General features: G+C 38.7%; 1 protein-coding gene and 2 pseudogenes across 1 annotated transcript; all 3 read right to left on the bottom strand.

The window, feature by feature from the left end:
• Positions 1 to 11,950: 11,950 nt before the first annotated feature.
• Positions 11,951 to 14,295, bottom strand: LOC101425108 (rab proteins geranylgeranyltransferase component A 2-like; annotated as a pseudogene).
• A 32,807-nt stretch (positions 14,296 to 47,102) lies between these two features.
• On the bottom strand, positions 47,103 to 49,901 carry LOC101424662 (sal-like protein 4 pseudogene; annotated as a pseudogene).
• A 1,641-nt stretch (positions 49,902 to 51,542) lies between these two features.
• On the bottom strand, positions 51,543 to 52,481 carry LOC101422017 (olfactory receptor 6C3). Its single transcript, XM_004448166.3, has one exon. The coding sequence runs from the start codon at positions 52,479 to 52,481 to the stop codon at positions 51,543 to 51,545; it is 939 nt and encodes a 312-aa protein (XP_004448223.2).
• Between the last annotated feature and the right edge of the window lie 19,608 nt (positions 52,482 to 72,089).

Here is a 72,089-nt window from a genome sequence, read left to right as displayed (position 1 = left end):
CTAGGCTAAGAAATACCTTCCTACTTATTCAGGCCTTTATTTTCTCTTAACCCTTTTTTGAAGATTTTAGTGTAAAGATCTTGTAAAGTTTTGTCCTGGAGTTTTATGCTATTGTGAATATTTTACATTTCTATTTCTATTATAATTATAGGCTTGTAGTTTCTTGTATAGTTATCTCGAATTCTGAAAATCTGTTGAACTCACTCTCGTAGCTTTTTGGATTTTGTAGAACGCCTCTCAATTGTTTTATCTGAAGTTTTTCCTCATGATTAGGCTGAGGATATGCATTTAGGGGATGTGGCCACAGAGATAAAGTTTCATTTTCCACAAATCATATCTAAGGTGTATACTATCAACATGAATTATCACTCCTGATATTGACCTTGACTGCCTGCCTGAGGTAAGAATTTTCAGACTCTCCACTCTATATAAACCCTCCCCCTCTTTTTCCTTCCAGATCCAACAGTGAGAAACCTGATTCTCATCATCTGCCATCCATTTATTAATTGTTAAATTCCAGTATACATATATAATATCAGAATTGTAGCCTATAGCCCCAAGTATAAAGTTTATCAATGATAGTATGATACTTTTGTATAGTTTCTTATAAATTTACTTTTAAAGATTTATTTTTTTAATTACTTTTAAAGACTCCATTCATTTTCTTTTTTTTCTTTTTTTTTTTCAAAGATTTATTTATTTATTTATCCCCCCCCCCCCCCACCCCACGGTTGTCTGTTCTCTGTGTCTATTTGCTGCGTCGTCTTCTTTGTCCGCTTCTGTTGTTGTCAGCGGCATGGGAATCTGTGTTTCCTTTTGTTGTGTCATCTTGCTGTGTCAGCTCTCCATGTATGCAGTGCCACTCTTAGGCAGGCTGCACTTTCATTCGTGGCTCTCCTTATGGGGCGCACTCCTTGTGTGTGGGGCTCCCCTACGCGGGGACACCCCTGCGTGGCACGGCACTCCTTGCACGCATCAGCACTGCACGTGGGTCAGCTCCACACGGGTCAAGGAGGCCCGGGGTTTGAACCGCGGACCTCCCATGTGGTAGATGGATGCCCTAACCACTGGGCCAAGTCCACTTCCCTGCGTTCATTTTCAAAGCTATTAAGTGAACACCCATCTTTCCCACCCCATTCAGTGAGGACGTTTCATACATTTTTAATACACTTATATTGTTTTGCCATATTCGATATTCTTTTCTTAGATGTACTGCTTTGTACATGTTTTTTTTTCTGTTTAATTGCATACTTGAAGTTCATTTTTTATGCTGCAAAGTTCTATAGGTTTACATAATTACATAATGTCATGTATTCACCATTATATTGTCGTATTATATCAGAGGTTTTATCATCCTGAAATATGCCCTGTGCTTTATCTCTTCAACACTCCTTTCTTTCCTAACTTTCTCTGAACCCACCAGCAACGACTTATTTTTTTGCTGTTTCTTTATTTTGGTGTTCCAGACTATCAAATAATTGGGATTATATACTATATACATTTGCATACTGGCTTCTAGCACTTAGAAATATGAATTTAATGCACATCCATGCTTTTATTGCTTGATTACTCCTATTTTATCATGAAGCAATATTGTATTATATGGGTATATTGTGGTTTGCAACCATTCACTTAATGAAAAATTATAGCTGCTTCCTGTTTTGGATGATAGGTAGAAAGTTGCTATAAATATTCATGTGCAAGTTTTTTGTATGGATCTATTTTCAAAAGAGGTGCATGAATACCTATGTCTTAAATAATTGCTATGTTGTATGATAAAACTAGGTTAAGCTTTTTAAGTACGTTTTAACTGTCTTCCAAATTAGCTGTGCAATTTTCCTTCTTACTAGCAATGAATGAGTTCCTATTAATTCCCTATTCTCATCAGCATTTTGTATGGCCACAAAAAACCATTCTAATAATTGTGTAGCAGTTACTAATTCCTTGGTTTCTTTAATTAGAAATTCCTTAAAAATAAATGGTGAAATGGATCTTTTCTTTTTTGTGTGTCATCTCTTCTTCAGGGAGGTGTCTGTGCAAACTTTTGCTCACTTTATAAATTAGCTTGTTTATTCTCTTATTTTTAAGTTTCAAGTGTTTTTGGTAAAATTTGAATACAAGTCATTCATTTAATATATGTTTTGCAAATATTTTCTCCTTTTATGTGGCTTTTCCTTTCATTTTCTTAGCAATATCCTTTGAAGAGAGGATGTTGTAATTTTACTAAAGTCCAATTGATACATTGTTTTCTCTCTTAAATCCTGTTTCTTGTGTTGTACCTAAAGTCTCATTCACCAAATGCAAGGTCTTCTAAATTTTCTTCTAGAGATTTCGTAACTTTTATATTTTACATTTAGCTTTATGATAAATTTAGAGAAAAAAAAATTAAAACATATGAGGTCTGTTTTTAGTTTTGCTTTTTTCTTAAGGATGGATGCCCAATAATCCATTGGTTAAAAGGAAGAGTCTTTCTCCTTAGAAATAAATTTTCTAATTTGTCAAAAATCAATTGAGTATATTTACGTGGGTCTATTTCTTGGCTTTATTGGGTTTCATTGGTCCTAGAGTATATTCTTTTGACAATGCCATGCTGTAGCTTTTTAGTAAAGTCTTGAAATTATTTAATGTGAGTCATCCTAGTCTGGACTTCTTCAGTATTGTATTGTGTTTTTAGGTCTTTTGCCTTTCCATATGAACTTTATAATCTGTTTTTAAAAATCTGCAAAGTATTTTGCTGAAATTTTAATTTTAATTGCATTGAATCAATAGACCAAGTTGAGGATAACTGACATCTTAATAATATGGAGTCTTCCAATCCATGAATGTGGAATATCTCTCCATTAATTTACTTCTTTTATTTCTTTCATCGAATGCTTATAATTTCTGAGAATAAATTCTGTACCGATTTTGTTATACTTATACCTAAGTATTACATTTTATGAAGCTATTATAAATTGTATTGATTTGAAAATTTCAAATTAAAATTGTTTATTGCTGATAAGTGAAAAAACCATTTCTTTCTTGATATTAATCTTGTATCACGTGACTCTGATATACTTGCTAATTAGTTCCATGAGGTTTTATTTTTTCTTTTCAGTGCACTTATTCAGTAATGACATCTGTGTATAATGACTGTATTATTTTCATTGTAATGTGCTAATCTTTTTGTGCTTTCCTAGTTTTACTATCCTAGCTATGAATTCCAGAATGATATAAAGAAGCAACTGTGACAGAGTCTATATTTCCTTTTTTCCTGAAGTTAGTAAAAAACTGCCTATTTCCTCAATTAAATATGTTAACATTAATGTTTTCACAGATGTTGTTTATAAATTTGAAAAATATCCCTCTATTCATGGTAATTTTCTTCTTTAACCTTTTTTATGGTGTTCATTAATTGATTTTCAAATGTCATACCAGCTTTGTATATATGAAATAAAACCCACATAGTTGTAATGGATTTAATATACTAATATCTGGTTGAGAATTTTTGCATTTATGTTAAAAAGAGATGTTGGTCTGTAATTTTCCTTTCTTGTAATGTCTTTATCCAATTAGGGTATTAGGGTAATCTTACTCACATAGAATGATTTGGTGTTTCCTTTGCTTCTATTTTCTGGAAGACATTGTGGAGAATTGTTATCATTCTTCATTAAATGTTTGATAGAATCCACCAGGAAACCATCTGAGTCTTGTTCTTACTTTTATTGAAAATAAAAAAAGTTTTAACTATTGATTCAATTTCTTAAAGAAATGATAGGTCTGTTCAGATTCTCCTTATACTTATATGAGTTTTGGTAGTATGTGTTTTCAAGGTATTGGTCCATTTATTTATTTTTTTCAATTTGCCATTATTCTTTTATTTTGTATTGCACACTTCAACAATTGACAGAAAAAATGATTAGGAACTCCTTAAAGTCCAATTAATTACAAGTCTTCTGATTCTTTTCAATGTAGAGACCTAAACTGTTATGTAAATATCAGCAGTAAAGAGAATTTCTAATTAACATTTTTAGTTAATTAAATATTAACTTAAACATTTTTGCATACAATTTAACATATTTTAACAGTACCTTGTAATATTCTATGGCAGCAAGGACAATGCACCAAAAATTACTACTTATCCATTTCCCAATTGACGGGCTTTTTTTTTTTTTTAATCTCTTATGAATTGAATTGCTAGGAACATATTTGTACAAGTATGTTTTTTCTCTTCTATATATTGTCCTGGGCATATATTACTCAAAGGGAATTAGTATGTCAAAAGATAGATCATCTATAGAATTCATTGTATTCTTCTAAATAGATCTTCCAAGACTACTAATATACATTGCTACTGGTATGAGAACACAGGCAATTTTTAAAGTTTTGCTAATACAATAGCAGGAACTACTTCAAAGTTATTGTTGTTGCTGTTTTTCATTTTTAATATTAGGAATTCTGTGTATCTTTTTCAGAGTTGTTTTAATTTTATCTTCTCACCTGTGCAATATCCTGTCATAAATTTTTCTCATATAGAAAACTTTAAAAAAATATTAAGAACTTTATCCATTTCATTTCCTCCTGTTGATACATTTTTCTTTCAGTTGATCTCTTCCACCTTGCCAACAATGTTTTTCAATTGCCATGAAGTTTCCTTTGTACCATTATTGATATGTCTAGTCTTTTTAACGTTTACATTTAACATTTTAACCCAGTGAGAAGAAATTGTGTACCATCCAGAGTGATCTAATTTCTTTCCCAAGTTAAAAAGATTATCTGCCTTTATTTTCCTAATACAATTTATTGCAATTCTCTCAAATTTCATAAAGTATCCAGTTGTAACGTTAAATGGAAATGTAATAAAGCTACATACTAATGCCTCATATTGGCATCCCTTTTGATGTCATTTCACATACATGACCTAACTTAATCCTCACAGTAATTCTCTGAAGAACTCTTTCTATTTACACACTGATGAAATGGAAGCTTAAGGTGATTTTCCCAAGATTATTGGTAAGTAGAGAAGAACTAAAATTCTGGTTTTGGAACTCTTCATTTGTACTTTCCCATTATACTTAAGATGTCTCTCAAGGGAGTACGGTCATCTTTCAGCAATTTGTAGCACTATGCCTCTATTTAAGAATCTTTCTTCCTTTATCCCAATACTGCTTCATAACTTTCTATTAATGGTTCATATAAATTAATACCCAGCTTTTAAATTGTAGCATGTCATTTTGTTGGGCTCTAGAAATGAGATTTAAAAAAAAAACATATCCTGCAACTTGGTCTTTTAATAGATTTACCATGTAGAAAATGTAGTTTTCCAGAGGGGGAAAAAAAAACAGTATTCTTACAAATGTGCACTGTTTTTCTGTCTTTTTGGTCTTTCTTAATGTTTTGTTGCAATGGCAAGCTTCCTCAATCACATATAAAAACGGTTGTCAAGACTGTTCAGTTGCAATCTTAGTTGCCTGAGAAATATTTATGTTTCCCCAATAGTAATGTTAGTTCTTAGTTATAAGGAATTACCTACAACACTAATTGGAGAAGCCTATGCAATCATTAGCAAAGGTTATTAAATCAAAGATGAATGGTGAATCTTATTGACATTTTTTAAGTTCTCTGTTAATACTTTGGATTTTTATCATTCGTTGTATTTTTGTTGATTTAATAGGTGTTCTGTTGAACACTAGTCCTTTAATCTTAAGAGTAGTTAATTTTCATTTGTTGCTGCAATGTTTGCCAGTATTTTATTTGGCATTCTGTGTATCTGTTCAGAATGAGACCCTTTAAATAATCTGCTTGACTTTCAGTATGGAGGTCATATTTGCCTCAAAATGCAACCGGTATTGTATCAACTTTCACTACATATAACTAGTTACTATTCATTCTTTGAATATTTTAAAAAAGTACACCAATAAGGCCTAAGGGTCAAAGTCCTGCTCAGCAGAAAATTATCCTAGCATATAATAGTCCCTAAATTTTTAAATGCTTTTTACTTGTTATAACTATTCTCATTTCTAATTTTATTTTGTAGTCAGTTAAATTAAAAAGTAACATATTTAGGGGAGCAGATGGGGTTCAAGCAGTTGGGCACCTGCTTCCCACATGGGAAGTCCTGGGTTGGGTTCCTAGTGCCTCCTAAACAACAAGTAAAAAAAATGAAAAAAATACAACTCCAGGGAGCCAATGTGGTTCATTGATTGAGTGCCAGTTTCCCACATACAAGGTCCCAGGTTCAATCCCTGGTCCCTCAAAAAATATATATATATTTTGGTAGTTTTCTGTAGGTCTGCATTACCTTTATATTTCATTTTATTTATCATCTTACAATTGGCTCCATTTTAGTTATTAGTTTTTAGGTTTATTTCAATGGTTATGATAGGTTTAAACCTTGGGATCCACCTAATAATACCACTTCACCATATTAAAAAAGCCCATAAATATTAATACCAATAGATGACTTCATTCCTTTCAGTTAAACGCAAATCATTTAAATGTTTCCTGTGTTATTTTCCTCAGATACAGAAGAACAACACTATCCAGTGCATATTTTGGCCTAATAACATTTGCATTATATGTGATTTTCAGATCAAAAGTTACTTTATTAAAGAGCATTATTTTGTTAAAACAAAGCCAATTCTGCTTTAAGGTGATTTGTAAATCTAAAATACATCTATTTTATATCAGTCTTAATCATCATGTCTCTGATTCAATAAGCTGAGAAACTAGTAGGGTCCCCAGTGTCTATCTTCACTAGTAATACTAGAGTTTGAGTACCTTTTCCTTTCCTACAGTACCCGCACTCTTCTAGCACTGCAGTTGGTGGAAACCTCAAGGGTTTTGGAATCTTAGAAGCCTGGATTCCAATGTTGCCTACTCCACATCCCAGACTCACTACTGCAGGGTAGTGATAGAAAATAATAATTTTCTATTTACTCCTTGAAAATGTAATAGTATCTGCTGCATAGGGCTGTTAAGAAGCTGTAATAAGACTGCACAATATAGTGCCTAGCACAATATCTACTATATGACAAAGCAAAACTGTCACTACCTAAAGGATTATCCTTCTCTGCCTGAGGAATGGAAACAGGAGACTAAAGGCTAAAAGAGAAGGAGGCTAACCTCTTCTGACAGATCCAGTTTCACTATTGGAGCATTTTTTGATTCTGGTGGTTGGGGGGGAGGGGGCAAGTGGGTGGTATCCATCCTCTAGGATCACAGAAAGAAGACAGAAGTGATTATGAAGAGTATGTTACGTCATTATTTGTGGATTGGGGCACAATCAAAGGGGCATGTTAAATTCTCCTTTGATTCACTGCTATCCATTGTAGTTAGTGTTGCTGAAGTGGAAGAGCCAATTGTTATTTTGTCACTAAGATACGTGGGGTAGTTTATTTACAGATGGATTTAATAACACCTCACTGAGTTTCCCTTAGGAATTTTAGAATAACCTCTCTGAAATATCCTTTCCTGGGGAAAATTGATTTTTCTTTTGATCTGAGTTACTTATTGGAAATGCTTTTCTTAGTCACTACTGAATTTCCTGCTAGAGCAGAGCTCTGCAGAAATTTTCTCAAGTATTCAACAAGAACCAATCTTATCCCCTAAATTATCTTTGGAATGAACCTCCCAAGAATGAACTCTTCAACTACTAACTGAACTCCCAACTCTCTTTGTAATGTGGAAGCCTGTGGTGGTGTCTTTCACTACCCTATTTGGTTAGAAGGATCAGGCTAATGAATTATTTTGCAAGATGCAGTTTAAACATAAGACCCTTCATAAAGAATAAAGGGTCATGCAAAGTTAATCTTTTTAAATGTCTGAGTTAAACGTATTTTTATCATATTGGTAGTTTCATTAGTTGTAATGCCACCATCATGTGTACATGTTTATAATACAAAAGACCCACATAATTTACTCTATTTCATGATTCAAACATATCTCCACAGAAAGCAGAGGTGATAGCAACTATAATAGCTGCAAAAATATTCACACTATCCATTAGATATTGTTCTGTAGACAATGGTAAAATCTCAAGATCATTAGCAGATACAATATTATCTTCCTTTAGGCAGAGTTCCTAATGGAAGCCTCACATATGTACTTAATTCTGAAATAAATCTAATGCAGTTAAAGTGTCTGGATCATGGAATCTACCTTGCAGGGAGGAAAAAATAAACAATAACCAATAAATCAATTATTGATAAATTAACAAAGACATCCAATGACTGAATGTCTCAAAGAAAGTTAAAGACAACATCTGCATACATAGCATTTATCATGTAACCACTTCTAATATGGGAAACTGTCTTTTTTTAATGACTGTCTATGTCACTTTTTAAAATGTATTGAAATATATAACTCATACATAAACAATAAATGGATAATAGTTGTGAACTAACAAAACAAACATATATAACATCAAACAAACATATACATTTCACCCTACCACCAATAACGTGCATTGTTTTTAAATCTTTTTAATGATTAAAGACCATTATCAAAATATCACCACTACACAAAGTATTTTCCCATAACCAGTCTGATTGTTATTATCTTTATATCATTTATATATGAACATAGATAAACAATTAAGTGTATAGTAAAAGTTGTGATCTTACAAATCAGACATGCATACCATCATACAGGGTCCCGTGCATTTAAAATTAACCCTCTACCAACACCTTGCATTGTCATGAGACTTTTGGTACAAACTATGAAAGAACTCTGTCAAACTCTTACTACTAATCATAGTCCTCATCTTATATATGCTGTGTTTTTCCCCCAACCTACACTATTATTTTTTTAAAATATTTTTTTATGACAGAAGTTGTAAACTTATAAAACAATCATGCACATGAGCAGAATTCCCAAACAACACCCCTCCATCACCACACCATAATGTGATGTGTCATTTGCTACAGATAAAATAATATCATCTGATTGTTACCATGTCCATAGTGTACATTTGGCTCACATTTTACATACTGCCTCAGCATCAACACAGTACATCTTTTGCATAGATGCAAGTATATTATGTTATTACTACTAACCACTGTCCATAGTTCACTCCAGCTGTATTTTTCCCATGCTTCTCCACATTCCCAACACCCTGCAGTAGTGATATACATTTGTTCTAGCTAACAAAGGACACTCTTGCAGCTGTACCATCAATCACAATTCTCACCCACCTCTTGGTTTACTGTGCTACCGAGTTCCTAGATTATTCTCAAGCACTCTATCAGTTGGCATTTACATAACTAGACTACCATTTTCAGTCACATCCCCATTTATAAACTAGCTGTTACTCACTGTGAGTTACCATCCACTCTATACATTTCCACAATTTTACAGTAAAGCTAATTAAACCTTCTACATACATTTAACATCAGTAGTCCACTCTGTCCTTCTCTTATCTCCTTTAAGAATCTACCACCTACCACCAGGTCTTGAAGATACTTTCCAACAATTTCTTCTAAAAGTTTTATGGTCCTTGCTTTTATTTTTAATTTTTTTATCCATTTTGAGTTAACTTTTGGATAAGGTCTGAGATATGGGTCCTCCTTCCTTCTTTCAGCTATGGGTGTCCAATTTTTTCAGCACCATTTGTTGAACGGATTGTTCTTCCTGAGCTGTGTGAGTTTGACAGGCTAGTCAAATATCACTTGACCATATCTGTGAGGGTCTGTTTCTGAACCATAAATTTGGTTCCATTGGTCTATTGTGTCTGTCTTTAAGCCAGTGCCTTGTTGTTTTTACCACTATACAAAGGTATTATGATTTAAAGTCTGGTGATGAGGGTTCACTTTTCCTTTTTATGATGTTTCTGGCTGTTCAGAACTCCTTACTCTTCCAAATAAATTTAATGATTGTGTTTTCATTTTTTTTTTAATGCTGGTGGAATTTTTATCAAGACTGCCTTAAATCTGTATATCAATTTGAGTAGAATTGACTTCTTAATGATATTTAGTCTTCCAATCCATGAGCATGGAATGTTCTTCCAGTTATTTAGTGCTTTTTTGATTTAACACTGAATTGCATTTCTCTGAATACAAGTGCTTTATATCATTGGTCAAGTTTATTCCTGACTATTTGAGTTTTATCTGTCATATTTTATTTTCACCATTCTATTGACACTTTTAGTTACTTTTATTAATATAATCTTCATTTCTAGACTCTCTCCCAGGCCCCTCTTGCCTGTCTTTACTTTTCAGACTAGCTTAGAAATTTCTAGCTTAGAAATTCTCTCAGTTTCCATTTATCTGTGAATATTCTAATTTTGCCCTCATTTCTGAAAGACAGTCTTGCTGGATAGATGATTCTTGACTGGAAGTTTTTCTCTTGTAGTATCTTATATATATCAGATCATTTTCTTCTTGCCTCCATGGTGTCTGGTGAGAAATCAGCACTTAATCTTATTGGATATCCCTTATATGTTATGCATTGCTTTTTCCTTACTGTTCTCAGAATTCTCTCTTTGTCTTTGGCCTTTGACATTCTAATGAGTATGTGTCTTGGAGTTGGTCTATTTGAATTTTTTCGAATGGGAGTACATTGTGCTCCTTGGAGAAGGATATCTATGTCCTTCAATAAGGTTGGGTAATTTTCTACCATTATTTCTTTAAATATTCCTTCTGACCCTTTTCTCTTCTCTTCTCCTTCTGGGACACCCATGACATGTATGTTTGCACACCTTTTGCTGTCATTATTTTCCTGAGACCTGTTTGATTTTTCCATTCTTTTCTTCATTTGTTCTTTCACATGTCCACTTTCAGAGGCCATTTCTTCAAGCTCACCAATCCTTTCTTCCACCTCTTCAAATCTGCTATTATCTGATTCCAATTTTTAAAAAATTTCATTGATTGCACCTTTCATTCCCATAAAATCTGCTATTTTTCTATGTATACTTTCAAATTCTTCTTTGTGCTTATCCAATGTCTTCTTAATATTCTTAATATCTTTAGCCATTTCAACTCCTTTTTGTCATCTGGAGGTTTATCTTGTTCCTTTAACTGGGCCATATCTTCCTGTTTCTTTGTGTGGATTGTAATTTTTTGTTGATGTCTTCACATCTGGCTTACTAGAGTATGTTTTCTGGGTGCAGTTTTTCTCTTCAGTTTAGGGCTGCCTATCATTTCTCCCTTGCTAGTTGTGCAGTAGGAGCCAAGCACGTAGTTGGTGCTGTAAGCTGTGGCAGTTCAAGCTGCCCTCATTGCACCAGGGACCAATGAAGCTTCTCCCAACTTTCTCCTTTGCCAGTGGTAGGGACAGCATCACAGCTATGTGGAATAACTCATGTGCAGACCTAGACTGTTGTTGTCTAGAGAGACTGATGAAGCTTCACATTTCTTTCTCCCCTACCTGGGACAGGAATGGGGCTGCAGGTATGGGCAGCAATCTATGCAGTGCAGGTCCAAGATGACAGCAATTGCCCTGGTAGACTTCTGATTTTCAGTCTATGGCAGCCAAAGTTACCTGCAGTTACCTAGATAGGCTGGCACAAAGCTCCTCAGCCTCCTTCCCTCTAGAAAGAAAATGGTTCCTGAGAGTTTCAGTTAGCCTGGCATCACACCCCAGCTCTTCCCAGGGTTATCTCCTAGCCAGCCAATTCTACCAATCAGTATCCAAAATCAGCAGCCAACTATCTCCTCCTCCCCTGTTTATGGAAAATGGAGGTTCCAATTACCATCACAGAACAGCTTCTGGGGTGGCTCGTGATGCCAGAATAGGATAATCACCAGCCTCCACACATTGGCCCATAATTTCCCAGAGAGACTGGTGCAGGTCATCGCAGCTTCCTTCCTGCTGGATGTAGCACTGGGGCCTAGGCTAGACCTGCAGTATGATCTGGGTGGGAAGAAGCTGGTCTCCACCAACACTGTGATCCTTAGTCAGCCCCTCTTCCTCTTGTGTCAGGTGGGGAGTTAAAGTGGCAGCTCCCGGCCTCTTTCTTGGATAGTTTCAGGCTTCAGCTGTTCTCAGGATTATACTGTAGCCCACTGAATTTCTTCATCCATAGCTGAAATTGGTGCCTAACCATCTCCTCCTCCCCTGTTTTGGGGAAGTGGAGCTTTCAATTACAGTCACAGAACAGCCCCCGATGTGGCTTGTCCCTCCAGTAGAGGATGGGCACTGGTCTTTGGGGAGTGGAGTGCTCTACTTATGAGTCTTCTCTGCAGATGGGCAGTCTCCTCCTTCCACTCCTTCAGAGATGTTGCAGGATGCTCTTCTGGTCTCCTGGGGTTCCCAAACAGGTGCTTCAGCTAGCTCCAGAGAGCTCTGGGTGTTGGCTAACTGCTCTGTAGCAGGAGCTGATTCTAGGAGCTCCTTACTCTGCCACCATCTTGCTGGTTGTTTGGGAAACTGTCTTTTAAATGAGAATACTCTGATGCTAGGATGAAGGTCCAAAATGGAATTTCCAGTTTGCTCTTTTCTCAGTTTAAGGGTGCTGGGTGGGCTTTCTAGGTTTCTCATTTCCTTAGTGGATTCCAGTTTGGCCATTATTAAATTACTGGTCCCAGGAACCTCTGATTCCTTATCATCACCATCAAAGATAAAGTCCTCTGGATTTAGAGGTGGGGGGTAGAATTCTTCAGCTGGAAAGAGCTCCTGGAAATGTGTCTCAGCTTGCTTGACTGCATGCTCATTTTCCAGACCACAGTCAGGTCCAGAGCAGATGTAAACATTGGAAGGCAAGCATTTATATGAGCTTCTGCTAATTTCTGAGGAATCTCTCATGTTAAAATAAAAAAAAACCCACAAGAGTGTTGGCTTTCCAAATTCTTCCTTTTCTATTTCCATTTCAACATATGGGGTGAATAATTTCTTCACCGCTGATTCTAAGTCTTCTTTTGCTGTTTTGGAAGATGGGCCCGTCAAAGGTACCAGATAGGTATCTTTTGTGCATGTCATGATTGAAGAACATAATTCAGTGACCCAAAGAGAACAAGTTCCTGTTTCCACTGGAGGCACTATCAAAATAGAAATCCACTCATCTGAATCTGTCTTTAGTATAGACTGATCTGTAATGAGCACTGCTCTGGAGATCTGCTTATACTGCACATTTGAGCAAAGTTCCCCAGTAAGGAAACTATCCTCCACAATAAAATATTTAGCATTTATTCTTTGACCAAAATGATCTACAATTGCTTTACATCTTCCAGAATCTTTGTCAACTACAAGGCATTGCACTTTATGGCAGAGACAATAGATTCCACCAAAAACCGCACACCTCCTGAAGGAACACTCGGGAATTTCTTCTTGACCACACAAAGGAAATAAAAAGGGGTTTTTGCTGGACCATCCAAGACACCAAAGGAAGGTTTTTGTTGCTTTAAGGCCATCTATTATAGTGCAAGATGACTGTGATGTTATTGCAATTGAGTGCAATACAAAATGGTGAATATTAGGGGTTAACCGTTTAGTTTTTAAATACTCTGAAAATGAACATTGCTTGAAAGTTTGGTGTTCACTGGGATATTGTTCATAGTCTATCCAAAATGTAAGAAATTTCATTGGCATCCTCTTTTCAACCGTAGTGAGTTCTTTGCTATTAAAGACATTTGCTCTGGAGCAAGGCACTTGTTCTACTTTTCCTTCCTGAAAAGCAAGAATCCTAGTGACATTTTAAAATTCTGCATGTTGACTAATGTTTGATTTGATTAAAAGATCAATTAGCAATCCTTGAGAATAAAGCAGCTTTCATACCAAAATCAATATTAAACTGCCTGTCTTCTTTGATATTTGTAAGTAATCCTATTCCTTTTTGCATGATCAGTATTGTCTTCTACTATAGGTTTGTTTTCATCTTTACCTCTATCTAAAACTGTGAGAACAGAGTTTTATCTCCACAATTATTTTCCTTCTCCTCAGTTTCCTCTGTGTCCTTTCTTTCTAGTGAAATTTCTCTATCAGGCATGCAGAATCCAGAGGTTCAGCAAGGGTAGGATTTTTCGGCAGAACACCAATCTTTTCAACATGATCATCCAAATCCTGACTCACATAACAAAAAACTTCAATGTGTTCAATGGTTGCATCCTTCTTGTGAAGAGCAATGGCTTCTTCGGCTTCATGGATCAGCTCTTGCCATGTACCTGTTCTTTCCTCTCCATCATCACTGTTTTGCTGATAGTCCTTCAACTAGGATAGCAAACCTGAAAAGCTGAAACTATCCCAGTTTCCTAAATAGCAACCTTTTGAATCAATGTGAAGAAGCCTCTGACCACTCCTTGAACATGAAGCTGCAAGGATGGATTTGGACAAATCTGTCCCTGTTATAACCACATCAAACTCTGTGGGGAGATTGTCCTTCATCTTGGGAGTCAAACGGTGTTTGTATGCAAAAGGACTTTTTGTTAGTTTCTTCAAATGTTTTATCCAAGTATTAGGCCATTTCCTCCAGGTAATGACTTAACATATATCCCCCACATTTCAGGTAGGTTTTTAGCATGAACCCCCACATTCCAGGTGGGCTTGACACATTTGGCTTGCATCCTCCCTGAATATCCAAAGCCTGTAGAGTTTATACTTCTCAGTTGGCTTTCTAGGCATATTTGGATATAAAATAAGTTTGAATTTATGCACAGGCTATATTATTTCCCCCCTTTGATGCATGCTTAAGGTTATTAATCTTCAGCATCAATATTGTCAGAGTCTCTCTGGACTGACTAGTATGCATATAGAGCCATGAGATGGCCAGCTGTCTGCCTTTTTACTATACCATTTATTAAGGTGCGCATTCTGTTTACAATGAAAGGTAGGAGGCAAGGAAGTATGGTGCATCCTCCTATGAAGAAGGCAATTATTCCCAGTAGAAGCTTAAAATTGTTTATTATTGACTGCCAGTTTCCAAAGGGATTACTTAAATTCCAACCATTCCAGGTTTGTACTGGAACATGAACAACTTTTACCATTTTGCTTCTCATTTCATCAATAACCTTTCTAGTGCTGTCTAACTGAAGACAGCAGTTAGAGAGATTGAATTTTCCACAAACTCCCTCTTCAGCTGCCAGAAGATAGTCTAGGGCAAGTTGGTTTTGATAAATAGCATTCCTGAATTTAGTTTGCTGTTGGGCTAATAAGTTTAGTGTATGGTCAGTTTCATTAGTTATTGTTCATATCATGGCTTGTAGGTGGATGATTTGGTTTAGCATATAGGTAGGGCTTCGATAACCCCACATGCCATTCTCTGCCCAAGTTGCTGGCCGATAGTATTGAATTATATGTTCATGGGGCCATTCTTCACCTCTCCAAGTAACGACAGGCCTTTTTTCTCTTATGTTTTGATATACAGGCTGGCTTAGCTCTTTGTCTTATGTTAAGGGAATGAGGAAGAAGGAGGGTTTTATTGTACCAAGCATACAAGTACCACACCAGTTTCAGGGAAGTTCTCAAATGCAACTTTCCCACAAATCCAGTACAGACTATTTGGGGCAGTAAAGGGGCCTTTTGTGGTGGAGTTCTGCTCTGTGATTAATTTGAGGAAAGTACAATTTATGAGAATGAGCTTAGATTCATTCCATGTTTCTCAAGGTTCTGTTATATTTGGTGGCATAATTTTCGAATTTTCCCCTGTAAATGTTAGGTTTCCAACAAATATAGAGGAGTTTAGACAGGCCTTTGAAACACAATATTTTCCTGTAACAGAAGTTTGCAAGGGCCACATACTATCTTGGGGACAGCCAGGAGGCTAGTTTCATTATACAGCTGACTGTAATTGTATTCTCTAGTTTCCCAGGGCCATTATTCTCCCATATTAGTACCTCCACATACATAGCATGAGAAGAAATTCAAGGCTGGCCCTACTACTTCAGCTAGGTTTATGATGAGGTTTTTTGCTGTTTGTGGAATGGAAAAGGGCTTTTCCATTTCTTCATAGGAGTGGAACACAGAGTAGGCTTTACTTGTGAGTTGGTGTTCCCAATACACAACCCAGATGTAGGCTCCTGGATCTATTCCTCTACCATCAATGTGGAGGCAGACTCCCTGACTCTGCCAGGATTCACGTTTAAGGATGGTGAGGTTTAAGGGGTTACATTGGCCATGTGGACAGTTAGCAGTAGTATGCACCTATGTATTGGCACCAAAAGTGCCCCTCCCCTCTTTGGGCTGCACTTTTCATTTCTGGAGCAGACATATACTTATTGTTATGAGTATATTTCTGTTCCCAGCTGAGCCCTCCACAATTGGTGTTCCATGGTATCCCGGAGTTTTAACTTGACATGCGTCAAATAGGAGGGATACTCGTTGGTTCCGGCTAGTGACTGGGGTAGAGTTAAGTAGCTCCCCATTTTGATTAAGCACCCTTATTTCCCATTTTCAGGACACAGTTGGAGGTTTGGGGTCATGGCAGGTTATTTGGCCAGATATGTTACAGACACTATGGAGATTCCTTGAAACTGGCAGATGGTTATATGGCCCTTGCAAGAGTAATGGCTATGATATATTAATGTGGTATTGACACGGGCCCCCATTTGCACCTTTTGGATACATGGTTCACATTCTGTGGTGCCAACCTGGGACCAGGGGAAGGTCAGGGCTAGGATTAGGGAGGATAACCAAAGGGGCCTTGTAACTGAGACTAAACTGGATTTCTATTCTTCAGCTGCATGTAGAACAATCAGCTTTTGGGGTGTGATTGGAGCAGAGCTCAGTGTTCTGTTCTCAACCTTCAGCCATACATGGACCCGTCAGCTTCCAGGGTGGGAATGGAGCCGGGCTTGGTGTTTTGTTCCTTTGCAAGATGAGTTTGGTTCAGTTGTGGATATCTTGAATACAGGTCCAGGACTCTGGGGCAGCTTGCTTGACCTGGCTATGGTGTATCTACAGGGTGATTTCAGCTACTTTAACTGCACAGGGGGTTGTGCAGTGACAAGGTAGGGTCCTTGCCATTGAGGGGTTAGTGGAACTGATTTCCAGTCTTTGACCCAGACTGCATCTCCTGGTTTTAAAGGTGTATGGAGCTGCTTAAACTAATGGGGGTCCTTTCTAGGACCCAGTGATGCAGGTTTTGTAGGGTTTTTCCTAAGCTGATCATTTGCTGAGCTTTTGATAAGTTTCCTCTTTCTCTGAAATCCCCTTCTATATTTTGGATTAAGGGTGTGGTCTCTCAAAGAAGATTTCATAAGAGGATTAAGTTTAGCTTTCTGCTTGGACTATCTCAAACTTGGAGGAGAGTACTTGGAAGTACTTGCACCCATGTTAGCCCAGGTTCTGGGAAAACTAAGCAATATAAGTTTTTATTGTATGGTTCATTCACTCTACTTTTCCTGACCTTTGAAGACGGTGGGCGGTGTGTAGCTTCCATTGGATGTGCAGTGCCTTTGCAATCTTTTGAGTGATTTCAGAGACGATGGTGGGTCCATTGTCAGAGCCAATTGAGAGGAGTAGACCATATCAAGGAATGATTTCCCTTAGGAGAACTCTGGCTACTTCTTCAGTTTTTCTGTTCGAGTGGGAAAGGCTTCTGTCCAGCCAGAAAAGGTGCAAACAAGGACTAGAGGCTATTTATAGCTTCCGGATCATGGCATTTCAGTGAAATCAACTACTAGATCTTCAAGAGGCATACTGCAAGTTCTTTGGACTCCTGGGGCTCCCGTGGACCCCTGGTGAGGGTGGGTTTTTGCACATGTCACACACTACTGCCATATGGCATGGGTGATAGCGGCTAGCCTTGGGGCGTAGAAGAATCTTTCTAACACTTCTTTAAGATGGGTTTTTCCCAAGTGTGTGTTCTCATGGTAGTAGAACTACAATTGTGGCTAATATTTGTGGCACAACTATTATGTGATCAGGCAATGTCCACCATCCATTTTCTTCTTGTATCCCACCCTCAGAGAGTATCCACTCTCTATAGCCTTGAGTATATTGTGAGTCTTGGTGATTCAGAGGCTGTGGGACGAGAGCTGGCAGTGTATATTGAAGTTTCTGATAATTAAGAAATTAATTGAGAAATGAGAGCAGAGGCCAGGTTTTTAGATAGGGATCCTTCCCATGCCACTCCTTTTGCTTCACTATCTGCTCTCCAATTTCCCTGGGTGACAGGGCTGTGGCTTGTCTGGTGTCACTTGCAATGCATTACAGCCACTTTGATAGGCTCCCAAACTGTTTCTACTAGTTCCAGAATCTGTGTGCCATCTTTAATGCTCTTTCCTCCTGAGTTGATGAGTCCTTTTTGTTTGTATAAGGCTCCATGAGAATGCAGGGTAAGGAAGGCATACTTGGAGTCGGTGTAGATGTTAACTTTGGCTCCAGCCACAAGTTGCAGGGCTTGGGGTAGAGCAATGAGTTTGGCTTTGTGTGCTGATGTGTTATCTGGGAGGCACTGGGCCTCTACTGTGGTCTCAGGTGTTACTACAGCATATCTGGCTTGCTGATTGCTGCCCTGCATAAAGCTACTCCCATCCATGAAGAACTCCATCTCAGGATTTACCAGTGGCTGGTTTTGGAGTTCTGGCCAGCTGGAATATACTTCCTGTAATGTTTCCAGGCAGTTATGGGCTGGAAACCCTGGCTCCATGGGTAGCTGCATGGGAGGATTTAGGGTTTTTACAAGTCCCAGTTGGACAGATGGATTTTCACATAATAGGGTTTGATATTTAACCAGGTGGCTGTTAGTAAGCCAATGTGTTCCTTTAGCTTCTAAGATTGTGATTACTGCATGAGGAACCCAGACAATTATAGGCTGCCCAGAAGATAATTTTATAGCTTCTAGTATAAGCATGGCTGCAGCTGCTACAGCTTGCAAACATGAGGGCCATTCCTGGGCTACAGTGTCCAGTTGCTTGAATACATATGCTATGGCTCTTTGCCAGGAACCAAGGTATTGCGTGAGTACTCCTACTGTGATGCTTTGGTGATTATGAAGGTAGAGTAGAATGGCTTACTGAGATCCAGAACATCAAGGTTCGGTGCTTCCATTAGAACTTGTTCAAGAGCAGTGAAAGTGTTTTTCTGTGGGCTTTCCCAGAACAGGGGCTCACGATCTCCCCCTTTTGTGGCTGCATATGAAGGGTGCTTGAGGACCCCAAAATTGGGGATCCAATTGCGGCAGAATCCAGCCACTCCAAGGAACTCTCAGAGCTTCTGGCAGGTGTTGGGCTCAGGAGACTACAGATTGCTTTTTTTCTTTCAAGTCCCAATACACAGCACCCCTGCATTATTTTATAACCTAGATATTTGACCTAAGGTAGGCAGATTTGGGCTTTTTTTCTTTGACACCTGATAGCCATTTTGCTGTAGATGCAGTAAAAGGGCATGGGTTCTGTCAGCACAGTCTTGGTAGGTGGGGCTTCAGAGAATGAGGTTATCTACATATTGGAGGAGAAAACAGTTATGGCTTTCTGGTTCAAAGGATTTGAAATCGCTGGCCCAGGCTTGTCCAAAAATAGTGAGTGCATTTTAAATCCCTGAGGAAATTGCATCCATGTTAGCTGTTGCTTTTCACCTGAGTTCAGATCGTCCCATGTAAAGGTGAAAATTGGCTTGCTCCTGGGCACCACCTGAATGCAGAAGAAGGCATCCTTAAGATCTAAGCATGAAAAGTAGATTGCTGATGTGGGTATTAAACTGAAAGGAGTATATGGATTAGAAACAGTAGAATGAATGGTTATTACTGCCAAATTAACTACTCATAAGTCCTGGACAGGGTGGTAATCCCCATCAGTTGTTTTTTTTTTTTTAACTGGAAAGAGCGGGGTGTTCCACAAAGACTGGCATGGCCTCAATATTTCTTCATTCAGTAATTTCTGAATATGTAGGTGGACCTTTTCTTGTGCTTCACATGGAACTGAATATTGCTTTATGCTTACTGGACTGGCTGTGGGCTTTATTTCAACAATAATTGGAAGAATGTCATGTGCCATCCCCATTGGGTTACCCTCTGACCATACTTCAGGCACATCTTTGAAAGGGAGCTGTGTGAGCATGGATTGGGCAATTTCACTGAGGCAAAACAGTCCCCATTCCTCCTGCAGGGGAAGGGTTAGCACTATTTTTGTAGGGTCCTGTGGTCCCAGGGTCAGTGTGGATTGCCCCATGGATCTAAAGGTAATTTGAGCCTACAGTTTAGACAGATTTTGACCCAGGAGGGGGACTTGGCACTCTGGAAGATAAAGGAATCTGTGAGTGATCTCCTTATCCTCAATGTTACATGTCCTGGCTTGAAGGAAGGGCTGTTGAGTACTTTTGCCAGTTGACCCTATGATAGTGGCTTGTCTTTTTGATAGAGGCCCAACTGACTTAGTCCTTGCAGAATGTTGAGCCCCAGTGTAAACCATCATATGTGTGGTGCAACCCCCAGTTTAGACTCTGACCATAGATAGGCTCTGCAGGGGAGACAATAGGAGTCTGGTCTATCCTAATAATCTTTATCAGAGTCCTCTATTCTTGCCAACCCAATGATCTAATTTGCAGGTTTTTCCTGAACTTTTACAAACTCAGGGTTTGGTTTGTGATGCCCCACTAGATTTCCTGGCCAATGGTTTCACTGCAGTGGTCGGGTAGAATGTTTGGTTGTGACATCCAATGTTTCCAATGCCCATCCTCTTTGCCATATGAACACTGATTTCATCCTAGGGGTGGGCCCTTCCCTCTCCTTGGGGCAGGGGTTTCCCAATTTACTCTGTTGACACAGGATTGGATTTTTCCATGATTGCCATTGCCAGAAGATCTGGGCTATCCATGTGCCAGCTTGACCCTGAATCTCAATGGAGTTGCTACACCTACTCTCCAGTTCATTGGTCTCACTCAGGACAACTAACAAGGAAATGATGATGGACAACTATCACCTATTATTTTTCAAAAGGACCTCCCTGAATGGTTCCCTTCTCATTAGAAATCCCTAGATGTCATTTTTCTAGCTACAATAAAAGTGTTCTATTCCTAATTCTGGTATCATTTAGTACTATTTACAGGTATACTGTGCAAAAGTACATTGACATCAAAATGACCACTTAAATGGGGACTCCTCCAAATTTCAAATTATTGGAGAATTAAACTTTTAAGTGTGTGATCCATTTCTAAGTTTCCATTCTGGTTCACATCTACCTTTTCCATCCTCTTTCTCCTCATCTGAAGTGATTGATACTGAATATATTGCCAGGGCTACCCTCAGATTTTAGAGCATGGAGAGAGAGAAGAGACAGTGTAGAAATTCAGTTTCCTCCAGAAATTGAACCAGTCCATTATCATATCACATATTCTCTGTATATTCATTAAATAGTAAATATTTGTTTCAGTTTCACAAGAAAATTTTCTTCACTGAAGTGTATAATTTTAAGAAAAAGACTTCCCAATTCTGTAGTACATAATACATCATATTTCTATGAAATTCCTCAAACTGTTTTTTTGTCTTTTTAAAATTCTTCTGCCTGAACTCTATTAATCTCACTTCACTGTTCAGGAAACAGATTGCTGCAGCAATGAAAATTCCAATTGAGATGGATGGTGGCCAGTAGAATTGCAAATGAGTGTGAACAAGAGCATTTGCTTTCAGGATTCCTCAGAGATTGGAGAAAACAGACTTAAGGACACCTACAGCAGGAACAGACATTACAGAAAAGGGGAACTAAATTAGGTTTTTTTTTTTGTAAATAATTTTATGACAAACAAGTATATGATTTGTGTGTATATACACAAACATACACAGAATCAAAAGGAATGTTCCCAATTAACAGTCCTCTATAATTAACTCCTTTATATGACTCTTTGATCCTTAAACCGTTTCTGCAGTGGATTTAAGTATAGCAGTAAAGAATATTTCTTTGATTATCTAAGACATATTATAGGCTTTCCTTCTTAGCTACTCAGTCACATTTTTCACTAACAATGAATAACATATGAAAACATGCTTCATGGTCTTTTCTATCCTTGCTCTTTCTATTAATTTTTACCTACTTTGGATTTCTCCTTGTGAATCAGGTCTGTGCACAATACAAGTGAAAATAGGCTAATGCAATAAAAAGATCCTTGCCACTCTGTTAAATAAGATAACAAGAAATGATCTTTAGGGCATTTTAAGACACTTCTGCTATTCTATAGTTAGTTTAAAGAATAGTATTCCTGAGAAAATTTAAAAAAACTGCATTCTTCAAATTGTCCAATTTAAAGGAATAGCTCCACTTAAAGGTGCACCAGAGACAGAGACATTGTTTTTCCTTATTCTTTTTTTGAGTGAATTATGGCAGTATGCTGGAATCTCCTGAAGTCCCAAAATGTAATCAGAAACCAAATTTATCATTCCACATTCTTTCTTCTCTGAACACTTTCTTCAATTAATAATTCAAAAGACTTATAAGTAAAGTTTTGAAAACCTGTATCCTCAAGGCAGTGCATCACTTCAACAATACTATCATGCAAATTTCTAATTCTCTCTTTCTTGTCTTTTCCTTGGCCTTAGGTTCTATGTGATATGGCAATTAATGCAATTAATGTGTCAGGGAAGAGAATGTGTGACAGTTTACTTTTGTAGCTTAGGTACTTTTTAGTTTTAAAACAACCCTTAATTTTTTTCTACCATGATTCATGTCATTTCTGATTGTGTTAGGTGACATCCAATAACATATAGGAATTTCATGACTGACTGCAGAAAACCTCATAAGAAGAACCTTTTTTTTTCAGAATGGCTACTTTAGAACTATCTTAGGATGGAACTATAATACTTCAGAATTGCTTCTTTGGAGTCATCTGAGAAAAAAAAAATGGCCTTGCTTTTTTCCTATAGAAGTGGTTGGATTTAAATTTCAAAAGACAGATCAAAGCATCAATCAGTTTGAAAACCAAAAATAAAGGGAAAAAAAGTCACACAAAACATTCTTTCAAAATCAGTAGGTTTTCATAGAGAACCTCTATGTATATCCTTACTTTCTTTGTTTATTAATTAGGTATTTATATTTGAAGATAATTTTTGATTCAATAAGGAAAAGGATTCCTATGAAAAGTACGGGATCAGGACTTACTATTAATTTACAATTTATGATATAATTGGGCAAAATTTGGGGCTTTGATTTCAGAGAGAAATTGATAAAATGCAAAACAATCACATGATAATATTGTGACTTATGACAATTTTCTTATCTGGGCTTTCACATTTTTTTTAAAGCATTACATTTCATAGAATCTTTGTGAGGGTGAGTTTAAACAAAGAGTAAGTTATAAAACATTTTAGTTGAGTATGTGCTGCTATTGAATGGTTTCTATTAAAGTTTTATTTAAAACATACACTGAGGATTATAAAAAATGTTATTGACTTTCCTATAAAAATTGGAACAGAAGCTTGGGGGACAATTTCCAGACACTAAAAGTGCATAAGAAGTAGGGCAGAAGCATATGGAATATTTGGTGTGAAAGGAATTGCAGTTTCAGACCACGAATATTAAGTCACTATATTTAGGCTTAAAGACATCTTTATTAATGAAAACAGGAACTGTTACAATCCACACATTTTTGCCAATGAAAAATAAATTTGGGTATTCCTTAGTGTAAAAATCCATCCTTCAGGATTTGATGAACACTTGGAAAGCATTTTCTGCATCCTGCTGGTTATGGAAGCATTTTCCCTCCAAAAAGTTGTCAGATGCTTGAAGAAGTGGTAATTGGTTGGCTAGAAGTAAGGTGAATATGGCAGATGAGGCAAACTTCATAGCCCAATTCATTCAACTTTTGAGGCATTGGTTTTGCGATGCGTGGTTGGGCGTTGTCATAGAGAAGAAACGGGTCCATTCTTCTTGACCAATGCTAGCTGAAGGACTTGCAGTTTTCAGTGCATCTCATCAATTTGCTAGGCATACTTCTCAGATATAACAGCTTCACTGGGATTAGGAAAGCTCTAGTGGATCATACCAGCAGCGGACCACCAAACAGTGATAATGAACTTTTTTGGGTTCAAGTTTGGCTTTTGGCAGTGCTTTGGAGTTTCTTCTCAGTCCAACCAGTGAGTTGGCCATTGGCAGCTGTTGTATAAAATCCACTTTTCATCACATGTCAAAATTCAATTGAGGAATGGTTCACTGTTGTTGCAAAGAATATGAAAGATGACACTTCAAAATGATGACATTTTTTATTTTCAGTCAGCTTGTAAGGTATCCATTTATCTAGCTTTTTCACTTTCCAATTTGTTTCAAATGCTGAATGAGCAAAGAATAGCAACTTCTACTGTAGTTGTAAGAGGATCAGCTTTGATGACTGCTCTCAGTTGGTTGTTGTCAACTTCTGATTGTTGGCCACTATGCTCTTCATCTTCAAGGCTCTCATCTCCTTTGCAAAACTACTTGAACCACCACTGCCCTGTATGTTTGCTAGCAGTTCCTAGGTCAAATGCATTGATGTTACAAGTTGTCTTCTCTGCTTTATGACCTATTTTGAAATCAAATAAGAAAATTGCTCAAGTTTGCTTTTTGTCCAACATCATTTCCATAGCCTAAAATAAATATAAAATAAACAGCAAGTAAAAAGTCATTAAAAAAACACATAAAGCAAGAAATGTACATTAAATGAAGTGTAACATAACCACATTTATTTAAGAATGCATTCTTATATCAAATGGCAAATTTCAACAATGTAAAACTGCAATTTAATTTGAACCCACCTAATACTATCTGGAAAATAAAGTATCTAAGCTTCCTTATAAGAAGTTCCCTGAATTCAAGGAATTAAAGTTTCTGTATTTATTTGTTTGTTCATTTATTTTTGGTAAATAAATTACTGGGATGATTACTCTTCTGTATAAACATTCCATTTTATTCATCATATAATAAAATGTCTTTATAAAACTGGCTTTCTTTTTTTTTTTCCTTTTTTTAATTGATTTTGTAAAAATATTACATTAAAAAAAATGAGGTCCCATTCAACCCCACCACCCCCACCGCACCCCTCCCCCCCCAGCAACACTCACTCCCATCATCATGACACATCCATTGCATTTGGTAAGTACATCTCTGGGTATCTCTGCACCTCATGGTCATTGGTCCACATCATGGCCCACACTCTCCCCCATTCCATCCAGTGAGCCCTGGGAGGATTTACAATGTCCGGTGATTGCCCCTGAAGCACCATCCAGGGCAACTCCAAGTCCCAAAGGCACCTCCACATCTCATCTCTTCCTGCCATTCCCCATACCCATCAGCCACCATGTCCACTTTTCCCACTCCAATGCCACCTTTTTTCTGTGGTCCTTGGATTGGTTGTGTCCGTTGCACCTCTATGTCAAGAGGAGGCTCAGATTCCACATGGATACTGGATGCAATCCTCCTGCTTTCAGTTGTAGGCACTCTAGGCTCCATGGTGTGGTGGTTGTCCTTCTTCAACTCCATCTTAGCTGAGTGAGGTGAGTCCAATAAATCAGATTGTAGGAGCTGGAGTCTGTTGAGGCTCAGGGCCTGGCTATCATATTGTCAGTAAAAAGATTCAATCCCCTAAATATATCTTAAACCCCAATACCAACTACAACTCCAGTAAAGTAGCATGATAGTCTTATGAAAAGAGATGCCCTCTGGGTCCAGTTTCATCACGCAGAAACACCAGCTCCAAAGAAGGGCCATCTGACATGGCAGTGAACCCTCTCTGCCATGACCATAGAACCCGTGGGTCCCTTTAGCCCTTAAAGGAACCAATACCTGGGGATTGTATCTACTTTATCTGTCTCTTAGACTCTGCTCAGTTGTGCATAAGGGCAATCCTTCTGACGGCCTCCAGACTCTTTTATTTTTAGAGACTCATAGCCATATAAACTCATTTCTCCTTTCTATTTCCCCCTTATATTAGATCAAACAGCATTTTAAAGTCATATTATTCTATGTAGACAGGGATATTCTGCTGATCCGCATCGAACCTTCAATTCAAGGTCATTTTCCAGTTGCATTATCAGTTGTTAGTAGATAGTGATCCCTCAGTGCCACGGAGGCTCATCCCCGGGTGTCATGTCCCACGCTGGGGGGGAAGGCATTGCATTTAGATGCTGAGTTAGGCTTCGAGACTGGCCACATTTGAGTAACATGAAGGCTGTCAGGAGGAAATTCCCAGGCACAGTGCTGCTCTAGGCCTTGTTCTTATTTCAGGCATATAGGCTCACAAACATAGTCATTAGTATCAGGGGCTCACTGTTGGACCCTCATTCCTTCTCGGTCCTTGCCGCCGCACTTGGGGGACTGCCGCTGTTCCCCTAGGGACCACGGCACAGCACCCCCACCCAGGGACCCAGTACCCCCCCAGCTTTAGTTTTTAATTGTTGCCACTATGAGTATATCCAAACATTACCATGCACCCTGGACATATGCCCTGTATAGCTCCCTGTCAGCCATATATCCCCTGTCAATAGTATCCTATACCAGTATTCCTCCGCTGCCATTGTTGGACCACTCTGGGATCCAGAACTTCCTGAATATTGAAGCCCCAATATCATGTCAGGATCTCTTACTAGCAAAATGGGATATAGCGATGGGTTTAAGGCTAGATATAGAATACGTGTTGACTTGGAAAAAGTCTACATCCTATCTTTTTCTTTTCCTTTTTTTTTTCCCCTAATTATTGAACTTCTCTTCACAAGAGCCCTAGACCACAGCAATTCATGTATGCAATATACAGCACTCCCACACATCCACCACAAAACCTTTTCCCTTCCACAGCGATACTCTTATAACCTATTCACAACATATTTACTTAAAGTGATGTACAGAGTCTGAGACAATAGCTTTCAAACCAGGTGACATCTGTGCTTACATTGTGGTGCATACTTTAGGACACGCATTTTTAGTTATCCTATGTTTTACATTATGGTTTACATTATCATTCTGTCGTCCCCTATATGTTTATGATGTAATATTACATATTTTATATCCATCCTTGTGTACTCTCACGAAACTCCTCTCTTACCCCACATTTACCTTGGTTTCACACATTTAACATCCATTTTCCCATCCCCTTGGTGCCCACAGTGACAGCCAACCTCCATTTCCCGAGGAGCCACGTCCAGAGATACTTGCAACAGTGTTCAGGTCCTAACTTGCTCAGCTGTCCCAATGCCCTGGGAGCCACCCTTTCTCTCGAGAGATACAGTTCCCTCTATTTGATGGCATTAGTCCTCCCCAGGATGTGGATCCACCCCCACTCTCACTACTTGGGTCTCTACCCAATGGTATCACCCACTCTGGCAAAATGAGCATTCACACATTCCCCAGGAGCCCATCCCGCATCGGACCATCCCTTCCGAGCATCCTAAACAGGTAACCCTCTTAATTATATTTTGATACGATTTTCTCAGCATTTTACTCTCAACCAACACCTGACACTCTCCTGTGTTCGTATGCTACCCTTCCCTCCCCCCACTTTTTGGGCAATATTACCCATCCGCCCATCCCCAGCCCCCTTCAAACCTGCAAAGCCCCACCCAAAGGCAACCCCTTGCCCCCATTTTATCTCTTCTTTGTGTTCATACTTACCGCCAGCTCATCATAAATTCCACCCCTGCAGACGTCGGCTCACATCCTTCCTCCACCCCCCGATTTCCTGTAAGCCTATCGTTCAGTCTCTAGCTCTCTGAGGCAGCTTGTTTATTTCATATCATTGAGGTCATGTAGTATTTGTCCTTCAATGCCTGGGTTGCTTCACTCAACGTAAGGTTCTCAAGATTCATCCATGTTATCACGTGTGTTTGTAGTGTATTTGTTCTTACAGCCGAGTATTATTCCATTGTGTGTATATACCACATTTTATTGATCCACGCATCTGTTGATGGGCATTTGGGTTGATTCCAACTTTTGGCAATAGTGAACAATGCTGCTATGAACATTGATGTACATATATCAGTTTGTGTCCTTGTTTTCAGTTCTGCTGGGTATATACCCAGCAGTGGTATTGCTGGATCATATGGCAAATCTATGGTTAGCTTTTTGAGAAACTGCCAAACTGTCCTCCAGAATGGTTGGGTCCTTCTGCATTCCCACCAGCAGTGGATGAGTGTTCCCCTTTCTTCACATCCTCTCCAGCATTTGTATTCTTCTGTTTTTTTTATAGCTGCCAATCTTATGGGAATAAGATGGTAATTCATTGTAGTTTTGATTTGCATTTCCCTGATAGCTAGAGATTTGGAGCATTTTTTCATGTGCTTTTTAGCCATTTGTATTTCTTCTTTGGAGAAGTGTCTGTAAAACTGGCTTTCTAAACTATTAAGCAGCAAATAATTTATTAAAAAGCTCTGAATGTAGAGCAATCAAACTGTTGTGGCAGCAGAGAGAATTCATTGATCGTGGTATTGAAGAACAAGATGCAAGACTCTTCTGAGAAGGAATTTTATTATGACTGGCCAGGCCCAGTGAAATTTTTTAAACACCAAGCCCTGAGCAGGATTTCCAGGTGCCTTTTATGCAGAGGATTTAGGAGTGGGGGTCAAGTGGCACTTTTGGTGTGAAAAGAACTTTCTTTGTTAGATCAGGTTTCAGTTTCTTAGGGTCTAGGGGCTTTTTTTGGACACCAGGTAAGCTTGAATAAACTTACCACCCACATTCTTTCTGAATGTAAGCTCGAACACACATACAGTCTACATCCTTCCTGAATATACAGAGCCTATAGAGTCTATATCATTTGGCTTTTAGAAGCCTAGGCAAGTTTGAATACAGAACTAGATAAGTTGAATACATGCACATACATGCATGTACAGGCCATATTATTTCCCCTTTAATGTCTGCTTAATTTTGTTATGCTTCAGCATCACTACTGTTAGAATCTCTCTGAACTGACTGGTATGTATATAGAGCCATGAGATGGGTCACTGTTTGTGTTTTTACTGTACTATTTATTAGGGTGTGTATCCTGTTTATGATGAAATGAAAAGGAGGAAACAAAGGAATATAGTGCATCATCCTATGAGGAGGGCAATTATTCCCACCAGAAGTTTGAAATTTTCTGCTATTGACTGCCAAATTCTAAAGGGATTATTTAAATTCCAACCATTCCAGGTTTGCACTGGAACTAGGCAGTTTTTACCATTTTGTTTGTAATTTCATCAAAAACTTTTCCAGTGCTGTCTAGTTCAAGGCAACAATTAGAGAGATTCAACTTTCCCCAAACTCCCCCTCAGCTGCCAGGAGATAATCCAGGGTGAGATGGCTTTGATAGCGTTTCTGAATTTGGTTTCTTGTTGGGCTAGTAAGGATAGAGCACAGGCAATTTCATTAGTTATTATTTCTACCATGGTCTGTAAGCAAATGATTCAGTTTAGCATACAGATAGGGGTTCAATAACCATACATGCCCTCTTCTGCCAAATTTGCTGGTCCATAGTACTGGACTATACATTCAGGGTGGCATTCATTATCTGCCCAGTTAATGACAGCCCTTCTTTCTGTTATGTTTTGATTTATTGGTTGGCTCAGCTTTTCTCCTTTTGCTAAGGGAATAAGGAAGAAAGAGTGTTTACTGAACTGAACATACAAGTGTCACACCAAATTTGGGGAAGTTCTCAGAATATGACTTTCCCACAAATCCAGTACAGACCATTTGGGGCAGTAAAGGGGTCTCTTGCAGTGGTATTCTACACTGTGATTAACTCAGGGAAAGTACAATTTATGAGAATGAGGTTAGATTCATTCTAAGTTTCCCACTGCTCTGCTGTGTTGGTGGTGTGGTCTTGGAACTTCCCCATGTACATGTTAAGTTTCTGACAGATATGGAGGTGTTTAGGCATAGGCTTGAAGAGCAATATCTCCCAATGACAGAAGTTTGCAAGGGCCAGATCCCATCCCAGGGGACTACTGGGAGGCCAGTCTCATTATGAGGTTGGCTGTAATTGTATTCTTTAGTCTCCCAGGGCCATCAGTCTCCCATATTAGTACCTCTGTATACATAGCATGAAGTTACATTTAAGGCTGCCCTACCACTTCAGCTAGATTTAAAAAAGAGGCTTTTCCTAACTGCAGAAAGGAAAAGGGTTTTCCTACCTCTTCATAGAAGTGGAACACAGAATGGGCTTTATTTGTGAGTAAGTGTTCCCAATACCCGATCCAGTTGTAGACTACTGGGTCTATTCCTTTACCATCAATGGGGAGGCCCATTTGGACTCCCTGGGTCTGCCAGGATTCAGGGTTTAGGATGGCGAGGTTTAAGGGATTACATTGACAGAGTGGACAGTTGGTTGAGGCCATTCCTTTAGTATGGACAGCTGTTTGTCCAGTTGTGGTTGTGTCTCAGGTGGCCCAGTTAAAACAGAAACAGTAGGGGCACTAGTATGCACCTTGGTTTTTGCACCAGTAACCGTCATGGGCTACATTTTTTAAAATTTCTGGAGCACACAAATACTTATCATTATAAGTATATTCCTGCTCCCAGCCAAGCCCTCCGCAGTCAACATTCCTTGGCATCCCAAAGTTTATGACCTGACATGCATCAAATAGGACAGACACTAGTTGCTTCCATTGTTTTTATTAGTCACTATTGTTCTTATTAGTCACTATTGTTTCCCATTGATGGGAGACTGCTGGGAGCTTGGCATCAAAGCAGGTTTTTTGGCCATATATGTTACAGACACTATAAAGGATACCCTGAAACTGGCAAGTGGTTGTATGACCCTTGCAGGTGTAATGGCTATGATATATTAATGTAGTATTGACATGGGCTCCCATTTGCACCTGTTGGATCCATGGCCCACACTCTGTGTCATCCACCCGGAACCAAGGGAGGGTCAGGGCTAGAATTAGGGAAAATACTGAAGGGACATTGTAACTGGGATTAAGCTGGATTCCTACTCTTTGACTGCTCATAGACCAATCAGCTTCTGGGGTGTGATTGGAGCAGAGCTCAGTGTTCTATCTTCAACCTTCAGCTGTGCATGGACCAGTCAGCTTCCAGGGTATGGAGCAGAGCTTGGCATTTTGTTCTTTCATAAGATGAGTTTGGTTGAGTTGTGGGTATCTGGAATACAGGTCCAAGACTCTGGGTCAACTCATTTGATCTGGCTATGGTGTATCCATGGTGTGATTCCAGCTACTTTAACAGCAGTGGGGGCGGATAAAATGACAAGATAGGATCCTCACTATTGAGAGTTAGTGTGGCTGATTTCCAGTCTCTGAAACAGATGATTGCAATTCCCAGTCAGTAGGGGTGTATGAAGTTCCTTAGGCTAATAGGAACCCTTTCTGGGACCCAGTGATGCAGGTTTTGTAGGTTTTTTCCTAAGGCGATCATTTGCTGAGCTATTGATAAGTTTATTCTTTCTCTGAGGTACCCTTCTATATTTCAGATTAAGGAGTGCCTCCAAAAGAGGATTTCATAAGGGGTAAGGCCTAGCTTTCACCTTTGGCTGGTTCAAACTTGGAGGAGGGCACTTGGGAGCACTTGCACCCATGTTAGTCCAGTTTCTTGGCAAATTTTGGCAATATGTCTTTATTGTACAGTTCATTCACTCTACTTTCCCTGAGTTTTGAGGACTGTAAACAGTGTGCAGGTTCCATTGGATGTGCAGTGCTTTGGCGATCTATTGAGTAATCTCGGAAATGAAGGCAGGTTTGTTATCAGAGCCAATTGAGAGAAGTAGCCCATATTGAGGGATGACTTCTCTGAGCAGAACTTTGGCCACTTCATTGGCTTTTTTGGTTTGAGGGAGGAAAGCTTCCACACAGCGGAAAAGGTGCAGATAAGTCTAGGAGGTATTTGTAGCCTCCAGATTATGGCATTTCAGTGAAATCAACTAGTAGATCTTTGAGAGATATTTGCCAATTTGCTGGACTCCTGGGGCTCCCATGAGTCCACAGTGAGAGTTATTTTTTTTGTACATGTCATGCACCACTGGCATATAGCATGGGTGATAGTGGCTAGACTTGGAATGTAGAAGAATCTTTCTAACACTTCTTTAAGATGTTTTGTTCCCAAGGGTGTGTTTTCTTGGTAATCCTGTACTATGGTTGTGGCTAATATTATGGGTACAACTATTCTGTGATTGGGTAATGTCCACTACCCATCTGCTCCTTGTGTCCAACTCTCAGAGAGTATCCATTATCTCTTGGCATGAATATATTGCAACTCCTAGAGATTCAGAGACTGGGGGATGAAAGCAGGCTGCATATACTGGAATTTCTTATAATTAAGAGGTTGGGAAATGAGGGCAGCCATCATGTCCTCAGATAGGGATCCATCCCGTGTGACTCTTTTTGCTTCAGCATCTGCCCTCCAACTTCCTTGAGTGATGGGGCTGTGGCCTGCCTGATGTTCCTTGGAGTGCATCAGGGCCACTTTGGTGGGCTCCCAAACTGCTTTTAGTAGCTCCACAATCTGTGTGCCATATTTAATGCCCTTATCTCCTGGATTAATGAAACTCCTTTGTTTGTATAAGGCTCCATGTGCTGCAGGGTAAGGAAGGCATATTTGGAGTCTGTGTAGCTGTTAACCTTGGCTCCAGCTGCAAGATATAGGGCTTGGGTGAGGGCAATGAGTTTGCCTCTTTTGTACTGAGGTTTTATCTGGGAGATGTTGGGTTTCTACTGTGGTTTCTGAGGTTATTACAGCATATCCTGCTCACTGGTCACTTCCTGAATGAAGTTACTCTCATCTGTGAAGAGCTCCATGTCAGGATTTGGAGCTGGTCTTGGAGGTCCAGCCTGCTGGAATACACCTCTTGCAATGTCTTGAGGTAGTCATGGGTTGGAGTTCCTGGTTCGTCAGGTAGGAGAGTAGCAGGATTAATAGTTTTTATGAGTTCCAATTGGATGGATGAATTTTCATATAATAGGATTTGATATTTAACCAAGTGGCTGTTAGTAAGCCAATGTGCTCCTTTGGCCTCTAAGATTGTGATTACTGCATGCAGAACCCTCACTATCATCAGTTGCCCAAGAGTTAACTTCATGGCTTCTAATGTTAGCATTGCTGCAGCAGCTACAGTTTGTAGGCATGAGGGCAATTCTTGGATTGCAGTGTCCAATTGTTTGGATAGGTAGGAGGTCTTTGCCAGGAACCCAGGTACTGAGTGATTACTCCTACTGCGATGCCCTGGTGATTATGGATGTAGAGGTAGAACAGTTTACTGAAGATCTGGAAGACTAAGGATTGTTGCTTCCATTAGGGTCCACTTGAGTTCAGTGAAAATGTTTTTCTGTGGGCTTTCCCAAAGCAGGAGTACACGACCTACCCCCTTTGTGCCATCATACAAAGGGCACGTGAGGACTCCAAAATTGGGGATCCAAATGCAGTAGAATCCTGCCACTTTGAGGAATTCTCCCAACTTTCAGCAAGTGTTGAATTCAGAGAGGTTACAGATTGCTTCTTTTCTTTCTGGTCCTAATTTGCAGAGCCCCCGTGCTATCTTATAACCTAGATACTTGACTTGAGGTAGACACATTTGGGCTTTCTTTTTAGACACCCAATAACCCTTTCATTGCAGATGTTCTATGAAGGCATGGGTTCCATTAGCAGTCTCAGTAGGTGGTACTTCTGAAGATGAGGTCATCTGCATATTGGAGGAGAAAACAACTATTGCTTTTTGGTTTAAAGGATTTAAGATTGCTGACCAGGGCTTGTTCAGAAATAGTGAGCACATTTTTGAATCCCTGAGGGAGCTGTGTCCAGGTGAGTTGCTGCTTTTCACTGGAACTCAGATTGTCCCATGTAAAGGTGAATATCACTTGACTTCAGGATGCTTTTCAAATGCAGAAGGAGGCATCTTTGATATCTGTGCATGTAAAGTAGACTGCTGATGAGGGTATCAAGCTGAGAGTGTAGGGATTGGGGTCCTCCAGATGTAGGGTCACTGCTGTTGAGTTGATTGCTTGCAAGTCCTGGACCAGGAGGCAATCCCCATTGGCCTTTTTAACTGGGAAGAGTCAGGTATTCCATGGGAACTGTACAGCTTCAGTATGCCTTCACTCAGAAATCCCTCAATATGTAACTGGGTCTTTTTTTGTGCTTCAAATGGAAGAGGATATTGCTTTATGCTTACTAGGCTGGCAGTTAACTTTATTTCAACAAAAACTGAGGGAATGACATGTGCCATCCCCTTTGGGTTTGCTTTTGCCCAAATTTTGTATCCAAAATTGTAGCCTTCAAAGGGGAACTGTGTGGCCATAGATTGGCTGGCTTTGGTGAGGCAGAACAGTCTCCATTCTTCCTGCTGAAGGAGGGCTAACTCCCCCATTGGAGGCTTTGGTGGTCCGATTGTTAACATGGATTGGCCAGCAGCTTTAAAGGTAATCTGAGCTTGTAGTTTAAACAGCAGATCCAGACCCAGAAAGGGGACTGTGCATTCCAGGAGATATAGGACGTCATGAGTGACTTCTTTACCTCTAATGTTACAGATTCTGGCTTGGAGGAAGGGCTGCTGGGTGCTTTTATCAGTTGCCTCTAGGATAGTGGCTTGTCTTTTTGATAATGGCCCAACTGGTCTGGTCATCACAGAGTGTTGAGCACCAGTGTCGACCATTATATCTATGGTGTGGCCCCCAATTTGGACTCCAAACATAGGCTCTGCCAACCCAAGATAATATGAGCCCAGTCTTTCCTAATAATCTTCATCAGAACCCTCTATTTCCACAAGTCTGATGAGCTGATTTGCAGGTGTTCCTTCCAAATTTCTGAGAACCCAGGATTTAATTCGTGGTGCCCTGTTGCTCTCCTGGCTAATGTTTTGGCTACCTTCTTGGAGGTGATGGGTTTGAGTGGTCTGTTGGGGCACTCTTGCTTCCAGTGCCCTTCCCCTTTGCAGTACACACACTAATTTCATCCTGGGGGTGTGTGGCCCCTCCTTGGGGCAGGGGCATCCCAGTTCACATTCCTTGACATGGGGCCACTTCTTTTGACTATTGCTGCTGCAAGAAGTTCTGCTTTCTTTTTCATTTTCTGGTTTTCTTCCCTCTTGGTTTCTACATCACAGTTGATGTAAACCTTGGTGGCTACCTCCATAAGCTGGGAAATGTTCATACCAATGAATCTGTCTCTGTAGCTTTCTTTGGATGTCAGCCTGTGATTGGGTGAGAAAGGCTGATTTCACCATTGTTTGGCTTTCAAGGGCTTCCAGGTTGAAGGGTGTGTATACACAAAATGCCTTCCACAGTCACTCATAGAACAGAGCAGGACTTTCATCAAGAGTCTGCAGGACCTGAGAAGTTTTAACCATGTTTACTGCCTTTTGACCTCCAGCCTTGAATCCTTCAACTAAGGCTCTGTGGGAGATTTCTATTTGATTGAACCCAGTTGATTCATTGGGATCCCATTGGGGGTCCTCATCTGGGAACTGTGTGTGGGCATATTGGTCATTGTCCAGGGTTCCCACAGTTGGGTGCTCTTTGAGCCAGGTTAAGGCTCCTTGTGTGACTTGCATTCTCTCCTCAAAATTGGGTGAGGTCATGAGGAGTTGTTTGCAGTCAGCCAAGATGGGTTTGTGGCTTTGTTTGATGGACTGGAAGAGGTCTGTCATGGCCTGAGGTTTCTCTGTATATGATGGGGTGTGACTTTTCCAATTAAAGAGGTCAGTGTTAGTGAAGGGATGGAACATAAACCTTCAGTTTCCTCTTTGGACCTGATCATTGGCATTATAATAAATTGGAGCTTGGGCTTCATAGAGAGGTAGCTGTAGAGCCATCCTTGTCCCTGCTCCACCTGTCTCCAGGTCTCCCCATGGACTGAGTTTTTGTCTTTCAGGGGCTCCTTCCTGACTGATTGTTGGCATTTGTGATTTGGAGTATGACACTATGCTGCCAGGGGCTGAAATTGGTGGGACAGCAGCTATCGGGTTGAAGAGGCTGTATTGCTTGGGGAAAGGAGCTGTGGGAGTGATGCAGCTGTGCTGCTTGGGGAAGGTACCTATCCCCACTCCTCAGCACTGGCACAGTCAGAGCAACTGCATAAGGTGGCAGGAGGTCCTTCAAAATGGGTGGGTTGGGACAAATTTTGAGCTCACTTTCTCTGGACCCTTCGCAAGGCACTTGTTTGACCCAGCAACCTGGACAGCACCTCTGGGTTTTTGTATCAAACAACTCCTGGCTTCTTTAGTCATACATTTCCTTAACCAGTGCAGACTTTGACTCATAGTGTCCTGTCAGGCATCAATGTATAGGAACTTGTCAAGGTGCCCTGGTTTTCTGGTTACCATGTTGTAGACTTTATAGATGATCCAGAGGACAAAGGTGCACTCCTGGGGCCAGCTCATGCTGAAAGTAGGCCATTCTAATTCACAAAGTCTTCTAAGCTTCCCGGGCTGGAATTTTTTGCCTTATACCTCTCTATGGAATGCCTAGGGAAAGTTTTTCAGCACACAATCTAACAGGGTCCTACTTTATGCGTTGCCCATTTTTCCACCCTGCATCAATATTGCACAACACTCACTCAGCCTTTCACTTCATCCATCTCTGGCCACTCCCTTTGTGGGGACTTACAAATGCCTTTTAGCCTTAGTGGGTTGTTATAAACCTCTGACTTGGAAAAGGGTCATTTTGCAGGGAGGCCCCCCAGACCACCTTTGACCAGATGAAGTCACCATGGAATGGCAGATCAGGACTCCACACTTACCCCACAGAAGTGTGTCTCTGTGTCTCCCTTGGTCTCCACAATCACACGCACACAAGCACCCTCCTTCCTTTTCTTTCTCAGACCTAGAGAAGATGGCTTCCTCCCTTCTCCTTGTGAGTACTATGGCCTTCTTGGGAGGTGATCAGGCTCCCCGTAATCTATGCCCCCAGGTGTCTTACCCATCTGGTATGTGGAGATCCTCTGCTTCATTCTCAAGGTCTCCTTTAAATCCTTCATTGTCTCAAGTTTCTCCCAGGAGAGCTCTGACAGGATCTACCTCTTTGTGGACTAAAGTTGTCCAGGGGCGCCCTGGGCCACAATTTGCCTGGGCCCTCCTGGCTTCCTCAGAGGTGTCCAAGAGGGGCAACCAAGTGTCGCCATCTCTGGCCTTCACAGCAATCCCAGACAAGTCCCCAAACTGTTGTGGCAGCAGAGAGAATTCAGTGATTGTGGTATTGAATCCAGGACTTGAGACTCTTATGAAAAGGATTTCTATTATGACTGGCTGGGCTTGGTGGACTTCTGTCCAAAGACTGAGGCCTGAGCAGAATTTCCAGGTTCTTTTTATGTAGAGGATTTAGGAGCAGGGATTGAGCTGTACTTTTGGTGTAATAAGAAATTTCTTTGTTAGATCAGGTTTCAGTTTCTTTCTGACCATATGTCTTTCAGTGACTTTCTGACTATATGCTCAAATACACATGCAGTCTACATCCTTCCTAAATACACAGATCCTATAGTCTATGTCACTTGGCTTTTAGAAGCCTAGGCAAGTTTAAATACAGAATTAGATAAGTTGAATATACACACATACACATGCAGGCCATATTAAAACTAATAATGAAAATTCATTATTAAGTGAGTTCACGTTAGAAGGCTTGAGAAGATTTGAATTAAATACCTATAAAACTCTCCAATTCTTTCTAAGAATTACCTTGAAGTCATTCTGCCATACCAGTAGAAGTGCAAATGTTGAGAAGCATCTTCTATCAAAAAAGGTTCATTTTCATGTTATTGGTGTATTGGGTATACCCTACTATTCAAGGGAAGTATAAAATCTAGGAATGTCACAAAAATTTAAAATTAAGATTCCTTTACTCTTATTTTAGAAAGGAAACAAGGTTTTTTCACTCAATCACTATGCTATTCATTCACCAAATATGTTTTGAGGGCCAACTATTTTTATGTAGTATACATGGCACTGGGGATAAAATGGAATCATTTCACATATGATTTTTACTTTTATGCAGCAAAAACAGGTCAAACCACTGAGAGAATGTAATCAATGTCACACAATAAAGATCAAAGTTCTTGAAGGATACAATTAGAGTAATCTGTCTCTCAGATCTGAATTTTTCCTACTACACCATGCAAATTTTTTTCCCAGTAAACTCACTCTCTTATAACAAATAACATATTCCATTGATCCCATTATTTCTCAGTATGTTTTTTAATATGAAATTCTATGATAAATATTTTTTAAAATACTTTCTTTATTTTCTGCTGATTCATTTGCTCACCAAAACTTGTCCAAAAATACAGTAATACATTACTTGCAAAATAATCTAAGTTATTCAGAGTCAACTATAATATTTAATAAAATTATATTTTGAGATTCAAGTATGTGTTATGTCAACCATAACAAAAAATAAATAAAACCTGGTGTGGCTAGACTAATGTCAGACAATGTTGAATTTAAAGTAGGAAACATTGTTAAAGATAAAATAGGACTCTTTCAATTGTAAATCCAGCAGGAAAATATAACATTTTCAAAATATATATGAACACAATAACAGAGCCTCCAGATATATAAAGCAAATATTGGAAGAAACAAAAGGAGGCTGACAGGATTTAGCATATAATTCTCAATAACTGATAGCATATGTAAATAAAACTAAGGATTTCAAAATTAGCAAAATGGATCTCCCTATATAGGTATTTATTTATTATATGTATACATGTAACGTTATATAAGTAAATAAAAATTTCCTCCACAAAATGCACACACAACACATATTTATTTTCAAAGACACATGCAATATTTACTAAAATTAACCAAATGCTGAGTCATTAACCAAGAGTCAAAAATTTCTAAGAATTTATATAATTCCTTTAACAGAAATATTAAATTAAAAATCAATATTAGTTCTAAATAGTACAGAGTTCAAAGAAGAAATTCAAGGTCTAGTGACTATAAGGTTCTTGCGCCTGATAAAAAATCTACTTTTGGTACTGTTGGCTACATGTGTGTACATGTTTTCTTTTTATAATCCTGTGAGTTATATGCTTACTCTGTATGCAATTTTCTTAGAGAAGAAGAACCTAGCAATTTACAATCCAAAGCAAGAAGAACTCTAAAATAGAGGAGACTGAATTGCTGAGAGAGTACCTCACAGTGTTCAGTGAGAGTTTTTGCTATGTGTATAATGTCTTTTAATCGCTACAAAATAATGTAATGGATAACAGTTAATAAGCATTGACTTTGCCAGCTGTTTTGTTGAGTGCTGTATGTATATTAGCTCATCAAATGCTGACAACTTTATAAGGAAAACAATGCCCAGATATTTCCTCAAAAACAGAGTTTACTCTCACAGCTGAAGATTCTTTTCACTAAAAACAACTCACTCGGCTAAGGTAAGGCACCAACAAGATGAGAGTGGAACAAGTATGATAATAATCAGTCTATCCATCTTAATTCCTTATTGAGTAATAAATTACTTTAGTCTATACCCAAGTGAGTGGAGCAAAGAAATTGTTTCAACACATATTCAATTAGCACGTTATATTTAAAGTTAACATTTACTTTATTAAAATATTCCATTTGCAACTTGAGCCAAGATTGCCTGCCATGGGGATTGCATTTGCCTTGCACAGAGGCTGTTTTCCAAGCTTCTTAGAGCCAGATTAGGGGATGGTCTTGCAAAAATAGTATAGGATTACCTTCTGCAAGTGTTTCATTTAAATAATGTTTCTTATTTTAAAAAAATGTATTTTAAAAATGAGGCAGTTGATGTTTCAATATTGAACATGCCTACTTTTCTTATGTTCTTCTGGTGAAAAATGAAAGGTCAAGCATAAAAACACAAAAAGTCAATATACTGCTATCTACTCATTTTACCAGAAAATAAAAAACAACATGAGATTTATTTTTTGTTATATATATAATTTGTTAGACTATTTATAATTTATATTATATTATATTATATATAAATATATATAATATTATATTATATATATATTTTGTTATATATTTATAATTTGTTAGACTATTATAAATATGAATCCATCAAGTTGAAATGTATTGTTTCATATTTCCATATATAGGGAGAATAAGTTTTATTTTTCTTTTCTGGCTAGAGTTTCACAGACAAATATTATACTTAAGGAAAAGGATTTCATTTACTGAACTTGATCAGAATTGCACTTTTGTTCTGGCATACCAGCACACTTTATAAACACAAAATCTAGTCATGTTATCTGTGCGATGGCATTGATAAAGTTATTTAGCAATTGACAAAATTATTACTATATATGGCCTAGGAGTATGGAAATAAATGTTTATTTTTTTATTATGGTGCCTGGCATTTTTAAGTAATAACTATATGTTCCTTGTTAGTTATTTGTCTATTAATGTGAGTCTTTACATTGTTGCAATTATTTTCTTTGGGGGGTAATCTATATTTTCCAACGACAGCCTATATTTATTTTTGAATGGACAGAAAGCATCAGTGAGTTAAACTACAGGGTTTATCTGTAGATTGTACCTTCACAATCCATGCTTAACTTAACAGTAAGAAAGCTTCTGCTGTAACAATACCTACCTTAAATTGTAAACAGGAAATATTATTAGATTCTCTTACAATTTTGGAAATACAGCTAAACTTGGCAAAAAAAATTTTTTTTGATCCTAAAAGATAGTCACAATAACTAAAAGACAAACATTTAGTAACAGTTTTAATTTACATTTCATTTTGCAGGCCTTCCACATAGAGTGCAAGATTTCTCTGTCCCAGAAGCTAGGGTATTTCTTTCTCCCTCCTCATTTAACCTTCAGAGCAATGTTTCACTATTTGCTTAATATCATTACAAACACAAAGCGAATTTTTAAAATGTAGTATTTTAATATATTGAAGTTTATCACTCTTACATAAACATATATAAACAATAAGTGTATAGTAATAGTTGTGAGATTACAGAAAAAAAATATGTAACATCTTACAGGACACTTATACCTCACCCTACCACCAATACTGTGCATTGTTGTTAAACATTTTTAACTAATGATTAAAGAGCATCATCAAAATATTACTAATAACCAAAGTATTTTCCCCAAACCTATCCTATTGTTATCTTTATAGCATTTATATATGAACGTACATAAACAATAAGTATATAGTAAAAGTTGTGAACTTACAAAGCAAATATGCATAACATCACACAGGGCTCCCATACATCAATCCTCCACCAACACCTTGCATTGCCATGAGATATTTATTACAAATTATGGAAGAATATTGTCATAATCTTACTATTAATTATATCCTTATTTTACATTTGGCATATTTTCCCCCATCCCACCCTATTATTTTTATTTAAATATGTTTTTAAGACAGAAGTTGTAAACTTACAAAACAATCATGCACATGGGCAGAATTCCCAAACAACACCCCTCTATAAACACATCACACTGTGGTAGAATATTTGTTACAGATTATACAATAATGGCATCTGATTGTTATCAAGTCTGTAGTTTACTTTTGGCACACACGTTCCATTCTGTCCCACTATCAACACAGTATATCTTTGGCATAGATGCAAGAATAATTACATTATTACTGCTAACCACAGTCCATAGGTCAATCTAGTTTTATTTTTCCCATGTTTCTTCACATTCCCACCACCTTGTAGTAGTGTACATTTGCTCTAGCTCACAAGTGACACTCTTGCATCTGTACCATCAACCACAATTCTCATCCACCTCTGGGTTTACTGTGCTATTCAGTTCCTAGCTTATTCTCTAGCAGTCTTTCAAATGGCATTTACATCACTGCACTACCATTTTCAGCCACATCCTCATTTATCAACTAGCTGTTACTCACTATGTGTTATCATCCACTCTACACATATGCACACTTTTAGAGTAAAGCTAATTAAAACTTCTATATACATTAAACATCAGTAGTCCATCTCAGTCCTCGTCTTATCTCTTTTAAGAATCCACCATTTACCACCAGGGCTTGATGGTATTTAACTACATTTTCTTCTAGAAGCTTTATGGTTCTTGCTTTTTATATTTAGGTTTTTGATAGATTTTGAGTTAATTTTTGGATAAGTTGTGAGATAAGGATTCTCTTTCCAACTTTTGGCTATTGATATCCATTCTCCTCAGCATAATTTGTTGAATGGACTGTTCTTCCAGGGCTGGGTGGATTTGACAGGCTAGTCAAAAATCACTTGACTATACATGTGAGAGTCTGTTTCTGAACCATCAATTTGGTTCCATCTGTCTATTTATCTGTCTTTACACCAGTACAATGCTAGTTTTACCACTGTAGCTAGGTAATATGATTTAAAATTTGGAGAAGGGAATCCTCCAACTTTGCTATTCCTTTTTGAGATGATCCTGGCTATTCAGTACCCCTTATCCTTCAAGATAAATTTGATAATCATGTTTTCAATTTATTTAAAAAATGCTGGTGGAATTTCTGTCAGGACTGCATGGAATCTGTATATCAATGTGAGTAGAATTGACATCTTAATGATATTTAGTCTTCCAATGCATGAGCATGGAATGTTCCTCTAATTATTTAGAACTTTTAAAATTTCATTTAACATTTAATTGTAGTTTTCTCAATAAAAGTCTTTTACATTGTTGATCAAGTTTATTCCTGTATATTTGGGTTTTATCTGTCATATTTTGTTTTCATCACTCTTTTGACACTTTTAGTTAATTTTATTGATATAGTCTTCATTTCTAGACTCTCTTCCAAGACCTGCTGTCCTGTCTTTTTTTTCAGGGTCTAGCAAATCCTTAAATATTTCCCCAAAATCTGGTCCTTTGGTTAGAAATTCTCTCAGTTTCTGTTTATCTGTGAATTTTGTAAACTTGCCCTCATTATTGAAAGAGCATCTTGCCAGATATGAGATTCTTGGCTGGAATTTTTTCTCTTATAGTGTCTTAAATATGTCATACAACTGTTTTCTTACTTCCATGGTTTCTGGTGAGAAATCAGCACTTAATCATATAGGTATTCCTTTTATGTTATGCATTGCTTTTCTCTTGCAAAGCATAATGAAAGAATTCTCTCTTTGTCTTTGGCATTTGACATTCTGATTAGTATGTGTCTTGGAGTTGGTCTCAAATTTTTTGAATGGGAGTATGTTATGCTTCTTGGGCATTGGTATCTATTTCCTACAATAGGGTTGGTAAATTATCTAGCATTATTTCTTCAAATATTCCTTCTGCCCCTTTTCCCTTCTCTTCTCTTTCTGGAACACCCATGAAACATATATTTGTGTGTCTCTTGCTGTCATTTTGTTCCCTTAGACCGTGTTCAATTTTTTCCATTCTTTTCTTCATCTTTGCTTTTGTCTGTTCACTTTCAGAGGCCATTTATTTGAGCTTATCAATCCTTTCTTTCTGCCTCCTCAAACAAGCTATTATATGTTTCCAATGTATTTTTAATTTATTGTACCTTTCTTTCCCATAAGGTCTGCTATTTTTCTATGTATGCTTTCAAATTCTTCTTTGTGCTCATCTAATATCTTCTTAATATCCTTAATCTCTTTAAACTTCTCATTGAATTTATTAAGGAGACTTGCTTGAATATTTTTGATTAGTCATCTTAAGTCCTTTATATCATCTGGAGGATTATCATAGACCTTTAATTAGGCCAATCCCCCTTTTTTTTTTTGGTATGGGATTGTAATTTTCTGTTGGTGTCTTAGCATCTGGCTTAGTAGAGTTTTTATTCTGGCTGCAATTTTTCTCTTTTATTTTGGACTTCCTACCCTTTTATGCTTGCAGGGTGTGCAGTAGGAGCCAAGGATGTAGTTGATGCTATAAGCTGTGGAGGCTCAAGCTGCCCTAACTTCTGAGGGATCAATGAAGCTTCTCCAAACTTTCTCCTTTCCAAAGGATAGGGACAGAGTCACAGCTCTGTGAAATAATCCAAGTTGTAGTTGCCCAGCAAGACTGATGAAGCTTCATGCCCTTTTCTCCCTTGCCTGGGGCAGGAATGGAGCTGCAATCTATGCAGTGTGGGCAGCAATCTATGCAGTGTGGGTCCAAGATGAATGCTGTTACACAGGGAGACTTCCAATTATTTAGTCTGTGCCAGCCAAACGTACCTGAAGTTATCTGGATAGGCTGGTGGAGGGCCTGCTACCTTCCTCTCTGCCAGTGGAGGGACTGAAGCCTAGGGCTGCGGGCTGATCTGGGTGAAAGTAACCTGTCCCTACTGTCACTGATTTTTGGTCAACCTGGTTTCTCCTCATACTGGGGGTGGAGTGAAAACATCAGCTACTAGCCTTCTTCCAATTGGGACAGGTTCAAACTTTAGCTGTTCTTAGGGTTATACATTAGCCAGCTGAATTTACTAATCAGTAGGTGAAATTGGTGGCCAAATGTCTCTTCCTCCCCTGTTTTTGGGAAATGGACCTTCCAATTCCAGTCACAGCATAGCTCCTGAGGTGACTCGTGCTACCAAAGTAGGATGATCAATGAACTCTGTGATGTGGCCTATAATTTCCTAGAGTGGCTGGCATAGGTCCCTACAGCCGCCTCCCTGCTGGATGTTGGGATGGGGCTTATGCTAGAGCTGCAATCTGACCTGAATTGAAAGAAGCAGTCCATACCAGCACTGTGATTTTCAGTTCACCCTGTATCTCCTCATGTCAGACATGGAGTTAAGATGGCAGCTACTGGCTTCTTTCTGACTTGATCAGGCTCAAACATTAGCTGTTCTTAGCTAAAACTGGTGCTCAGTTGTCTCTTCCTCCCCAGTTTTTGGAAAGTGGAGCTTCCAATTACATCAATGGAATAGCTCCTGAGGCTTATTCCTCCAGTGGAGGATGGGCACTGGCCTCCATGGCATGGAGAACTCTACTTATGAATCTTCTCTGTAGATGGTCAGTTTACTCCTTCTATTTCTTTAAGGATATTGCAGGATGTTCTTCTGATCTCCTGGAGCCCCTAAACAGGTCTTCAGAAAGCTCAGTGTGTTGACTAACTGCCCTGTAGCAGGAACTGACTTCAGGAGCTCCATACTCTGCCACCATCTTGCTAGTTGTCCTCCAAAGGGAATTTTTTAAAAAACACAAAAGCACCTCAAATGTCCAGCTGCTCACTTCAGTACAGCAACTCTTAGGTTTAAGACAGGGTCCAGGAATATTTCAGCCTTATAAAATAGGAAAAAAGAGATTATGGATACAAAAATAAAAGAGGTAGATAAAGCTGTCATACCCATGAGTTGCCTGTTCCAACTTCATAACATTTAAGTTATACTCAGAAAAAAATCATCATAGTTACTTTGCATTCATCACCAAGGAAAATTTTAAATGGTGGTATGCGAATCTGTAGCAAAAGGTGCATCCTTCCATGAGAGTTTCTTCTCAAGAATGAAAGTTCAGTTCTTCAACAGACTAGACACTAGTGAACAAAATTATATCACCTGAGATCCCTGCTCACCTGCCTTCTTCTCCTTTCTGATGTTCAGGAAAACAAAGGCTTTGGGAAAGCACTGAATACATTGGCACTCTTGGGGCTCCAATTGAACTGTATTTAAATAAGCAACAACACACCCATTAATTCCCTAAGGACTAAAACAAGTCCATTTGAGGATATGAGCTTATTTATGGTTCTAAGTTGAAATAATATTATAATTTTGCAACTTTAGTTTAAAAGAACAGTACATTCAGAAAAGAAAAATAAACCTATATGAGGTTGGATGTTTTAACAGTTTGAAGTTATTTTATGAATCCCAAAAAGAAAAACATTATGTTCTTAACCTAATCTATTTCTCTGGGTGTGATATTTTGCATTAAATTCAGTTTAGTGGCCTTTGATTAGATTAATTGATAAGATCACTTTAGGGCTATTGATTGGACTACAAGAGTGAGACATGACTCAGCTTGAGTCCCTCTTCCCTTGCTGTATCTGTTATAATCAGAGACACACAGAAGAAAAGAAAGACTCCATGTTTGATCAGGACAACTGAGTTGCAAAGAACGAGAAGCTCCTGAGAGACTTAAAAGGTGATGTCCAGGAGGAGATGAGCCATATGCCTGATATCTTGAAAATGAACTCTGAAAGAAAGCAAAGCAGCTGAAACTGATAGAAGATGACTGGAAAGAGACAAACCCTATGCCTGGTTGCCAGCTGAGTTCCAAAAGATGGTAGATTCTGGAGGGGAAGTTGAAGATCTCAGAAGAGATTAGTAGCCAACTTGCTTTGCTATGTGACCACAAGACAGGATCAGTAATAGAAGACTGAGGTATTTGAGATTACTTATGAAAATCAAGAAAAAGAGATTATGTTTGTAAACTGGTTGGTTCCTATGGGTGTGATCCCCTTTGATTGTATTAGATTCACCTGAGATGTCTTTGGTTACATTACCTGTTAAAATTAAGGTTTTGATTTGACCACATCAGTAGGGCATGACTCAGTGTTGAGTTCTCACCTCCCTGGTGGGATGATATAAAAGGACACCCCCTCAAGAAGACACAGGAAGAGAAAGAGCTCCATAGACACAGAAGAGAAGAAATCGATCATTTTGGTCTTACCATGTGACAGAACAGAGGAGACTCAAACAGCTAAAGCCCTGGAGATAGATGAAATGTTTGGAAGATAGCTTGCAGCTTAAGAGAACAGAACAGCTGAGAAACCCTGAGAGATGAGCCCTATGTCAGCCTACAGCTGAGATAAGAAGAAGCTGGGCCCATGAAACCTTAAGAGGAAGAAGGAAGAAAAGACCAGGTAGATACCGCCTGCTATTTTGCTTCAACATGTGTCAACTGGCTTTGATGAGAGAACAGTCTTGAGTTGGACTCATTAGGGCCTTGTAACTCTAAGCTTTTACCCCAAATAAATATCCTTTATAAAAGCCAACATATTTCTGGTACTTTGCATCACAACGCCTTTTGCTAATACAGTGAATTTGGTGAGAAAGTACCTCTACTAGTACCTTGATTTGGACATTTCACAGCTTGGAACTGTAAGCTTTAACCATAAGTAACTCCACTTTATAAAAGTCAACCCATTTCTGGTACTTTGCATAAGCAGCCCTTTGGCAAACTGAAACTGGGGCGTAGGAAGCAGATTTCTAAATAGGCAATAGACCTTGCCCATTTGCCTGCAAAAACAGTTACCACTTTAAGGATACAGTACCCCACCCCACTCTGTTAGGTTAATGAATTGTCTATTCCACTGCTGGTTCAATAATTTCCATGTTCCACCTTGAAAGAGGTAATAGTCTTTGGAAATAGCTAATCTAGGTTGTATAAAGTTTCTACATACTGTTTTTCCCATATAACAAAGATAACTTTGTCCAACTTGCTTCTTTCCAAAATGAGAGGGGAGAGAGAATTTAGATGTAACTGCCTCCCTCTATCACTGAGATCAGGTCTTCAGGATCAGGTTGCCAATTAGCTGGGTGGTGTACAGGTTCCACATGCTGAAGACATGAGGGTATCCTTCAGAAACATTTTGAAGACCCTCTTTCTGTCCATATCCAACAGAGTCATGGTGTTTCTGATGGCCAGTATCCTCCCATGGCAAACTAAGTTATTGTTTGCCCTGTGTGTCATGTAGTGGAACTTCAAATTGCCTTTGGTCATAAAAACTTGCCCATGTATGTTTCACAAAAAAGACTTCTCTCCAGTGTGAGTCTGTTCATGAATCTGCAGAGACTTGCAGACAAGTTCTTTCTGCAGCACGAAGAGCCAGGTTGCTTGGTCTGCTGATGTTGCTGAGTGGCTAATAACTGTGATGCCTGGGGACAGGGTCAAACAAATGCACCAGGAAATTCCACTTTGATAAATGATGGCTGCACTCAGGTAAATATTGTTGTGAGACTGTGCCAAACTGTCTTGGAGCAGCTGTTCTAGGTGCTCTTTGCTTTGCCTCCAGCATTATAAAACTTGGACTTGATATTTTCTGTTTGGCCATTGGCTGGAGAGAGTACCTGAAAGGCCATGGTTTCCAGGGCTTTTGGATTTCCACCCTGATACTCCTGGTCTCCTTTCCCTGAGTCACTGGTCAAGCTATCAATTTCCACTGAGCCATTTCTCCAGTCACTCTGCTGCTGCAGGACAAGAGAGCATGCCTCACTTTCCCAGGGGGGCATCCAGGAACATCATTACAGCAAACCCCAGAGATGATGATGCTGAGTGGATGTTGAGAAGAAATGTAAGGACGTTCAAGGAATTACTGGGAGCAATGGGGAGCTCTGATGTCATCTATATCAATGCTTGCAATAATGTTGTCGTGGTAAGTGCCACTTCCACTGCCTTTCGCACTGACCATAATTTGCTTCTATCTTTCTGATAGGGGTGTGTTAGGAATCTGATTATCCATGTAAACTGGAATATGTTGTTGCAACATGAGGGTGTGAGTGAACTTCTTCTGGCAGATAGGTCATTAATGCTGCATCTTTATTACTATGTTGGTTTGGCGAACTGTGAGGTAAATCGTAAGATTGCCTGGGGTGGAGAAGGCTTGGCTACAGATCTTGCACTGGAAGGGTCTCTTCACCATGTGGATGCAGAAATGCATTTTGAGGGAGCTTTGGCAGCTTATGATACAGTGGCACATGAGACATTCTTTGAGGTCCATGGTGGCCATGTCAATGTTCTCCACCAGCGCTGTAAGTTCAGTCTTTCACCTTGGCTCCAGGGTCCTGCTTGCTTCGAAACAACCAATCTTTGGGGAATCTCCAATTTCTTGGAAGATCCCATGTTTTAGATCATTGGGCAATGGAACATCCATGAGTTCCTTCAAGTAGTCCCAGAAGAGAGATTTTGAGGTAACCCTACAGGGTAGTCCCTGTTACCTGGATAGGTGTGCTGTCTAAGGAGAGGTGTGATTCATCCAAGGGTACAGGTAGAAAGAGTGCAAAGGGGATGCCATTGCCTGCTGCCATTTTATTGTGGAACTCAGCAAACTGTCAGTTTGTCTTCATGTGGGGATGTTGATGAAAATGCACCTTGAGGTTGTCCTTGGTGGTGAAACAGTGACCACAGACAAAGCACAAGAAGGGTCTCTTTCCCCTGTGGAAGCAGAGGTAAATCTGCAAGGAGCTGTAAGTCTTCTTGCTACGGTACACTGATACTTATAGAGAATGGCCTCATCTTTGGGTTTGACATTCACTGCAGAGATGTTCTGGGGCTATTCTTTCACTTTCTTATATGGGTCTTAAGCAACAGAGGAGAAAGGCCTCTGTAAGAGCACAGAGCCTGGAATCTGAAGTAGCAGAGCCATGAGAGGCATGGTGTTCAGGAGCACCCCTGTACCATTTGACTTCAGGGCAAAGGGTATCAACCTGGGGGACACAAAGCTAGTGGTAGAGGGGCTGCTTGTGTGAGGTAGCTTGGCTTGTTTCAAAAAGTCCAGAGACAGACCTTGACTTTCAGCTTTCTTGCTGAGCAAAGCTAGCCAGTGAACACCTGCTGGGCCATGTGACTGTTAATGTCTTCAGGATGTCAGCAGGGCATGGGAGGCCCCCATCTTCACCTGTAGGTGGATCTGCTCCATGAGTGGGATCTGCTATAGCTTGTGCTGCTGCAAGACACAGGATCTGTTTGACAACCCACTGTAGGCTACTGGCACCAGACAAAGAGGCTGGAAGTGCATTTGCATCTATTGATTCACCACCACCTTGGTGCTCCATAGCACTTGTAAAGTCACATTAATGTTGGCAACTTTGCCTTTGGGTACATAGCTTATGTCCTGGTGTGTGCAGCAAGGTGGTCTCTGTCTTTAGGAACACCACAGACTCAGCACCAGGATTCTCATTCTGGTGCCCTGAGCTGCCTCCTTTCTCTGTTATTGGCCTTATTGCTAGGACGATGTGACTCATGACTCAGTCTTGCTCTAGAGAAATCTTTTGAAGGCAGTGGGCCCTTGCTGTCATTCTTGATGATGGCAGGTGGATTTTTAGTGCAATTTTTCTCATGTTCTTATTTGATGTTCTCATGAACTCAGAGATGTTAAAGAACTACACATAGCATTTCTCAAAGACATGGGCCTCCTCCCTAACAAGCCACTTGGCAGTCGCTTAGTCCCCCATTAGTCTTGTCATCACTCCCCTGGTGGTTCACTGGAGCAAAATGCATCCATTCCACTGGGGCTACATCAGCAAACTCTAGGGTCAGCTGCTGCTACTGTAGCTGCTTGACCTGGTTTTCCTCTAAGTGCTCAGGTTTCACCTGCTTCTGCCTGGACATGGTGTGAGCATCCGGGAATTAAAGGAACTGTGTTTTCCCCCTTTCTGCCAGAAATTCCTGGATTTGTGGAATTTACTCACCTTTGGCCAGAACGCAGGTGTCCCAGTAATTACTATTAACAATAATACATTGCAATTTATCCTGAGACCTGACAGATGAATCTGCAACTGTTTTCTTTTTGAATTTCTATCATGCTTGTAATACTGGTACAAGAAATAGAAAATAACAATTACTTTTATCTTCCTTGTTGGTATTTCTGTTTGTTAATTATAAATGATGTGGGCAAGCCTATTATTGTTTAAAATCTGAGTATATTCACCAGTCTGTACAATGTATTCTTCAGCAAGATAATATAGTGCTTGTAAAACTACATCGGGGTCATATTTTTCTCTCAGTAGATATGCCTGAGGGCAATAACCATTGGCATCTTTGAATCATCTCCTTAGTACATACTTAAATTTAGGAAAACAACAACTTGAAAGGCATATGTGCAATGTCTTTGAAACTATTTAAGGCTTAAAGGGATCATGAAGATCCCTACAGATTTTAAATTACACAGAGATAAGTCACCATGTTAATTTTTTGTATTTGAATATATTTTTTCCACATTTTAGCAGGAAAGAGGTAACTATGTAAAGACTATTCTTTGAAATATACTAAAAATCTATATTATAGAGCTTTCAATTACTTTACATATATTTGAACTTTTTTTTTCCATTTCAATTTGTAAGTTAAAGCAGTAGTCTGTGAATTTAACAATAAAGTTTGTTATAGCTTTTTTTAATAAACATAATTTGGGAGAACAAGAATAAAAATAAGCACTCAAAGTTGAAAATTTTCCTCAGTTTAGCCATTAATGAAGCATATATCACTAGACATAAATTTTGTTATCACATCTTTGTTCCTATAATTAAAATAACCATAGCCATAGTGCATTCTAATTTTTTTGTGTGTTTTGCAATGAGGAGCTTCCTTAATTTACAGAAAATAAAAGTGGCATGTGTTTTAGTTTGAGAACATTTTGGATGTTATAGAAAATATATAAATGTTTCTAAAAAGTGGTACAGTATAGGGAAAATTATAAAAGTTACTTAAAATCATGGTAAATATTTACCCTGAACATACATGCTAAATATCACAAACTATAAAGATCTATATTTAGTGTGTAATACAATAGTACATAATACCACTAGGAACTGATTTTATTGAATAATAGCACAAATAATGAAATTTCTAGTGCTATCTAAAATTTATTTAGAAAATACACAAGAAATTACACAAAGCTTAAAACACAAAGTACAAAGCAATAAAACATCTCTTTTACTAACTGAATTAATAAACCAAATTAAAATCATTTTGTTCCATTTTAGCATTAAGTATATGTCTGAAAAGAAATACATATAATTTTCATACAATTCTTAGAAGCAATAACCTTTACTAAACTTTTAATAAGTCAATAAACAGAGCATATGTAATGTGGGTATGGAAGTAGGAGAAAGGGATTGGGAAAATACCAATACTGTAATGTGGCAAAGAAAGAAAATATAAAAGAAAAAGTATACAAGTATATATATTTGAGAATTTCAAGCTTTAGTTAATTGTTCTTTACAGTATCCTTTATTTTTCTCACAAAAAAATATTTCATTTACTTGCAGAAAATACTGCTTTATGGACCATGTGCTTGAAGGCTTGTTTTACTTGCTGGTTCCTAAGGGTGTAAATGAAAGGGTTGAGCATGGGAGCAACAGAGGTGTTGAGAATAGCTACTCCTTTTGTCAATGATGCTTTCTCTTTTGCAGAGGGATTAGCATACATGAATATACAGCTTCCATAAGAGATGGATATGACAATCATGTGAGAGGAACAAGTGGAGAAAGCCTTTTTTCTCTGACTGGCAGATGGGATTCTCAAGATTGTCCTGATAATGTACATATAGGACAATATCACTAATGCCAAAGTAAACAGCAAAGCAACCAAAGCAAAATAAAAACCAATCACTTCTAGGAACCAAGTGTCAGAGCATGATAGTTGTAAGAGAGGAAAATAGTCACATGCAAAGTGATCAATAACATTGGAATCACAGTAATCCAGCTGGAGGAGAAGCATAAGGGGTGGGAAAATTGTCAGAAACCCTCCCAGCCATGCACACAGCACAAGCAGGATGCAGACTTTCCTGTTCATGATGGTCATATAATGAAGGGGCTTGCAGATGGCAACATAGCGGTCGTAGGACATGGCTGTTAGAATGTAAAATTCAGTAACCCCCATGAAGATAAAGAAAAAGAGTTGGGCTGCACAGTTGTTATAGGAAATGGTCTTATCTCTGGTGATAATTGTCCCCAGAAATCTAGGAATACACACAGTTGTAAATGAGATTTCTAAGAGGGAGAAGTTCCGGAGGAAGAAATACATTGGTGTCTGCAGGTGGGAGTCCACCAAGGTTAGGATGATGATAGTCAAGTTCCCAGTGATGCTTAATACATAGGTGATAAATAAAAAGAGGAAAATCACAATCTGAAGGTCAGGATCATCAGAAAGGCCTAAGAGGACAAACTCTGTGATCACTGTGTGGTTGTTCATTTCACTCTCTCTCTCTCTTTTCTTTAAAGATATTTAGGTGAAATAAATAATAAAGGAAAGAAAGAAAAGATACATAATTAATCAAGATAGGCATCTTCTTCATCAATATAGTTCTGAAACATGTATTTCATCCATGCCAATTTTATTTCATTTTAAATATCTTGCTGGCCTTGTCTTTTAGTATATTTTGGTAGGGTCTTATATTTTAATTATTTTCATTTAAATCTAGCAGAAGTTAGGAAATCTTTATCCAATAAACCGTAACATTAAGAGATGGTAAATAAAGTCAATAATAATCTGTTCAATTTATGTAAAATATTATTTCATTTTTTGAAACAGTCATAGAAAATGCATATTTCTTTCTTTTCAGTCATGTATTTATTAGATCATACCACCTTCTCCAAACATAAATGATCTTAATTCCATCAAAAGATAGTGAAACTTAAAAGATTGAAAAAACAACTCATTATACTTTTCATGGTATAAGAACTCAAATAATGATTTCTTTAATAAAGAATATGCCTTTTATTTTCAGTACTAAGATTTATGAGTCTAGTTGCTAAAAAATATGAGACTATTATATATTATACACAATTACTATAAAATAGTATAAGTAACCTAATTGCTTAACAAATAGGGAACATACTGCTTTGTCTTATTAATCTATCATAATCTTTATGTTCAAAGTTTTCTACAGATTTCTAGAAATGCATATATACGTATAAGTTTTTACTTTAGAATTGAGACAAGAGACATGAGGTATTATCTATTTTTCTTTTTGTACTTAAGCACAGATTGGAAAAGTGACTACTTGCCTGAGATCTTGGCAACTCTTTCTCACCCAAATTTCCATGTGAATGTCCACCTCTCTCCATCATTAAACTTTTGGAAAAATGTTTTTTTTTTCCTTGTAATTCTGTCCCAAAATTTATCTTTAACATGAGGACACACATCCATGACTACATTCCAGAAATTTATAAAAAAACTTCTCCCATTCATCCTAGCCTACTCAATGAGTTTCCATCTATTTAAAAACTATGCTGGGTTTTTGTTCTCTCAATTCAGTTTACTAAAATCTTGACATCTACCTCTAAATTTTAGATAGTTATATCTCTGCTGTGAAGCATAGAATGTAAAGTCATTGTGTCCCTGCCAAAAGCTAGCAAAGATCACACTAACTGAATTTAAGTTTTTTCTCTAGTTTATGATGACTCAAGAGAACATTTCCAAAAAGAAAAATGGAATAGAAATGCTCAGATGTGGAAATATACCACACTCCTATTCAGTAATATGGATCTAGAAGTTTAAGAATTAAAGAACTACAATTTGAAGAGAGAACTAAGAGATGTATGATGACATTAGATATTACAAATACAGATTTTAAAACTAAGATCTGGTTTTCCTTTGGTTGTATATATATCTTAAAGTTTTCAAGCCATACTACTATTAACTTCAGCAGAGACTGCCCTGAACTCCTGGGAACAAGGCAAAGTCCAGGCCTCACCTCTGTTATATTTAGACCTTGAGGGAATTCTGGAAGTCATTCTTTGATTTCTTAGTAGCCTGCTCATTCTGCTCTACAGTGGACCTCCCTTGAGAAGAGTTATGCTCATCTTTGTATCTCACAGAGCCTAAAATGATGACTTCCACATAATATTTGCTTCCATTCATCAGAATCACATAGTATTTCATGAATAATAAAAATTATGAAATTACCTCCTTACAAAAGTAAAACTTGTCATCTAATTTATTTTTAATTTTCTTCATTAGAAATATAAAAGTTTTCTACCTATGCTTTTTATTGTTTTTGATGGTCCTTATGTTTTGTTAGGTGCTGAGTCAATAAGTAAAGTTATTTCATAATTCAAAGTTAAATCACAGTTACTATAATGTAAACATTGTGTTAACAATTTTAAGAAAATGCTATTATATAAGTAAATTTATTTGTAAATAAAAATACTTAATTGCAATGTCAACTTCCCCCATGTGCCCTTTACCTTGGCCTTTAAATTTATTCATCTCTTTTAAAATTCTCATGAGCAATGCCACCAAACATTAAGTATTCATTAACTTGAAATTCTGATTAGTGGGATTGTTGTTCTTTATTTATTTTCCATTTTCCAAATATTTTAGCAATAAACATGTATGTAATATGTGATCAGATAATAAACAACTGTGTCTGGTACATAATTATGTAAACTAACAAATACTAGTAAAATTGCTTAATATAAGTTAAGTATTATATATTGTTAATCACAAAAAAATGGTTGTTTCATATATAAATTTCTAGAACAACTTTAAAAACATTCAATTAAATCATAACTGGCATGCAAATGTACTTGAGGTTTACCAAATGGAAGAAAGGAATTAAAAGAGTGGACAAAATCAAAGAAAAAGATGGGCATTACTCAATTCTGTGACATTATACATACAATTCCTATTTATTTAACACCCACTAAAGAGATATTTTGACAGATGTGGGAGTATTTTAAGAGTATATCATTACTATACCCCAGTTTATTTCATTCTTATGGATCAGTATTGGAGCAATAGTAAAAATAATGTTTTGCTTTACCATGAAAGCCCAATTAGTGAGCAGCAAGAAGCGCCATTATTATTCATGGCACAGATGTGCAGTAGTGCCTCAATAAGGTAATGCTTCTCAAATGAAAACCAAGGATCATCTGGCTTATTGTTTTAGATATCTATGACTGAATAGCAAACACAAAACTTAATGACTTACAACAACAGTGACTTATTTCTTCCCATTTTTTTGGTTTTGGTTGAGAGCTCTTCTGGGAAGCCTTGATTTTACTTCAAGTGGCTTCTCTTTCCAGATGATTTCTCATTCTCCAACACCTCCCAGCAATGGCCGATCTCTTTAGGTGGATTAGCTAGATGTTCTTAAAGTATGGAAGGGGATTACAAAGAGTTCCAAATGGACAATGCCTAGTAATCAAGTGCTTATCAACCTTCTGTTTGCATGACACTAGCTTATGATACTGAGGAAATAAATCACATGGTCAAGCTCAGAGCTATTTAGGGTGTAAACTAAACAGGAGAATGAATATAGAGAGGTATGGGTCATTGGAGAGGATCTGTGTGCCCTCAGCTCCTGATATTCCACTTTCTTCCCACATGTGTATAACAACCATTCCTCCCAAAGACCATCCACATTGTATCACATTATGGAATCAAGCTCAGTCTCATCAAAATCTGGTCCAATTGCATGTAGAACAGACTTTGTAGATGAGTTCTTCAGGACCAAAGTTTTGTAAACTGAAATAAAAATTTTTCTGTCTCCCAATTCAACCAACATATAATGGACAGACATGAATGGTATGCTCATAATGAATATCCTATTCAAGAATATGGGGAAGAGACATAGACACATAGCAGTCACTAATCTAACAATTCTTAAATCTGGGCAGGAATATTTTGCTAGCTTCCACTGCTTTGGGTAGAGGGAATGTTCTGAGAGTCAGAGCCAGTTTGCTTTTTGGTAATGGTTCCTAAACCATCCCATGTAGAAGTCTTAGAACCACGTCCTAGACTACTGGCTCTGCTCTCTGAGTCTTTCTTCCTTTCCATGAGAAATAGACTTCCCTCCACACTTTTTTTTAAACAATGCACTAGTTTCTTGGTCAGCTTCCCACTTGTAGAAATTTGAGCTCCAGATCTTCATTTTATTTTTAATTCTATCTCTTAATGTCAAATTATTGTATATGAATATCAAGTTATAATCCACTCAATTTACAGAAGCAACACCCAGAAATCTGTTCACCATAGTTCCTTCTCTACCTTGGGCTGTCGTCAGGATATTGCAAAAACAATTCTGTTAATATTCTTGGAAGCCTTCTGTCTAGTTGAAAAGACCAGTGAGTTACTTCTTTAAATCTTTCTAAGGGCTTAGCATAGAATGTTATAGTCCATTCTTACACTGCTCTTGACCATGAGGTCACATTTTACTAGCTACCAGGATTTGATATTTCCCCTGAGACCATTTCTGATATTGAGAAGATTTAGTCTGAATTTGAGAAACAGTTGTATTTTCCAACTCCATAAGTACTTCAGTACTTTTGAAAATATTTCTTCTAAAATCTGCTTCACAACTGGACAGTTTCTTCTTCAGTTTATCATCGTTAATAGTTTTCACTCTATTATGTGCTGTTAAAAGAAGACAATTGGCATTTCAGTGTTCTGGCTCAAAATCTTCTTTGCCAGATTCACAGCCTTGTTAGGCACATTCTCTATCTTCCAATGTTACTGTAGGTGACAATCTTATCGTATTGTCCTAATTTATAGAACAGACCTTTCTTCCTCTGGCTTCTAATAGCTAATGTCCTCTACTTCAGCTACTGCCATCTGCCTATTTCCAAAGTTGGTGCTTTTGGGTCTCAGGTTTTTGTTTTGGGATTTTTTTTAGGGCAACATTCCACTTTCGGGTACATTTAAATTTGATATCTACTGTTGTGTAATAAATCACTGTGAAACTTAATGGCTTAAAACAACAATAATTTCTATTTTTCCTAATTCTGTGCAGGTACTGAGTTCAACTGTGTGTTCCTTTTGTGGCTACATTCAGCTAATGGCTCACTGTTGGTGCCTTGGTTCTTTTCCATATGACCTCTCCATACAGTTTTTCATCTTGAAGAACTTTGCTGCATGACTTCACCCTCCAGGGAAATGCTTGGACTTCTTCTAGTGGCTGGATTTCAAAAGGGAGGGTTCCAAAATGACAATCTGTTACATGAAATTTGATTATGGTGCATTAAAATTAAAGATTATATAAAGTATTTCACAATTTTCATTCTGAATATAACTATATCTGAAATTGATACCTTTTTAATTTAAATGCTCTTTAAAGCTTTTTAGTTGTTTTTTGCATTGCTCTATATTAAGGTCTTTCAACACTCACTTTTACAGATGTATTCTATTTATCATTTTTTGCAATTATTGGAAAAGGTAGAGTGTAACAGGGTATATGGTGATATCACTGATTTTTTATTATTATGCCTTATAAATTACAGATTAGTTAGATTGTTCTGAGAATATTGTGTATTTATATGTGTGCCTTTTATTTCTTTTTCCAGCCTAATTGCTCTTGCTCAAACATCTAACATAATATTGAATAATAATGGTGACAATGGGCATCCTTGTTTTGTTCCTCATCTAGCAAGAAAACTTTCATCATTGAATGCTAGCTGTAGGATTTTCATATATGCACCTTACTATATTAAGAAAGCTTCCTTCTATTCCTACCTTTTAGAATATTTTTATTAAGAAAGACTACTAAAGTAAAGACATATGAGCCCTATATGGCTAACAGACTTCAAAGTAAGTCTGGAAGTTATCCCAGAGGTAACGTTTAAGCATGTCTGAGCAGGACCTCATAGATAGCCAAAGTAGATACTATCCCAAATAATGGGGCTCCTGAGGGCTCTGGAGACACCCAGGTCCTACAGACATGGAAGGTATCTCTGGAGTCTGGTACCTTGCCAATGGACTTTACTATGGAGTTTGTGCTCCCCAGTGTGACAGAGTTGGACTCAGTTGTGACTTCTCTTACACATGCCTCTTCTGTCCCTTCTATTTGACACTATAGTCGGTGATGGAGTTGGTAGGTATATGTCCAAGAAACTTGAATCTTTGGGCTGTCCATGTGCTAGTTGGGCTCTGAGCCATGGGCTTCAGCAGAGTTGCAACACCTACTTTGCACTTCATTGAACTCACTCAGGACAAGGAACAAGGAGGTAAGGATGGACAATCACCACATCAAGGAACCAAGAGAGGCTGAAACTGCAAGCAAGGGATTGAGGACCCTCTCAATTAGAGGTGGAGTAGGAATCACCACTCCAGAATCCGTAGGGAATAAAATATGGACTAGAGTGGATTTACTGCTATTCTTCTATAGACTTTTTGTGATTCTAGCAATGGAAGAAATTATATTATTGTTGTGGAGACAGTGGCCACTGTAGATACTGAAGGCAGGGAGAGGGAGAAAGAGGAGCAATGTGGGGGCATTTACATGACTTGGAATTGTCCTGTCACTGCAACAACAGATACTGGTCATTATATATCCTGCCATAACCTACAGAATTGCGTGGGAGAGAGTGCAAATTACAATGAAAACTATAATCCATGCTTAGTGACAATACTCCAAATGTATTCATCAATTACAATGAATATACTGCACTAACGAAAGAAGCTGTTAATGTGGGGAAGAGCGGGAGGTGTGGGGAGTGGGGCATATAGGAATCCCTTATATTGCTTTGTGTAACATTTTGTGTCATCTAAATATCTTTTTTTAAAAAAATGAAAAAATATATTTATAAAAATGAAAGGCTGCTATATTTTGTCAAATATATTTTCTGCATCAGTCAAGAGGGTCATGTAACTTTTCTTCTTCAGTTTATCAATGTGCTTTATTACTCTAATTGATTTTCTTGTGTTGAGCCACCTTTACATACCTGGGGTAAAACCCACTTAATTGTGTTGTATAATTCTTTTAAAATGTTTTTGGATTTGATTTGCAAGTATTTTGTGGAGAATTTTTGCATGTATATTCATTGAGATATTGGTCTGTAATTTTCTTTTTTCGTAGTATTAGTATCTGTTTTTGGAATAGGGCGATGTTGCCTTCATACAATGAGTTTGGCAACATTCTTTCCTGTTCATTATTTCAGAAGAGCATGAGCAAGAATGGTATTATTAATTGAATGATTGGTAGAATTCACCTGTGAAACATATGCTCCTGGGCTGTTTATCTCTGGGAGATTTTTGATGACTGTTCAATGTTTTCACTTGTGATTGTTTTGTTGAGGTCTTATTTTTCTTCTATGTTCAGTGTAGGTGACTTGTATTTTTAAGAATTTGTACATCTCCTCTATATTGTCTAGTTTTTTGGCATACAATTATTCATAGAATCCTCTTATGATCTCTCTTATTTCTGGGGGTCAGTGGTAAAGTCCCCCATCTCAGTTCAGATTCTATTTGTTTTCTTTCTTTTTCCTTTGTGAGTGTAGCTAAGGGTTTGTCCATTTTTTTGATCTTCTCAAAAAACCTGCTTTTGCTTTTGTTGAGTCTTTCCATATATATATAGCTCCCAATTTCATGTATTTCTCCTATTATTGCAGCAAAGCCAGGAGTTCTGAAACACAGAAAGACCCAAAATGGGCACTCGAGAGAAATGGAGGAGCAGATTTATTATATGTGGGCCCAGAAGAGAGTCAATCTCCAAATTCTGAGCCCCATTTTTCAGTTGTCATAGGTTTATATAGAATTTCAGGTGGGGTCAGCATAATTTTGCTCATTGACTAATGCATTGCTAGGTGAAATTTTGCAAGCAGGGTTATAGAAGCAGAATGCAGCTTCAAGGTTGTGGGTTGATTTACAGAAGTGGGGGGCTCACCCTTTTCATATCTTCCTACTAGGCCATGTTTTCATAGGCTGATTTACAGAAACAGGGGGCAGGAGTTATGTATTTGATATTCTCCTGTGAGGCCATGCCCTCACAGGCCAATCCACAGAAGTGGGGACAGGAGTGACTTGTTAGATATTTTTGCAAGGTTATACTTTTTATTTTTTAACAATTCCCCCCTTTAGTACCCCTATAATTTTTATAGAGCATTACTCAAGGTAAGTGGAAAAACAACTTAAGGTGGTAAAGCATTCTACAAGACACAAGTACACTATTAAGATTAGTGTCCTTTCAGCTATACTCCAGTCTCTGGGAGCTGTAACAGCCAATCCAGTTCCAAATAGCAATCCAAGAAGTCCAAAGAGGAGTAGGAACTAAAGAGAACAGGAGCCCATCTAGCCAGGTGATGGTGATTCTTGGTGGCACAGGGCAATATGGATTTTTAAGGGACAGTCGGATATAGGGTGAGTTGTCCAATTTTTTTTCATTGGAGTGTGCCCTTTTAACTCTAACATGATGACTCCAGGAGCCTGTACCTGAAACTCTGAGAGCAGTGGGGGTTACAAGGATAATAGTATGTGGGCCCATTCAGGTTGTTTGGAGGGGATTTTTTTTCCAGTCTTTTACCCAAACTAGGTCTCTGGGTAAGTGTGGGTATACTGTATTTAATGAGATGGGATCCTGAAACAGGACAGCTTTGTGTATTTGGACTAAGGTTTTTTTTTTTTTTTTACTGCTGGAGGGTAGAGTCCTGGTCAGTTTTTCCTAGGAGCCTGAGGTTTCCCTTGAAGGTTTGAATAATTGGAGATGGTTGTTTAAACAAAACTTCAAAAGATGGAAAACCTGAGGGTGAGGGAGGTAGAGAGCAGTCTGACTTTAAGGAGGCTAATGGGAGTAGATTTACTCACTGGAGGCCAGTTTTTTATTTTTTTACAAACCTTGACTAGGATGGTTTTGAGGGTTTGGTTTATGCATTTTACTTTCCCTGAGCTTTGGGGCCTATATGTTGTGTGGAGTTTTTACTTAATTCCTAACATTTTGCTAGTTCTTGGACGATGGCTGACCTGAAAGCTGGGCCACAGTTGCTGCTTATGGATAAAGGTATCCCGAGCCAGGGAACTATTTCTCAGAGCAAAGCTTTAGTTACTTTTTTGTTTTGCAGTGTGGGTGGGAAAAGACTTGATTCAGCTCGAGGAGGTGCACATTATTACTAATAAGTACCTGTACTTTTGACTTAACTTTATTTCTGTAAAGTCCATTGTTAAGTTTTTAAAAGGGGAAGTTCCTGCATGTTGGGTGCTGGCCAGGGCCTGGGAACCTTGGGAGGGGTTGTTTTTAGCACAGGCTTGTCAATGGCTGCTAAAGGTGGTGCAGAGTGAGGTCATCCAGGTAGTGTAGTAAGATTATTTGAGCAGGGCTCCTAAAGCAGTCCCTCTCAGGTGGGTGAGATAGTGGCATTGTTGAACCAGGGTGTAGGCAGCCCCCCTTTGAGATGAGACTGGCTGTCCAGGAATAGCCAGTTTCCCTCTGGGGTCTGTATTTTTTAGTAACTGCATTTGTTTTCTTTTGATGTCCCTGTCAATGGATGATGGCAACCCGGCTTGGCTTCCTGACTGCCTCCAATAGTTGAAGTATTTCTTCTTTATTTTTTATTTCTTTTCCCCCTACAGTTAGGAGTCCTCTCTCATTATAAATTGCCCCATGGATATGTACAGTAGCAAATATATCTTAGAGTCAGTGTAAATGTTTACTGTTTGCCAGGCAGCCAATTGTAGGGCTTGAATTAGTGCCCAGAGTTTTCCTTGCTGTGCAGACTACCTTTTAGGTAGGAAAGCTGCTTTTATTACTTATTTAGCTGTGGTGACTGCATATTTAGTAAACCTCTTTGCATTTCTGATAAAACTGCTGCTGTTTGTGAATATGATTTGACCTGGCCAAGGAAGTGGCTCCTCCTGGAGGTTGGGGTGACCTTTTTGTCAATTTCTGTGCAGTTGTGTTCAGTTCCTCTTTCAGTCATCAGGAAAGTGGCAGGATTTAGGAAAAGAGGTGGGGAGGTTTTTTTGAAGTTCTGTAAGAGCTGAGTCCAAGTTAATTGAGTCTTTTTTTTTTTTTTTTTTTTTGAGTCTTGGGATTTTCCCTTTTAAAAGCAAATAGTGACTGACTCTGGGTAGCTACATGCAGGCAGAAAAAAAGCATTCTTTAAATCCAGACACATAAACAAGGTGGCCCCAGGTATAGTACTGACAGCAGTAGGGAGTTCCAGGGTGAAGTATTCCCACCCATTCAGGGTGGCCTTTCTCAACTGGTTGAGTATGGACTTTTAAGGCTACTGCTAATAGGGGGATCATTCTGTTTTATTTGCTTTTTGCTTCCCCCTCAGCAGTTTTGTTTCAATTGATGAATACTTTGTTTGCAACCTTGAGGAGATGGGAGATGCTTATCTTCTAGCTTTTGAAGTTTTTGTCTGATGTCTGGCACAGCCTGGGAGACTAAACCTGCGTTGACCATCCTTTGGCTTTCTGGGGCCTCTGGGTCGAAGAGGGTGTAGATCCTGAAGACCTTGCAGAGTTGCTCATAAAAATCTCTCAGAGGTTTTTCAGGCTTTTGAGTGACAAAAGCTGTTTTGGACATATTTGTGGGCTGCCTCACTCCTTCCCATACCCCTCTGAGGAGGGCTTCTCGATACCACTGAGGGGAGCCCACCCCTGATCTGTATTGAAGTTCTAGGCTGGGTGGGCTTATGGTGCCACCTCTTAGGCCCCTTCCTCTGGCTCCAAGATACCTGCAGGGGCCTGTTCTTGCAACCACTTTCTGACTTCCATGAGGATCCGGCATCTCTCCTCCATATTGAACTGGGTTAGGAGTTGTTGGTGGGAACCATTCCAAGTTGGGTGCTGTGTTTGGAAAATGGACTCCATGAGGTCAATAAGAGCCTGAGACTTTTCTGAATTTCAAGGTGTGTGGTGTTTCCAGTTTAAAAGATCTGTGTTATGAAAGGCTGATAAAACAGGACTGGTCTCCTGGGTTGGACAGTTCCATCTACACTGATCTGGTCTGGGCTCTGTGTTTCATGGAGGGGTATCTGAAGTGCAGGCTGTGCAAACCAAAGTCTTCTTGCCAGTGGGGTCTCAGGATCCCCCCTCGTGGGAGGCTGATGGGCCCAGGGAAACTGAAGGTGGAAGTGTCTCTGGGATTTCTGCTTGCAAAGGCTCCAGGGTAGGGAGATGCCCTGGATCAGCTGGAACATATGATGGGGGTAAAGTGTTTTTCTCTGGAGGTCCTTGTAGAATAAAAGGCTTTTGAGATCTTGTCATCTGAGCTACTAGGACTCTGATCTGTCCCTTCCTTTCAACACAGAATTGAATCTAAGGAGGCAGGGTTAGGGCAATTTTTAACCAGGAATTGATGTAGGGAAACTGATCAGGGTGACTGGGGGTTTCAGTGACTGTCTGTCAAATTTTATGCACTTTGGCCATCTCTAGGGTTTTTTTCTGAGAGCTAATTAACACTAAACTTAGGCCATTCTACTTTGCATAGAGTCCAGAGAGTTCTGGGAGACATATGGACACTATAATCCCTGAAAAAGTCTTTCTTGAAGTTTTTTTGCATACCCTCTAAGACTGAACCAGTGTCGCAGGACAAACAAAGGAGGGGGACTTCTCATGAGATCATTCACCTCACCTGTACATGTCTCTCATGATAACTTAGGCTTGTCTTAGCGAAGGTATCCATGTAGAGTCTAGATTACCCATTATGCCATATGCTGTAGCCGCAGAATGCAGGATGGGGCCCACTTGGACTCCGTAGCACAGGCTGTGGCACCACAAACCAGATCAGCAGAGGCAAGACTCCACAGTCACCATTCATTCACTTAATCACTCAGAGGTTACACAGTCTCATCCAAGGGACTACTCTATCCTGGAATCTTGAATCTCAAGATTTTGGGAGGTAATCAGTCTCCCCTTGTGTCCAGAGACAGGCCTGACTGGGACTCAGAACCCCAGGGCCTTACCTTTCCAATGTTTCCTGATGTTGTTCAATCCACCTCTCCACTGAGTCAGGCCTGGGTGGAGGACACTGCCCACAGGCATCCTTTGCTTGAAGAAGGCCCCATCAAGGGGACAGGTGGTGCCACCTTGTTTGTGTGGAGATCTCTGCTGGCCACGTCCACCAGTCCTAAACTGGAGACTCAAAGGGCCAGTGCAGTTGGGTTTCCCAGTCAGGGAACCATATGTTGCAAAAAAGCCAGGAGTTCTGAACCACAGAAAGACCCAAAACCGACACTCAAGAGAAGTGGAGGAACATATTTGTTATGTGTGGGCCCAGAGGAGAGTCAGTCTCCAAATTCTGAGCCCCGTTTTTCAGTTTTCATAGGTTTATATAGGATTTCAGGTGGGATCAGCATAGTTTTGTTTATTGGCTAATGTGTTGTTAATTGGCTAATGTGAAATTTTGCAAGCAGGGTTACAGAAGCAGAATGCAGCTGCAGGTTTTTGGGCTGATTTATAAAAGGGAAGGTCACTCTTTTAATATTTTCCTACTAGGCCTTGTTTTCACAGGCTGATTTACAGAAACGGGGCAGGAGTTATTTATCTGATATTCTCCTGCAAGTCCATGCCCTCACAGGTCGATCCACAGAATCGGGGGCAGGAGGACTTGTTATATATTTTTGCAAGATTATGCTTTTTATTTTTTAACACTATGATCTTTATTATTTCTTTCATTCAGTTTGGTTCAAGATTAGAGTGCTGCTCTTTTTCTTGGTCCTTCACATGTGTGGTTAGATCTTCAATTTTTGCTTCTTTTTTTTTTAGCGTAACCATACCAGGCTATAAATTTGCCTCTCAGCATAAGTTTTGCAGTGTCACCTAGTTTTGTTATGTTTTGTTCTCATTTTCTTTCATCTCAAGATATTTGCTGAATTCAATTGCAATTTCTTCTTTGAGTCACTGACTATCTAATAGTGTGTTATTTATTCTCCATATATTAATGAATTTTCCCTTTTTCTGTCCATTATTGATTTCCAGTATCATTCCTTATGATCACAGAAAGTGTTTTGTATAATTTTGATGTTTAAAAATGTAATGGGACTTGTCTTGTCCTCTCATTTGTTTGCTCTTGGAGAAGGATCCAAGAGCACATGAAAATAATTTATACCCTGCTGTTTGGGGGTGCAATGCTCTATAAATATCTGTTAAGTCTAGTTCATTTATCATATTATTCTAATTCTGTTTCTTTTTGTATCCTCTGTCCAGGTGTTCTATCCAACACTGAGAGTATTGTGTTGAAGTTTCTAGCTATTAGTGCACAGACAACCATACCTCTTTTTAGTTTTGCCATTGTGTGCCTCATGTATTTTGGGGAACTCAGATTAGGTGCATATATATTTAGTACAGTTATTTCTTCTTGGTAAGTTGTCCCTTTAATCAAAATATTAATGGACCTTTTTCATCCCTTATAAAAGACTTGCACTTAAAATCTATTTTTTCTGATATTAGTTTTGCTACTCCAGCTCTTTTTTTGGTTACTATTTGCATGGAATAACTTTTTACAAACCTTCACTTTTAACCTGGTGGTGTCCTTACATTTGAGGTGATTCTCTTGTAGACAACATGTAGATGGCTCATTTTTTTAAATCCATTCTATCAGTCTATACCCTTTGATTTGGGAATTCAAGCCATTAAAATTCAATGTTCTTACTGTAAAGACATTACTTACTTCATCTATTTTGTCCTTAGCATCTGATGTCATATTGTACTGTTGCCTTTCTTTTTACTCTTTAGTTTACTCCTAATAGGCTTCATTTCTACACTCTTCTCCAAGTCTTTCACCCTTGTTTTTTTTTTTTTTTTTTTCCTTTCAGACTGCAGTACTCCTTCTTATAATTCTCATCCTTTGGTAATATTGTCTATCAGGGTTTTTTGTCTGTGAGGACTGTGAACTAATACTCATTTTTGAAGGACAGTTTTCCAGATTGAGATTTCTCAGCTGGCAGTTTTTCTCTTTCAGTATCTTAAATACATCATACCCATTTTTTCTCATCTCTGTGGTTTCTTCTAAGAATTAAGCATTTAATCTTACCAAGGTCCCCTTGTACGTGATGCTTTTATTTTCTCTGTTGCTCTCAGAATCCTTTCTTAATCTGTGTTATTTTTCATTTTAAATAGGAGATTTCTCATGGTAGGCTATTCAGATTTTTTTTTTTTTTTTTGCAGGGGAGAGATGCATTCTTTGGTAGTGACATTTATGTATTTCATAATGGTTGGGAAGTTTTCCATCATTATATCTTCAAATATTCTTTCTCCTCCTTTTCCATTTTCTTCTCCTTCTGGGTCACTGATAATGTGATTGGTTGTGCATTATACATTGTCATTCACTTCCCTGAGAGCCTGTTCCATTTCTTTTCCATTATCTTCCATTCTCTTCTCTTTCTTTTATCCTTTCTTTCCAATTCAGATGTTTCATCTTCAAAATCACTAATTCTGTCTTCAAACAATTCAAATCTACCCTTAAGTTTCTCTAATGTACTTTTTTTTTTACTTACTGAGCTTTGAGTGAACCCAGGATTTTGTACGTGGGAAGCTGGTGCACAACCACTGAGCAATACCTGCTCCCACCTCTAATCTATTTTTAATCTCATCCAATGAGGCTTTCATTCCCCTAAGGTCTTTTATATGTCTTTTCAGGTTTTAAAATTGTTCTTTATGCTCACACAGTCTCGATCTTCTTAATATCTTTTATCTATTTAGTCATATATTCTTTCAATTGATTTAGGAGAATTTTATGATTATCATTGTCTTGAATCATTTATTTCTTCACGATATTTTTCCCCTTTTTGGCTGGGTCATTTCTTCCTGTTTCCTAGCATAGCAGGTTACATTTTGCAGATTCTAAGAATCTGAATATGTTGATGATTTACTCTGATGGACAATTCTCCATTTTGCCTATTGTTTTTATTTTTTCACAGCTCATCTTTGATATTTGGTTCAACTTATTCTAAGACTTTAAAATTGCCAAGCTTAGGGCAACAACCAACAAGATGGTGGCAGAGTAAGGAGCTCCTAGAGTCAGCTTCTGCTATAGGGCAGTTAGTAAACAGTCATAGCTATCTGGAGCTAGCTTAAGCACCTGTTGGGGAACTCCAGAAGACCAGAAGAACATCCTGTCACACCCTTGAAGGAATAGGAGGAGACTGCCCACATGCAGAGAAGATTCATAAGTAGGTTGCTCCAAACCACGGAGGCCAGTGCCCAGCCTCTACTGGAGGCATAAGCCACATTGGGAGCTATTCAGCAACAGGAATTGAAAACTCCACTTCCCAAAAATAGGGAAGGAAGAGACGGTTGGGCACCAGTTTTAGCTACTGATGAGTAAATTTAGCAGGCTCAAGTATAATCCTGAGAACAGCTGAAGTTTGAGACTGTCCAAGTCAGAAAGACGCTGGTAGCCACCATCTTAATTCCACACCTGGCATGAGGGGAAACAGGTGGACTGAAATCACTGTGCTGGTAGGTACCTGCATCTTTCCAGATCAAAATGCAGGTCTAGCCTAAGTCACAGCCCCACCTCTAGGAGGAAGGAAGCTGGGGGGACCTGCACCACCCTCTCTGGGAAATTATTGGCCAAGCCACAGAGACCAGTGATTGTCCTACTTTGGTAGTGCAAGTTGCCCCAGGAGCTATTCCGTGGCTGGAATTGGAAGCTTCATTTCCCAGAAACAGGGGAGGAGGAGACAGGGGCCATTGATTTTGGCTACTGATTAATAGACTCAGCCGGCTAAGGAATAACCCTAGGAACAGCTAGTGTGTGAATCTGTCCAAAAGAAGCCTGTAGCCACCAGTTTGACTCCGCTCCCAGCCTGGGAGGAAGCCAGGACTGAAAATCACAGTAACAGTAGGAACCGTTTTCTTTCACCCAGATCAGCCTGCAGCCCTAGCCTAGGCTTGAGCCCCACCTCTGACAGGGAGGAGGCCGATGTGCCCTGCACAATCCTACCTAGGTAACTACAGGTACCTTTGGCTGTCAGACTGAATAATTTGAAGTCTACTGGGGCAACTGCAGTCATGTTGGACCTGCACTGCATAAATGTTGCCCACACCTACAGCTCCATCCCTGCCCCAGGTAGGGAAGAAAGGGGCACAAAGCCTCATCAGTCTCTGGGCAACTACAGTCTAGGCCTGCACTACTTAGATTATTCCATACAGCTGTGACAATGTCTGCCCCTAGCAAAGGAGAAAGTTGGGAGAAGCTTTATTCTTCCCTGGGGCAATGAGGGCAGCTTGAGCCTCCACAGCTTATAGCACCAACTACATCCTTGGTTCCTACTGCATAACAGGCAAGGAGAAAGGGCAAGAAGCCCTTAAGTAAAGAAAAAATCTGCACCCAGAATAAATACAACTAGTAAGTCAGATGAAAAGACACCAAGAAAAAATTACAATCTACACCAAAAAAACAGAAAGATATGGCCCAGTTAAAGGAACAATATAAGCCTCCAGAAGACATAAAGGAGTTGAGACAACTAATCACAGATGTTCAAACAAATCTCCTTAATAAATTCAATGAGCTGGCTAAAGAGATTAAGGATATTAAGAAGACATTGGATGAGCACAAAGAAGAATTTGAAAGCATACATAGAAAAATAGCAGATCATATGGAAATGAAAGCCACAATAAATTAAATTTTATTTTATTTTTTTAAAGATTTATTTCTTTATTTCTCCCCCCCTCCCCCCGGTTGTCTGTTCTCTGTGTTTATTTGCTGTGTCTTCTCTTTTGTCTGCTTCTGTTGTTGTCAGCAGCATGGGAATTTGTGTTTTTTTTAGTTGCATCATCTTGTGTCAGCTTTCCGTGTGAGTGGCACCATTCTTAGGCAGACTGCACTTTCTTTTGCACTGGGCAGCTCTCCTTACGGGGCACACTCCTTGCGCGTGGGCCTCCCCTACGTGGGACGTCCCACGTGGCAGGCATTCCTTGCACACATCAGCACTGCACATGCACCAGCTCCACATGGGTCAAGGAGGCCCGGGGTTTGAACTGTGGACCTACCATGTGGTAGACGGATGCCCTAACCACTGGGCCAAGTCCACCGCCAATAAATTTAATTTTAAAGAAACAGTGGAATTATATAATAGCAAATTTGAGGAGAAAGAAGAAAGGATTGGTGAGTTTGAAGAAATGGCCTCTGAAAGTGCACATACAAAGGAACAGATGAAGAAAATAATTGAAAAAAATGAACAAAGTCTCAAGGAACTTAACGACAGCAAAAGTCATGCAAATATATGTGTCATGGGTGTCCTGGAAGAAGAGAAGGGAAAGGAGGCAGAAGGAATATGTGAAAAATTAATGGTTGAAAATTTCCCAACCCTAGTGAAGGACATAGATATCCATGTCCAAGAATCACACTGTACTCCCATCGGAAAAAATCCACAAGACACATACTAACCAGAATGTCAAATGTGAAAGACAAAGAGAGAATTCTGAGAACAGCAAAAGAAAAGAAATGCATAATACATAAGGGATACCCAATAAGATTAAGTGCTGACTTCTCACCAGAAACCATGGAAGCAAGAAGATAGTGGTCTGATATATTTAAGGTATTACAAGAGAAAAACTTCCAGCCAAGAAGCTTGTATCCAGAAAGATTGTCTTTCAAAAATAAGGATGGAATTAGAATATTCACAGATAAACAGAAACTGAGAGAATGTGTAAGCAAGAGACCAGATTTACAGGAAATGCTAAAGCGTGTGTCAGAGCCTGAAAAGAAAAGACAGGAGAGAATAGCCTGAAAGAGAGTCTAAAAATGAAGATTATATCAGTAAAAGTAATCAAAAATGTGAAAAGAGTGGGGAAAATAAAATATGACAGATAAAACTCAAATAGGGATAAACTTATCCCACAATGTAAAGCACTTGTATTCAGAAAACTGCAACTCAATGTTAAAAGAAATCAGAAAAGGTCTAAATTTCTGGAAGAACTTTCCATGCTCATGGATTGGAAGACTAAATAACATAAAAAACATGAATTCTACTCAAATTGACATACAGATTCAATGTAATCCTGATAAAAATTCCACCAGCATTTTTTTAATTTGAAAACGTGATTATCAAGTTTATTTGGGATAGTAAGGAATCCTGAATATCCAGAAACATCGTAAAAAGGAAAAGTGAACTCACATCTCTTACTCTCAATTATATTACCTAGGTATAGTTGTAAAAACTGTGTGGTACTGGCATAAAGACACCCACATACAGCAATGGAACCAAATTGGTGGTTCAGAAACAGACCCTCACATGTATGGTCAGATGATTTTTGACTAGCCTTTCAAACCCACACACTGCAGACAGAACAGTCCATTCAACAAATGGTGCTGAAAGAATTGGATATCTGTAGCTCACAGAAAACAGACAACCGGGGGAGGGGAATTAAATAAATAAAAAAATAAATCTTTAAAAAAAAAAAAAAAAGAGACCCATGGGAGTTATGGTCATGGCAGATGGGGTTAACTACCAGGTCAGATGGCCCCTCTTTGGAACTGGTGTTTATGTGTGATGAATCAGGACTCAGATGGGATCTCTCTTCATAAGACTTTCATGCTAATGTCCTGGAGTTGCAGTTAGTGTTGGGGTTTAAGATATATTTAGGGGATTTGAATCTCTGGACTGACAATGTGATAGCCAGGTCCTGAGCCTCAACAGACTCCAGCACCTACAATCTGATTTATTGGACTTACCACACTCAGCTAAGATGGAGTTGAAGAAGGACAACCACCACACCATGGAGCCGAGAGTGATTACAACTGAAAGGGGGAGGATTGCACCCAGCATCCATGTGGAATCTGAGCCTCCTCTTGACATAGAGGTGCAATGGACACAACCAATCCAATGTCCACATAGAAAAGGTGGCATTGGATTGAGAAAAGTGGACATGATGGATGATGGGTATGGGGAAAGGCAGGAAGAGATGAGAGGTGGAGGCGTCTTTGGGACATGGAGCTGCCCTGGATGGTGCTTCAGGGGCAATCACCGGACATTGTAAATCCTCACAGGGCCCACTGGATGGAATGGGGGCGAGTATGGGCCATGATGTGGACCATTGACCATGAGGTGCAGAGGTGCCCAAAGATGTACTTACCAAATGCAATGGATGTGTCATGATGATGGGAATGAGTGTTGCTGAGGGGTGAGAGGTGGGGTGGGGGTGGTGGGGTTGAATGGGACCTCATATATATATATTTTTAATGTAATATTATTACAAAGTCAATAAAAAAAAAAAAGAAAGTACAAAAAAAAAAAAAAGAATGAAAGAAAACCGCTATCTCACACCTTATCCAAAGTTAACTCAAAATGGACCAAAAACCTAAATATAAAAGCAAGAACCATAAAGCCTCTAGAAAAATTGAAAATATCTTCAAGCTCTGGTGATAGCTGGTAGATTCTTAAAGGAGATAAGAGAAGGACTGAGTGGACTACTGATGTTTAATGCATGTAGAAGTTTTAATTAGCTTTACTGTAAAAATGTGGAAATGTATAGAAGGGATGGTAACAAATAGTTAGAAATGGCTAGTTTATAAATGGGGGTGTGGCTGAAAATAGTTGTCTAAGGATTTAGCTTTACTGTAAAAATGTGGAAATGTATAGAATGGATGGTAACAAATAGTTAGAAATGGCTAGTTTATAAATGGGGGTGTGGCTGAAAATAGTTGTCTAAGGATATAAATGCCAATTAGCAGAATTCTAGAGAATAATCTAAGAACTGAATAGCACAGTAAACCAAGAGGTGTATGAGAATTGTGGTTGATTGTACAGATGCAAGAGTGTCCTTGGGGAACTAGAGCAAATGTACATCATTACTGCAGGGTGTTGGGAATGTGGAGAAACATAGGGAAAAATACAACTGGAGTGACCTATGGACTGTGCTTTACAGTAATAAGTTAATATGCTTGTATCTATGCCAAAGATGTACTGTGTTGATTAAGTATAGAGAATGTGTGCCAAATGTACACTATGGACATGGTAACAATCAAATGAAATTATTTTATCTGTAACAAATGTTTCACCACAGTTTGGTGTGTTGATAGATGGATGTTGTTTTGGAATTCTGCATATGTGCATGATTGTTTTATAAAGTTACAACTTCTGTCATGAAAAATATATTTAAAAAATAATAATAGGGTGGGTTGGGGAAGAATAC

This window comes from Dasypus novemcinctus, chromosome 12 (assembly GCF_030445035.2).
Source record: "Dasypus novemcinctus isolate mDasNov1 chromosome 12, mDasNov1.1.hap2, whole genome shotgun sequence".
Classification (NCBI taxonomy): Eukaryota; Metazoa; Chordata; class Mammalia; order Cingulata; family Dasypodidae; genus Dasypus; species Dasypus novemcinctus.
The sequence above is the reverse complement of the archived record's forward strand: the minus strand, read 5'-3'. Positions and strand labels throughout refer to the sequence as shown.

Bases quoted from the DNA above. Each gene is read 5' to 3' on its own strand.
- LOC101422017 (XM_004448166.3), bottom strand. From the start codon at position 52,481: ATGAACAACCACACAGTGATCACAGAGTTTGTCCTCTTAGGCCTTTCT.